The 72,089-nt window shown below is 41.7% G+C and overlaps 4 protein-coding genes and 2 long non-coding RNA genes across 11 annotated transcripts; 4 read left to right on the top strand and 2 right to left on the bottom strand.

Annotated features, from left to right (window-relative positions):
* Positions 1-3,841: 3,841 nt before the first annotated feature.
* On the bottom strand, positions 3,842-7,829 carry LOC101758410. Of its 6 annotated transcripts, none has more exons than XR_002676929.1 (4): positions 7,540-7,829; positions 7,378-7,477; positions 5,424-7,281; positions 3,842-4,989 (listed from the first exon to the last, which is right to left on the bottom strand). It is a non-coding gene; the product is annotated as an uncharacterized LOC101758410 (long non-coding RNA). The 6 variants fall into 6 exon arrangements; XR_002676931.1 differs by having other exon boundaries at positions 3,842-6,930; positions 7,042-7,281; XR_002676928.1 differs by having other exon boundaries at positions 3,842-6,930; positions 7,119-7,281; positions 7,540-7,825.
* A 27,099-nt stretch (positions 7,830-34,928) lies between these two features.
* LOC101758685 lies at positions 34,929-37,251 on the top strand. Its single transcript, XM_004952232.4, has 2 exons — positions 34,929-36,334; positions 37,070-37,251. The coding sequence occupies exon 1, from the start codon at positions 35,111-35,113 to the stop codon at positions 36,323-36,325; it is 1,215 nt and encodes a 404-aa protein (XP_004952289.1). The 5' UTR covers positions 34,929-35,110; the 3' UTR covers positions 36,326-36,334; positions 37,070-37,251.
* Positions 37,252-40,884: 3,633 nt separating this feature from the next.
* LOC101759092 lies at positions 40,885-42,907 on the top strand. Its single transcript, XM_004952233.2, has 4 exons — positions 40,885-41,070; positions 41,464-41,546; positions 41,638-42,126; positions 42,213-42,907. The coding sequence occupies exons 1-4, from the start codon at positions 40,993-40,995 to the stop codon at positions 42,598-42,600; spliced, it is 1,038 nt and encodes a 345-aa protein (XP_004952290.1). The 5' UTR covers positions 40,885-40,992; the 3' UTR covers positions 42,601-42,907.
* An 809-nt stretch (positions 42,908-43,716) lies between these two features.
* LOC105914725 lies at positions 43,717-44,784 on the top strand. Its single transcript, XR_002676147.1, has 2 exons — positions 43,717-44,472; positions 44,655-44,784. It is a non-coding gene; the product is annotated as an uncharacterized LOC105914725 (long non-coding RNA).
* Positions 44,785-52,310: 7,526 nt separating this feature from the next.
* Positions 52,311-53,353, bottom strand: LOC101759499 (probable carbohydrate esterase At4g34215). Its single transcript, XM_004952234.2, has one exon. The coding sequence runs from the start codon at positions 53,266-53,268 to the stop codon at positions 52,459-52,461; it is 810 nt and encodes a 269-aa protein (XP_004952291.1). The 5' UTR covers positions 53,269-53,353; the 3' UTR covers positions 52,311-52,458.
* Positions 53,354-64,354: 11,001 nt separating this feature from the next.
* Positions 64,355-70,466, top strand: LOC101759904 (protein PAT1 homolog 1). The gene is made up of 6 exons (XM_004952235.3): positions 64,355-64,495; positions 64,590-64,741; positions 65,561-65,718; positions 66,570-66,626; positions 66,901-66,970; positions 67,634-70,466. Exons 2-6 carry the CDS (start codon positions 64,732-64,734, stop codon positions 69,799-69,801), a joined length of 2,463 nt encoding a protein of 820 aa, XP_004952292.1. The 5' UTR covers positions 64,355-64,495; positions 64,590-64,731; the 3' UTR covers positions 69,802-70,466.
* Positions 70,467-72,089: the final 1,623 nt, after the last annotated feature.

Here is a 72,089-nt window from a genome sequence, read left to right as displayed (position 1 = left end):
CGTCACTCCGCTCAACTCAGACTCAGCCATATTAGCCGGTCATCTCCAGTTGCCACTCCACCCGAGCACCATCTCAGCAATACCCATACCATCGTCACCACCCCTTGCTACCTTCTTTTTGTATTTTCACTTTTTTGAGAAAGAAAGAAAAGAGAGAAAGGGAAGAGACACCCTACCCACAGCCAAGCAACGAACGCCAAACCACCATGCCAAAAAATGCCCGATGTCGCCTTCAGGAAGGACATGACGCTAGAAGCGCCGTCGACAGCGGCCCAAGAAGGGTTGGATTTTCGTCCGCATTCTCATAGGACGGTGAGAATTAGAGAGGATGCCTCCAATGAGGAAGTGGTGCCCTCAAACGTCGCCATCCAAACTTTCACCTTAACCTCAACTGACCCACCCAGGAGGGAGCGGTTAGAACCTAGCCGACCCCACGGACGGCGGTGCAAAGAAGGGGCCGATACTGTCAGCTACACCACATGGCGCTGATAATGCACCTCCGCTTGGCTGCAGCCAGCCACACCACCACAGTGTCGTTGACATGCACCCGAGCAAGCCGCTGCCGGCCACACCACCACGCCGCCGCCGCACCTCTGCAAAGACTTTGCAAATGATGGCAGGGACACAAGGCGCCTTGTAGCAGCCCCTGGTGCCGCGCCGTCGCTGCCAAAGCCCCAGTCCGTGAGCCACCCCATTGGGCTGATTTTGTCGATGGCGACGCACTACCCGCCACGGCAGGCTACCCGCAGCTCGTAGCCGTCGCGCCAACGGCCACTAGAGCTGGACCTCGAGCACCCTCACGCTGCAAGACGCGATGGAGGAAAAGCCGCCCGCCAAGGCCGCCCGTGACCCCTCCTACAGCAGATGGAGCCGATCGGCAGCCGGTGAGCTGCGCCTAGATCCGGCATCCAGCCGCCAGGACCAAGTCGCCAGTGCTACGTCGAGGGGCGCAACGGACACCCGCCGGTGCTACCACCTTGTCCCCGCTGTCGACGGAGAAGCCATCACCGCCCATCACTGGGAACGGCCGGGAAACATCAGTAGAGCGTAGATCCGGCTATCTCCTACGTAGATCTGGCCACCGGCCATACCCACGGCGCTGCAGCAAGGAGAGAGGAAGGGAAGGAAGGAAGGAAGGGGTTGGGAGAGGAGGAAAAGGAGGGGGGCGAGCCAATGGTCACGGCGCCACCATCCTCGCTGCTCGCCAGGCTTCCAGCGGGCAACTCCGATGGTGGCAAGGGTAGGGAGAGTGGGAGGGGGGGGGCTGAGGCAGGGGACGGGGAGCCACCTGTGTCGCCCAGCGGGACGACCCTCACCCTACACATTGCTTTATGTGTAAAGTGTCAGACTTTATAGGATTCCAGCTATTGCCTTTTATAGTGAAATCGTTTAGTACTTCTCGTGCTGCAAATTTTGCGCATGGCCTAGGTAACTTATCTGGGCTGGGTCTGTGGCTGAATCTTCATTAACGGCCATAGTAAAATGCACGGTGAGCCACTAGATTTGCATCCAATTATCATATGAGTCACTTAACTTGTAAATGACATTGCATGCAACACATCATCGAACTTGCATCCAGATTCACCAGAGGTCCTTTTTTTTTTGCCACATCTGACTTATTCTGTCAGCTTGAGGTGTGTGAGGACTCAAGGGTTTTCCAAAGTTACATCATTGGGAGTTAGGAGTATGAGTTACTTAGCTGGAAAATATGCGCAAGTTGTGATTATTTGCCAAAGTTAAGTTCACATGTCACAAAAATATATGAAAATCATGAATTCGCAGCCTCACCGATTTTGAGTTCACACTAACCAGAACTGCTTCTAAGTACACACAAATGAAAGCATGAATAAGTTTTGAAAATATCATCCTTCTCTCTATAAATATGATACCATTCCATCAAACAAGAAACAAATGTTACTTCCTAAGTTTTGGCATTTCATGGGTCGTGCAATCGTTTAACATATATGGCTGTTACAGCTTAATTGAAAACTTAGCTACAACAAATATCATGGAAAAGCATGCTTTGGCACTAACAAGGTAAATTAAACTTGAGCCACTGGACGGGAATCGACGATGTACTCCTATTGATCCTGGCAAGAAACTCTCATGCCCGGCCCGCATGATATGCTCTACCTTCCAACGAAAAACTACTGAAACTGCTCTGCCCTCTTGCCTCCCTCGTCCATCATGTGCAAGCTCATTGGCATGATGGATTGAACCTACTCGCGTGGAATGTGTAGTCCTTACATGTTGGAAAAAGGACCTCAGGTGAACCTTGTTACAAGTTCGATGATGTATCGTTTACTGTTTTCAAGTTGGGTGATCCAATTGATAATTTGTTGCAAGTTTGATGATGTGCTATATGTATTTTACTCCTGAATCTTCATTAACGAAGGCCGGGTTGATTATAAAGGTGGCAGTTAAAATTCAATATAATATAATTATAACTCCAACCGAAACTACTAGTTCTGGTGAGGTCAACGTGATTTCTTTTACACATGATCTCTAGGTTGTATATGATTAAAGTCCATCGCTTGATCTCTAGTATGTCTAGAACACCGGTCACTTGCAACGCCTTTTAAGACAAATTACCAAACAAACTCACATCGATATAGTTGTAACAGTTTCCACACAAATGCATTTTTACTATCTGCACATGTTTATAGTTGTGAATTCTTCATAGTAAACTTTTACAACAACAATAACAAACATCAAAGCCTTTCAATCCCAAACAAGTTAGGTTAGGGTAGAGCTGAAACGAAACAAGAACCAATTATCACGGTGCAAGCACATGAATGGCTGTTTTCCAAAAAGTCCTATTAAAGGAAAAATCTTTAGGCATATTCCATCATTTCAATTCTTCTTTTATTACCTCCTTCCATGTCAATTTTGGTTTTTCCCTTCCTCTATTCACATTATTATCGCTTCTTAGGGCAAGTATATTGGTGTTATCTGATAGGTGGTCTCATGCATTGGCACGTAATCTTGAGAAGACTTAACAAACAATCTATACAGTGGGTTGTCTTTTTAATTTATCTTATAGTAATTCTATTTCCTTAATTTGTGCATAAAAAGAAATATTATGAGTTGCATGAAACCAGAACTTGTGCAATGGTGTAGTCGTCATCTCATAGTCCTAAAATATAGCCTATGATATGGTTGTTTCACGAAACAACGAGCTCTTTCTCTCTCCTCGCCCTCTCTCCTCCACGTCAGCAAAAATCCTACGTGGCACTGCATGAGACGGTCTATGAGAATGCTAAGGTGCTACGCACCAATGCTTCTGCAGGTTTTCGTTGGACATGTCCAAACCATCTCAACCGGTGTTGGATATGCTTTTTCTTGAATTGGTACTACCTTGAACCTGTCGTGTATATCATCTTTCCAAACTCGGTATATATTCTTGTATAACCATAAATCCAATACAACATACACGTTTCTGCAACACAAATATACTGAACATGACGGATTTTTTAATGCCAACATTCTGCACCATACAACATTGCGGGTCTAATCATCCTTCTATAAAATTTGACTTTTAGCTTATGTGGTTCCCCCTTGTCACAAAGAGTTTGAGATGATTTGCGCCACTTCATCGGTTTTGATTCTATATCTAACATCTTCATGGTAATCTTTTTTAAAAACTAGGATGGTGCCCGTGCGTTGCCACGAGCAGCAAAATATTTATATTACAAAACATAGAGTATTTAATAAGAAGATAATAATGTGAAAATAAATTTAAAGACATATTTAATCTAAAAATGTAGTCACTATATTAAACAAAGCTAGACGGCACGGAGGGCAAGCAGTGTTATCCAATAACCTTTAAAAGAATGCACACCACATCCGAATTGGATCAGCCAGAAATTAATTTTACAAAAACTTTGAAAGAATGCACATCACATACTGTTTGGATCAGCCAGAAAATAAATTTTAAACAAAAAACCTTTGAAAGAATGCACATCACATCACATTTGGTTAATGGTCATTTGCTCTTGTCCAAACATTTCATTAATCACATGTTCTGCAAATAATCATATAAATCAGGACAATAGACTTCAATCATATTTTATTTGCAATCCTTAAAAGTCTAGTAATAATGTAAAAATGTCCCATCAAACAGAAAGAGGGCAGGGAATATGTCAAGGACTGTAACTCAACTAAAACATTGCAAAAATTAGCATATTCATTTTTTATACTGCGAAGAAACAAGAGTAAGTAAAAGCAAAGATAATGAGCTAATAAAAGTTAAAGCTACCTGCCCAAATCAAAGAGGAAATACGAAGTATATTGGATGAGGATAGCCAAGTTGAATGTCAGGTAGGCAGCACCGGTCATTGGTCGGCAAAGAAGCCTATACATGTGTATTGACTCATGAAAGACCTATTGTTGAGCACTCCATCATCATGGGCCTGCCTGCCTAGACACATTGCTTCTTAACAAGCTGCAAAAAGATGTATGGAGCAATGTTTTAGAATCTACCTTAATGCAACCATAATATGTAACCATGGTTTCATTTCTAAAACCAGTACACAAGATCAAGTAAACATGTGTATCATGCATGGTTGTTCGGTAGAAAAATGGCTAGTCATATTTACATGGAGGTAAAAGAATGTAAGAACCAATAAGAGATAGAAATTAGCTAATGATTTCTTAGTGATTCCTAGAGTTTCATTAGAATGTTGCTTTTTCTGATGCAAATACATTTCTTAGTGAGCAGAAAAAATGACATAGTTGGACAATGATCCATTTCCCCAGGTAGATAGATCACTGTTGCTTCTTCTGAAAACTGAATAACCATTTTGCATGATGATCCATGGTAGTCTAAGAAGGAATACTGCAGCTGCAAAAGAAGATACGTGCATACTAAAAATTGTAGATTCTGAAAAAAGGGAGAATTATAAAAAATATTTGGATAAGCAGACATGATAACATTTTTTTTGTCGAAGTTGTTATCTCCCAATTTTCACTCCATGGCTTCACCCATGCCTGACAGAACAAATAAAAACCATTACACATAACAAACCAAGGGATGCACTTATGAGTAATTGAAACTAAGAGTGGAAAACCAAAACAAAGAAACATCACCTGGAAGCTGACTGACAGGAATCATTTGAGTTAATGAGTAAAAAACATTCTAGACAAAAATTTTCAAATCAGTGCTTTCCATAGGAAGATCATATATCAGGAACCTTTTTTTTTGCGAGAAATATATAACAGGAACTTGAAAGATGCATCTACTGATTTTTCTATACAAGTTGTACCATAAATTTTTAGAATGATAACTCAACAAAAATAGACATCTAAATCGAATATATATGTCCAACCAGAATTTTTTCAACAACTCCAATATACACTATCTAAGTTTTCTAAACAATATTGCGAACATGGCAATGCTGGAACAAATAAACAGAGGAACAAACCTCCCATATCTGGTCGACAAAGCATTATCTTGGCCCATGATGACCATCTCCAACAGCAATTTTTAGAGTGTCTTGTCAATCTCGAATATCACTACAAAGAAAAAAAGATTCTCATCAATACAAAATAAATTCAGCTTAATACATCCTAAGTAACCTGATAGGTCCATTTCTGCCATGTGAATTCTCTTCTGCCCCATTCAGGCCATCCAGTATCACGGAACCTAGAATTCTTGCATTCCAAGTCTCAAAATGTTCTCCCACATTCTGCAGTGAATGCTAACAGAATGAATCTCAAGACACTCGTACATCTCACAATCAGTTGTTAAGAAAAACATGTCCACCAACCGGGAAGCAACCTGCTACACTTATCCGTAAAGTAAAAGCCTAAAGGAAACAATACGTACATAGATATTGATACATGGCTGACTATTTTATTCTTCTCCTTTCAAAACTTATATACAAATAAATTCAAAGTAGTTAGCAAACTGAGTACATTTTTACCACATACACTTTGAAGTCCAAACAGCCAGGACAATTGGAGGTTAACTTTCTTTTTTTTGTTTCAATTTACTTGAGCCTGACAACATGTTAAGCAATTTTGTCCCAACACATCACTAATCCACCTGACAACATGTTAAGCGTTTTTACCTGATCAGGATGTGAGATTTGCTACAATTTTACATGATCATGGTGGAGGATACCCTAAGTCAGATAAATGAAAAGAATTTCCCCACATCCTCCCTGCTGTAACCAAATGATACCTATGTGAGCTCATATATGTAACCAAATTATCAGCATTATTATTGTAATATAACTGGCTTTTGGACATAATTATTGTGACTAATAATTCAAAAGCTGTGTATAATTGATAAATTGGAATTGTGCATATACAGTCCTATTGAACTGAAATAAAGGCTCTAAAATTCTTTTAAGCAATATGGACATGTTGCAACCATGGCAAAAGGTTTCCAACTTGCATGATAGTCACAAACCACCGTACAGTTCATGTTTCAATGAAAAATAAAAGAAATGGTGGGAAAAAAGAGGGGCAAAAATATGTACTGTACCAGAACTAATTAATAATTAGAATGCCTTGAACTGAACAAATTACCCAATAAATTAGTGCATCCTGAAGCAGCCATTGGCTTAATCTAACATACAAACATTAAGCTGTTGATCAATGCTGCAAACAAATATATATGCTACATTTGTAATCATGTCAAAATTACATATGATGGCAAGATTAAGAAGCAGGATGAATAGTGTACCTAAGCTTCGGGCCTAATCTCTACCTCAACGAGCAGAATCATGGAGCCCACATCATTTCCCTACTGTTCCGTGGAGGCCGGGGCAGGCAGCGCTCGCTGGGCACCTCTGACGCGGATCCAGGCAGAGGAGTCCGCCCTCCATGGATCCACGCAGAGAAGATCGCCCTCCTTGGACCCAAGCTGCAGAGCTTCATGGCTTCACACGCTGCAGCCGACTTCGGCCCCTTCGTCGTCGTGTGCTGTTGGCAGTTCAGGAGCGGAGAAAAAAAAAGAAAAAAATCAGCTAAAGAAGAATAATGCAGAGAAAAGAAAACAGCACATATACGGAATAGCTTAAAATTGTGTAGTACTGTTTAAGTGATAGATTAACCAAGGCATTATCCAAATTCCACTGGTAAAGATCAGATGATCGTGTGTTGTTCAGTACCACTCATCCTATCAGGTACACAGCGGTTGAAGCCTGCAAACCTTATTATCCAACCGTGACCAAATAATACAATATGACCTCCTACAGCTTCGCCGGCTAGGGGAATATGTCAGGGGTGAACTTCTGCGCGGCGCTTATGCTCCCCTTGATCTTAATAGCTCCTCTGCAGAGCAACAGAACTCATCAGCAAAAAACTCCCAATTCCCAAATATCCTGAACCTGAATGAAAAAGAAATGGCATATTTTTTGTTCCCCTAACCGGATAAATGCAATCTGCAGGTTCGTCTTGCTGCTGGTGATTACAAGGAAATCGTTGTCAGTGAAGGAGATGGTAGCATCCGGCTTCCCCTAGTACAGACCTACATCAGAATCAAATCTTTCAGAATACCGATCCGACAAAGGACGACGCAAAAGGACAGACCTTTGGTGACCTCGCCCTTCTTAAGAACGCCCACGAAGATCTTCAGTCAACGCCAAGCTTCGACAACGCACAGCACCGAACATGAATTCACGAATCAGGAAGCCTGTCGATCTGGCCGGGGACAACGCACAGCACCGAACATGAATTCACGAATCAGGAAGCCCGTCGATCTGGCCGGGGACAGCGAGGGCAGCCGATTAGTTGAGGGCTCCTCTTCTACAGGCTCTTCTCGTGCTTGGCCTTGTGGAGCTCCATGGCCTAGTCGACCAGCATCTCGGCGGTGCGGCCCAGGGCCGGTCCTAAGATTTGGGAGGCCCGAGGCGAAAGTAAAATTTGGGGCCTTTTAATATAAATATTATACAAATATATATAAAATATTACCAATACATAATTAAATGTATCTAAAAGCAATATTCATATCAAATTATTTATACGTATTACCTTAAAAGTTTCTTCTAACATTCCTCGATGCAAAGTCACTTATGATAGAGTTTATGTCAATCTCATCCAATAATTTCTTCTCGATGCATAATGTTGCCAAACCATTTAACCTCTCCTGAGTCATTGTTGACCTCAAATAGTTCCTCAATAACTTCAACTTTGAAAAGCTTCTTTCAGCCGATGCGACAGTCACAGGCACAGTAAATAAGAGTCGGTAAGCAATGGAGACAATAGGATAACAATCCACATCTCTGACATGCTCAAAAATCTCCATAGCAGACATTACGTCATCTGCCAAAGTGAATTTCATAATCTTCAATTCAGAAATAAGATCATATACCTCAACATCAGATGAACCATCAAAAGAAAATGTTTCTGCAAATTTAATGCAACATTCTTCAAGTTCATTATCATTTAATGACTTCAAAGTGCTTGAGCTCATCAAAAATCCAAATATATCTTTAAACATCATGAGTTCTTCAAATCTGTTCTTCAAAGAAGCGATTGCCATATCAACCAAAACAAAAAAATATTCAACTTCAAAAGCCTTCTCAGCTTCAAGAATTTCTTCTTGGCAATTACTTTCATCAAATTATTTCTTCCTCGTAGCACGACGTTTTTCAGGAAATGATGCCTCCACACCCATGTCTGTTGCAATACCTTTGGCGATGATCAGACTAGAAGAAAACCCCTCATTTCTGTAATTCTCAAAGTATTGCATTATACCTTGTATTTGCTTCAAAGTAGAGTCAATGCACATGGCTGGTGATTGCAACTTCTTGCTCACTTTATTTACAGCAAATAAAATATCATGCCAGATAACCATACTAATTAGAAACTCAAAGCTGCCAAGTGCATCAAATAAATTTTTTGCATCACTTCTATCCTTAGGTTCAACGTCAGAATCATGATGTAACTCAGACAAAGCAGATCTTAACTCAGTAGCTTGATATCTTATTGCTGTAACACTTTTGATTCGACTCTCCCAACGAGTATTAGATAATGATTTCACAGTTAGACTAGGAACATGTTTAAGCAAAACATTCCATCTTTTCGTAGAACCAGCAAATAACACATATATGCGTTGAACAATTCCAAAAAAATGAAACAGCTTTCCCACTAGATTTTGCCATATCACAAAGAGTAAGATTTAGACTATGGCACGCACATGGCATATACAATGCTCTTGGATTGATATCAAGTAACCGTGTTTTTACCCCTTTGTATTTTCCTTTCATATTAGAATCATTGTCATGTCCTTGACCCCTTATGTCACTAATATTTAGGCCAAAGGACTCCATAGATTCAAGCAATACATTAAAAAGCCCCATACCAGATGTGTCATCCACCTTCAAGAACCCCAAAATGTACTCCTCAATTTTTATCTTGCCATCAGACAAATTAACACATCGAACTAATAAAGTCATTTGTTCTTGATGACTGACATCAAGGGTACAATCTAGGATAACAGAGAAATACTTGGCCTTTTTAACAACCTTTATGATATAACTTGTGATATCAGAAGCCAAAAGAGAGATCAACTCATTCTGAATTTTGTGACTAAGATAATGATAATGAATTTCTTTGTTCTGAATATGTCTAAGGTGGTCTTGCATTACCAAGTCAAATTCTGCAATCATCTCAACACAAGCTAAGAAATTACCATTACTATCATTATAAAGCTGCTCACTGCTTCCTCTGAAAGCCAAATTGCGTTTACCAAGAAATTTCACAATGGCTATTATTCTTAACAAAACTTGCCTCAACCGTTCTTTCTCCTTTGTGATTTGCTGCTGCAATTCTTTGTCAATTGTTTCTTTTTTCCGCAGTCTAGCTCTTAATTCATTCCAACTATTCATGTTACTAATATGCTCAACACTATTTTCATGTTCTTTAAGCTTCTCACTGGTATGCTTCCAATTTCTTAACCCATCACCTGCTAAGGAACTAGGACTCTTGCTAGTGCTAGACTTGAAGATCTTACAGCAGAAACAAAAAACTTTGTCAACATGCTTTGAATAAACTAACCATTTTCTATCATGTACCTCTCCATTGCTTAATTTTCTAGAATAATGAGCATATGAAAAATGTCTTGAGGCAGCATCTAGAGGAAATTTGATATTTTCTTCTCTTATAGGCCCTTTCTCGACTAATATGTCTCTTGCTTTATTATCAAGATTATCCCAATTTCTTGGATCATAAATATCTGAAGTGTAAATTGGTTCCTCATCAACATTAGCAGACTGTGCATGTGCACCTGATGCATTTACTGTGGTCTGAGAGTCACTTACATTGTTATCATCGACGTTGATGTTAACATTTTCTTCCTGATTCCCATTAGTTGGTTCATCCGCAACAACCATTGCCAACTCATCTGGGTTCGTCGAGGCGCCCGTATTACTCTTAGAGCCATGATAACTCTTGCAAAATTTATCCATAGTTCCTCTCTGTGATTCTATCAACTCATCCACACGTCTTTTCTTTTTCCTTTTCTCGCAGCCTGATTCATATTTTCTAGACGACATGATATCCCAATTCCCACGGTGCTGAAATTATTATAAATATACAATAGTTATAGATCAGTTGAAATTAAATAACTTGTGAATTAATAATTAATGATATGGAGAATTGTGGAATTGGTAATCGAGCAGCGTACCTGTGTGCTGACGCAGTCGAACAGGAACAACACGCGCACGACGGCACGAGTCACGACGAGGATCGCGCGTGCATGCGCTGGGAGCGCGGGCGCAGGCGCGCAGCACGCGTGCGGTGGTGTCCCTCTATCCCTGGCCGGCGCTGCGGTAGTGCGGCGTGCCGCGTGCGGCGGTGGCGCTGCGGTACCAGGAGGCTCTAATTGCGTGCGATCTGCTGCCCACAGGCTAATTACGTCGCCCGGCTGGCAGTCCCGTACGTGTACGTGATGTACTCCTGGGCAGGCCTGCACCTGGGGTGGGGCCCTGGGATTTGGGGGCCCAGGGCAGCCGCCCCCCCCCAAGGGCCGGCCCTGGTGCGGCCGAAGCACTGCTCCTTCCAGTAGGTGCTCTGGTAGATCTTGGAGTGCACAATCTGCTCCACCACGAGGATGCCGGGGATGCCACCGTGAGGAGGTGCGGCGGGCACAGTGCCGCCGCCGCGGCCGACGGCGCGGACCCGTGCAGGCGTGCGGTGGCCGTCGTCGTCGCCGCCGTGGACGTTGAGTGGTGGTACGCCGGCGTGAAGTGCGCCCGCTTGGACACTCGCAGCGGTCCCCAATCCTCCCGCGCCGCAACCACGACGCGGCGGCGGCGTAGACAACCGATGGGTCATCGATCGAGGAGGGAGCGGAGGGCGGCTTGGAGGCGACGGACGACGGGGTTGGAGATGACGGCGCCGGCGGGGTTCAAGGCTACGGACGGCAACTCGTTTTGGGGGGAATGCTAGGGTCGGCGGCGCAGGCGAGGCGGCGGAGGCGCGGATGCGTGTGGGATGCTGGCGTTGGCGGAGGCGATGGTGGCGTGGAACTGGGAAGGTAGGCGGAGGGACGGCTCGGAGGGGTGGAGGGGGATTGGACGGAAGGAGATGCTCGGGGTGAGGGCACGGATCGGAGGCGCACGACGTACGGCAAGAAAGTCTGGATTGGACGGTACAAATCGCCTCCAGCGCGGGACGAAGTCAAGCGGAAGGAAGGACGTACGAAAAAATTGTCTTCCTTTTGCTTTTTTTAGGAGTAGAGAAATAAATTGCTTACTTTACTCAAAAAGATCGCAAAACATATTTATAACTAACATGGTGTGTCTTCCCGTATATTTATCTCGATATATCTAGGGCTATCAACATTAAATGTCCTTTTTCTTAACGAATCACACAGAACAGACGTAGACGCTCACATACACGCATGAACATTCACCTCTACGAACACGCATATGCAATCATGCCCCTATAAGCACCTTAGAAAGACAGCTGGCAAATCCTCAAGATTGACGAAGACACCACTGGCGCCGTGCTGCCGACGGGCACGTCGCCTACCACTAAAAGAATAGCGCCGATTAAATCCTAAAATAAATCTTGGAAAATGTAAGTACCCATACTGAGTCAAGGAATCAAACCCGGGTGAGCAGGTTCCACGCCATAAGGAACCTTAACAGCTGCACTCAGTTTGCAACATTAAATGTTCTTGTACCCCTACCCCATTATATAAACATAGCTTTCTCATTAAGTTTTCTTGGCAGCAAAGGATACTATCCAAGCCCTTTACATAGAAGGTTGGCTCTGATTATTTTGTTACAACATTGTACGACCTGGGAAGAGGATCCAACATTCTAAAAACATATGAGCAGATGGTATATACATATTTTCCAGAAATGCGAGGCATCGGGAATAATCGACTGTGAACATTGATGAGTAGCTGACCAATCTAGTCCTTTGGCTCCGGTCCCCAATGCTAATGTCACACGAGTCGCCAACGAGAAGCCTTGGACACTATGGGATACATGACTAATTAACCACCGATGAATTTATACAAATGTTAGGTCAGTCTTAGTGCATGATTTCATCGCACTCTTACTAAAAGTGTCATGTCATCTTTTCAATGAAATGAAACTGTCACTCTCAGTGCATAGTTTCATTGCATAGTTTCATAGATAGCTTGGATCATTTAATTTTTGCTATGTGTTATGATCATGTATCATGCCATGAAACCATAACATGCTAAGTGCAAATTTTATTGGGTTTCATGGAACTTGGTAACTGTACCAAGTGGGTTCCATATGGGGATGAAACTCCCCTCTCCTCTCTCCTTATAATTAACCTGCCAAGTCAGCAGTTTGCTAATGTGGCATGGGATTTAATACCCATAAAACCCCGTGACACTCCTATTGAGACTGGCCTAATCCCAGTGTGCAGATAGGTGCTATTGTAGTGTGTAGATCTTCACTCTTGCACAAGATAATTTATGTATTGAGAGTGGAGCTGTTGAAGTAAATTGTTAATTACTCCATCAATCTATATTTATAAGGCAGGGTATAACTTGGTATGGTCTTCCAAATAACACTTTGATCATTCATTCATCTTATATTATATTGTTTATGATTATAAACTTATAAACATGGTAGAGTATATTTGATTAGGAATCCAACCATATAAAGTTCATATTATAGAAATAAAAAACTAATAATCAAATTATTGGTCAAAGATTGCAAAGTTTGAATGTTGATATACGCGTGCGCCTTAAATATAAAAACAGAGGGAGTAGACCAGAAGAGATTTCTAATCGTAATGTTGCACTAATCTTAGTCATTTGAATGGGTTGTTAAATTACAAAGTGGATATTGATCCATTAAGAAATTGGCCCAAGCAATGAGATATCTTTCCTTAAAAATTTTGAGTCCAGAATCGTATCATTGTGAATTGCCAATACGGACATTCTATCAACACAACTAATTAGTGTGCGAACGATCTGACGCTACTGTTCCAGCAATGTTAACATGGGCAATTGTTGCAGCCATGTTGAGCTCGACACAATCCCTCAGCAGGCGTGCAATAATCATAGGTGAACACCTATCAGTAGTATCTCTGGTTGGTAAATCATTCAGAGTGGAAGTTATGATCCTGCTATTGCTCAGACGGTTATGAGATCATGGATCATGCATGTACATCTTCAATCAACTCGGTGGTGATGGACGCCTAAATATTTTCCTTGAGATAGAGACTAGCAATATTCATCCCCAAGAGGCACCATTACCTTGGCCACCACTTGTCGAGATATGAAAGAGGCACCAGTTACAAATGACCCAAAATTTCACTAATCCCTTTCAGGAGAGCACGGGACATATACTCAGTATGAGATTCGGAGGCACCAGGACCGGGCGTCGAGGTGCCAGAACACATGGCACTACGTCAACAACCTTGGAGCAGAGTGAGACACTGATCTGTCGTCAACCCAGATTTGCCTCCTGTGTTAAGCTTGAAATAATGGTGGGCGAGTGCTGCATTGGCCCCGAAAAAAGAATTGGAGAAGACTACTGCTATACAAAGCACCTCCAGCGTCTTCTGTTCGGCTCAAGTCCTTTTGGAACATGAATTCCGATTAATTTTCAGTGCTTCCTGACATTGGGAGTTCAGTTGGTTCAAATCCCCTGCCACTTGGGTGTTGGAGTTCAGTTGGTTCAAATCATCTGGTATGTTCCTGTCATTGTAGCGGCGAGCCGACGAGAGAACGGCAGCACCAAAGATGCTAATCTTGTTAATTGCATCTAATTTCAGCCTAAGTCGTGTTCCTTGTCAATTGCCAAGCCAAATTATACACTATTCGTTAAGATACTGTTTTTCACCTCTAGTAGTGTAATAAGGGACAAAGCCACTACATCTTATCATTTTAATTTAGGAAGATGTTTGGACTATTCATAACATAATAGTACAACTGCAGCTCAGGGTCTTCCTTTTTTCTTGCTCCCGTTTGATGTTAGCTGGTCGAATAATATTCTGAATATTTTAGCAGCAGACCCTATCCGTCTCACAGAATGACCTTTTTGTTTGTGGCAGCAGACCCTTTCCATCCCAAGGAACGGCTCTTCCATGAAAAAACTATCTAAGGTTCCGACTGATCTTTATCAAAACTGGAGAATTCCACACATATACGATTGATTCAGTCCTCAATTTGTATGTATTGGTACGTCATGTTGTACTTCACATTTGTATCTTGTGATACTTAAACTTGTATACTAATGTTCTTCTTGAATTGTTATCCTTGTATTAAGAATTGTACTCGATGTTTTATGGGTGCTTTCTTATTTATGAAGGCAAACATATTTGTTTAGTTGCTTCGTACATATTATTCCATAAGAGGATTTTTAGAAGAGCTTTTCTCTTTTTTTCAAGCACTCTAAAATTTCTCTTTTTAGAATGGTTGAAAAAAATTAGAGTCATGGAAAGATATGAAGTACCTAGAAGTATCTAAAGTATCTAAAGAAAAGTACCTAAAGAAAAGTACCGAAAAGTACCAAATATGTGGGACCAAGTACAAAAACAGTGGGTCCATACACATTTAATTTAATTTTTAATTATCTTTCTCAGATCAACGGCTAGCAAAATTTTAATAAAAAAATACCGGGAAGTACCTACTGATTGTAGGTACAAAATTTAAATATAGCAGATGGTTTATAAAAGCTGACTGCATTTTGGACAATAAAACAAATGGTGAAAGTAAAACCGTAGGCTTTGTCGGCACATTGCAAATAGTTATTCCTTCCTGGAGGCTACTAAAATGGCTTCGGTTAGTCTAGAATCCGACCCTTTTTTGTCGTCTGAGCTTGCTGAGTTTCACTTCATTGCAGTCGGCATGTAACCTGCGCACCTTGGAAGGTACTGCTGAGATACAGATGCAAACTTCATAATAATTTTGTCAGTCATCTTCTTTTTTAGCCGTGTGTATTAACCCCCTTTTAGCATAGTGCATGGTTCTGTTTTTGAAACTGAAGTTTTATAATACTATGGTTTTTTAAAACAACGACACCAAACAGGGTCTAAGTTCTCATGGCACCAAGAAAACTATCATAGAAGGTTGATTGTGATTACATTGTTACAACATAGTATGATATATGGAAAAGCATGCAACATTCTATAAACAACGCAAACATCCCTAATGATATAATACAAATTTTGCAGAAATAGTATAAGGCAACCACCGCAGTTACCAGCTCCGTCACTTTTCTCCTACAATTACCATTTATCAACATGCCGATAAAATCTGTTGACACTTACAGCCTACTCTTTTCCGTAAGAAAATCATATATATCACTCTATGGGTTGTGCAAAGAAAAAGATTTCAGTTAGATCTTCATGCTTTTCTTTATCTTGATGTTCTTTGATGACTGTTCTTAGTAAGACAATAACCCATCAATCGCCCCCAAGATTACATTGAGTTTGTTAACTCACAGCCGTTTTAAAATATTGCCAACTCCCTAAGATCTCGTGCATTTGTTATAACACCAAGCATGTAACCAGAGCTTGATTTGTAGATCATTCATAATTGTTAGGCTAGTCTTAGTGGAAGTTTCATGAAGAGTTTCATGGGCATTAAATCACATGCCACATCATCAATTTTGCTGACTTGGCAAGATCTTTATGAGAAGAGAGAAGGAGGAGTTTCATCATATGTGAGAGGAGTTTCATCCCCATGAAAATCAACCGGCACAGCTACCTAGTTCCTAATCTTGGTAATAGTACAATAAAATTGTGCACTGAGACTGGCCTTAGAGTATATATTTGATAATTTAGACATTTATATCGTAGATTGTGTCATATGTATCCACGGGGTGTCTTCCCCCAAAGCTTTTGCACTCTATATATATATCAGCCAAGAGTCTCTATACAATACAATCCATCATCATATTATACACAAGCTATATATCTTCCTACAACAACAGCGGTTGTCTTTTAGACTTGTACATCATAACCATCCACTTGCACCCCACAAGGGGAGTCGTGGACGTCTAAATGTTTCTCCAACCTATCTTATTACAAATAGTAACGACTGATGTTAAAAGAGTAAAATTCCAATACGGATGGCCCAAATAGCTTTCCCTATTTATTAGGAACCATCATACAATGCAAGTATATCATATGAGATTGGGAGGCAGCGGGAATGAGCGTGCATGGAGCTTGAGTCCGAGAGTCATTATAAGGCTTTCAAGCAGGCTCTGCATTTGGCTGAAGTCTTCAAGAAAGTGAGCTCTAACGTTCAGATCCTGCTTCACATTGGATCAAAAGTCATGCCACTGAGCAAGTTTAATGTTCTTTGCTGTTTAGGGGGTGTTTGGGAGGAGGGGGCTAAACTTTAGCCCTGTCACATTGGATGTTCGAATTCTAATTAGGAGGACTAAACATAAGCTAATTACAAATCTAATTGCAGAACCCCTAGGCTAAATCGCGAGACGTCTATTAAGCCTAATTAATCCATCATTAGTGAATGGTTACTGTAGCACCACATTGTCAAATCATGGACTAATTAGACTTAATAGATTCGTCTCGCGATTTAGCCTAGGGGTTGTGTAATTAGTTTTGTAATTAGTCTAGATTTAATACCCCTAATTAGTGTCTAAACATTCGATGTGATGGGGGCTAAATTTTAGCCCCCTCCTTCCAGACACCCCCTAGCATCAAGTAATATTTGATGCTGAAAACATTGATTTAATATTACTACAATTCATTAATATTTGATGCTGAAAACATTGCACCTTGTCCGTTAAGTTGATTCTTTTACAGGTACCTTTATATGCGGTACAATGTTGAAGTAGACGACAATTATGAAAAAATACACCAGCGACACCTGTCATCGTTATCGTTGACAATTAAATTAATAACCGTTCCAGGTGGAGACCTCGTTGTTGATACTCATGTGAAGTAAAAAGGATTAGGTCAATCCCAGCTTATTAACAACCAGGTAGAGAGTCGCTATTAATATTCCAATCCAAGCATCCAACCCAACAACCTGTTTTCTAAACAATGAACGAGGAGGTTCAACTAAACTTACCTATACCGTTGGGTACAAGAGGAACTGGGAATGCACACACTTCGCCCATGAAGGATGCTTGGCTGGTTGGCAACCTTTGGATTCTAGGCCTAACCTAATGGAGACTCATCAATTGTTGACTGGCCTTCACATGCGTGTTACTTGGGGCGGACCTGCCTAGGGCCACCCAGGCCATGGCCCTAGTCGCGGCCCAGTAGCCTCCACTGCACCCTCTTAGTTTTGGCCAAAAAATAGCAGCCCAGTCCATCACAAGTAGGGCAAAGCAACTATGACGTGCTCGTTCTTGCCTGCGTCGCGTCCTCGTCTCTTTCGCGACGGCGCATCTCGCGAACGGTTGTTGGTGTCGCAGCTCCTCAGCTGTCGGAACTCGCCCCTCGGCTCAATTCCTCCTTGTTCCTTGCCTCCTGTGGTGGTCCTCCCCACGCTCTGACACACGGGTTGCGCCAATGCGGTGCACGTCATGCCGCCGCCGCCACCTGGTGTGCCGACCGCCGGCTGCCGGAACTCATCCCTCGGCTCGGCTCCTCCTCGTTCCTCTACTCGTCTAGTCCTTCCCACGTGCCGACGCGCGAGCTGCGTCGCTGCGGTGCACGCCGCGGGCCAGATTGCTGGAAGGAGACAGGTGCCGCCACCCGCCGGACTCCCTGTTGTGAGCCTCCGATGTGTTTGTCTTCTCCCTAAATCCCATCCTTTCTATTCAATCCATTGATTGGATTTTTGGATTGAATCGAACCATTTGTGCCCTGAAAATTCAAACATAGGCATGGATTGCAAAATCATGAGTAGGACATTGGCATCTTGTTTCTCTCGTATACCTGCCACACAACTGAATGAAGTTAATGCACCCCCTCCACCTTCAATACTAGAACAAACCAAATTGATCTCCTCCACCTCGAAGAAACACAACCAACTTGATCCCCGTGCACCAAATCTTCACTGGTATTTATTTTGGCGTGTTCCATGCTATTCTTAACTATTCTATCGCATGATTAAACATGTAATTTCAATCATCTTCTCAATTTGGACCCTTTCCTATAGTGTTGCTAGTACTGTGGGTTGTTGAAGAGTAACTCTAGACGCTAAATTTAGGTGTGTTCGCTTCAGCTTATCAGCCACCGAACAGTATTTTTCTCTTACAATAAATTAGCCGTTTCAGCTTTTCAGCCGGCTTATAAGTCCAGTCGAACAGGACGTTTGTGCCTTAGTTTTGAGCAAAAGTTGGGTCCGCCACTGGCTGTTACCAAGTTGAGAATCAACTGCCGCATTGTTTGCCACGACAGCTAGAACCTTCCTGGGCAGTGGAAACAGGGCTCGCTAAAACCATGCCTGTGGTGGGGCTACGGTGCCTGCTTGTTCTTCCATTATGACCGGGAGGTTCCTATACATGCTCTGGCGAATCTAACGTGACATCCGGCTCAATTTGATTGACCTAGTAGTGGCCCATAAACGTATGTACGCATGTTTAGTATCACCTTACTAGTTGAGCAAAGGTGGAAGCAACTTATAAGCCTTTGTCTTCCAACCATAGCATATTCGAGTTAACCCTTTTACACGAAGTGAGGACAAACGTGTACACGTGCCCGCCCCTCAGAAGGGCCTAGGCGGTGTGGTTTGGAGGATGGGGTGTTACATCTAACGTGGTCTTTTCAAGCATGTTGTCTTTGTGTTAAGGGGGTGTTTGGATACGAGGTTCTAAACTTTAGCAGGGTCACATCGGATGTTCGGATGCTAATTAAGAGGACTAAATATAAGTTAATTACAAAATTAATTGTACAGATGGAGTCTAATCTATTAAGGCTAATTAATCCATCATTAGCAAATAGTTATGGTAGCACACATTGTCAAATTATGGACTAATTAGGCTTAACAGATTCGTCTCGCAAATTAGACTCCATCTGTGTAATTAGTTTTGTAATTAGACTATGTTTAATACTCCTAATTAGTATCCAAACATCCGATCTGACAGGTGCTAAAATTTAGCATGGGTATCAAACAGCCATTGCAGACCAGCAATCTCAATGGTGTAAACTTTAACTCTCAAAAGCAGGCTTTCCCTTCTTCCGAGGACGACTTTTGTTCAACGTACGTTACCAGAGTGTACTGGTAGCAATAGCTAGAGGCTAGAGTAATGAAACAATTTACTCATTAGCAAGCGCCAAGCCTGCTGGGATCGCTGGGTAGGTGTGTCCTGCAATCCTTGCGCCACCAGCTCAGATAAACCCGCCACCGTCACTCTCCGTTCTTATGCCACCTCGGAAGAGACCCGCCGTTGACGTCGCCAGCCATAGATCCCTTCGGGTTCTGTCTGCTGGGGTCTGTTCGCTTCAGCTTATTCAGCCGACTTATCAGCCACCAAACAGTATTTTTTTCTCACAATAAATCAGCCGTTTCAGCTTTTCAACCGGCTTATAAGCTGAAGCGAACAAGCTCGCTGTTTCTTTGAGCCCTTTACGCTTCTTTGGGTAATCATGATCTGTACTTGCACATTATACATACTGTTCATGTGTAAAGTGCCAGATCTTAGGATTCTATCTATTGCCTTTATGTTGCTATATTTTAGTAGTTTCCGCGGTGCAAAATATGCACATGGCCTATGAACTTGTCTCGGCTGGGTCTGTGTGCTGAACCAGTGCTGACGTGACCATCTATTTCTCCAGATAATATTGGAGAATGGAGTCTTCATTGGCGAAGGGTTGATTACGGAGGAGGCAGTTTTAAGATCCAATATAATATAATTCTAACTTACACCAAAATATATTCTTGTTCTGTTGTGGTATATATGTGTTCCTTTATAGATGTTCTCCATGTTGTATGAGTACTACTCATGCTGTATTTATGGTTTTCGAATCCGCTTCATGTGTAGAAACCACGTCAAACAATGGCAACGCCTTCGAAACAAATGACCAAACAAACTCACATAGACACAGTTGCAACACGTTTTACGTTTCAATTTGACTGTCTTATTGTGCATACTTCGCTCAACATCTAACGTGGTCAAAATCTTATTGTTGTTGGCATATCTAATGTATAGGTCGCACTTTTTGTTTTCACAGAAGTCATATACACACGTTGCAGCAAATGTTCAGACATGCGGAGAACCCTGAAAGCAGTTTGGTCTAATATGTACCGCCTGGGTGCAAGTGCATCTTATATATTTCGTTCTCAGATGTATCCCGGGGCTATCACTATGAAATGGCCTTAGACCCCTTATACAAACATACCTTTATTTGTCATTGACATCGCTAAGTTTTCCTGGTAGCAAGGAAACTATTCCGGCCCTTTACGTAGAAGGTTGACTGTGATCACATTGTTACAACAAGGTACAATGGAAAAAAGTTTCTTATTGGCATTGGAGACGTCAGGAATTCTATTTCAAGATTCAACATCATCCTTTGAGAGACTAGGAAGCCTTGGCTAAGGATATTTATCTGTTGCTCCCATATCTAATTCTGCGGCTTGATTCCAAGTCCAATGCCAAAGGCTGTGTCCCTTCGTCCATCACCCGATGAGGCAATTAGCACGGGAGCATCTCCAAGGACAAGGTCATTACTGAAAAACTGAGCATTCGTCCCGAGACTCAGTACCGGTTACATTTTAGCTCGATATTAATATGAGCATTAGTACCGAGCCTAACAGGTAATTCCCTAGGGTGGCCCCATGAGCCTTTTAGTACCGGTTAGGGACCAACCGGTACTAAAGGGTCCACATTAGTACCGATTGGTTCCCCCACCTAGTACTAATATGCCACCGAGCCTTTAGTACCGGGTGAGGGCACCAACTGGTACTAATGTGCCACCGGGCCTTAATTACCGGGTGAGGGCACCAACCGGTACTAACGTGCACCCTTTAGAATCGGTTGGGCCAACCGGTACTAAATTTCTTCCTATATATCTGTCTCCTTCTTCCTCTTGCCCGAGCCATTCACCACAGCTCGAGCTTCACCCTATCCATGACGTCATAGGGGAGGTGCTGCTGGATTGAAAATCATTTCTTGGGGATTTCACTAATTCAAGTGTTCTAAATATTAGAAACGTCATCCTCCCTTGATACATGGTCATCCAAGTGTTTTAAAGGTTAGAAACTTCATCTTTCCTTGATACATGGTTAGTACACTAAGTTTTATGCTTTAAAGCTAGAGTAATTTGTGATTTTTAGATTAAGGTACCATGGAGAAATTTTTCATTTATATGAATGTGTTATTTAGAGCTCATATTTGTGATTTTTAGAATAAGCTATAATTTTTTGGATGCTATATTTCGTATTAGTCAAAGATATTGATATGAGGTTAGAGAAATAATTTCATAGTTTAGTATTTTTCAAATATGAGCTAAATAAATTATGGCAAATCATAGAGATAATAAGATGAAATAAAGGTACATAATTAGTCATTTTTAGAATAAGCTACGATGGAGAGAGTTTTCATTTGTATGTTATGTTTGAGCTACTAGTCCAGTACACCTCTCTGACCTACAAATACGCACCACCCTAGGTTATACGCACCACCCTAGTAACCTGCTCCAAGCCGCAAGCTTCTGCATCTCCGAGCTCTCAGTCCTCCAACACTTTCCACACAAAGCTCTATCCCCAGCTATTTTTTACAACACATTCCTTTCATGTATTGTAGAAAGTCACTACTGTCGTTAGACTAGACCCAACCTGTGATGTGTGATGTCGACATTTGATTTTGTCATAGTGTATCATCTTGTTTGGGTTTGAATTTTAAATTTTTGTATTTCTATCTAAACTTTCAGCAATATTTCAGTTTAATGGTATTTATTTCATGTTTGTTATGTTTCATTTATAATTGTATGGATGATCATAATATCTTTGGTTCGGTAATATTTTGTAGATGGATCGGCAATGGATGTACAACGCAAACAAACGGTCCATGCAATACATTAATGGCTTACATAGTTTTCTTGATCAGGCAGAATCCAACAAATCGCCGTCCAGTTTCATTTGTTGTCCATGCAGAAAATTACAAAAATAAGAAGGATTACTCATCCAGAAAGACTATTCACACCCACATATACAGTTCTGGATCCATGCCTAACTATTTTGTTTGGACCAAGCACAGGGAAAATAGGAGTTATGATGGATGATAATGAAGAAGAAGAAGATGACAACATTCCTGACTGGATTCAAGGAGGTGCCTTTGCAGATACTCCAATGGGCGAGGCTGAAGAAGAGATGGGTGAGGCTGGAGGTCCTATCGATGATCTAGGTTAGGTGTTGTGAGATGTAAAGCAAGACTGCGAGAATGTGAAGGAGTCAAAAAAGTTCAAGCATATGTTAGATGATCATAAGAAATTGTTGTACCCAGATTGCAAACAGGAGCACAAAAAGTTGGGTACCACACTGGAAATGCTGCAATGGAAGGCAAAAAATAAAGTTTCTAACAAGGGTTTTGATGAGTTAATGAAAATAATAAAGAACATACTTCTCGAGGGGAACAAATTGCCATCCTCAACGTACGAAGCAAAAAATGTTGTTTGCCTTCTGGGTTTGGAGGTACAAAATATACATGCATGTCCTAATGCCTGTATCCTCTATCGTGATGAGGAATACGAGAAATTGGAGGCTTATCCTGTGTGCGAAGCGGTGCGTTATAAGATCAGGTGAGATGACCCCGGTGATGTTGAGGGGCACGCCATCAAGAAGAAAGTTCCTGCGAAGGTAATGTGGTATTTCCCTGTAGTCCCACAGTTGAAGCGTTTGTTTAGAAACAAGGCGCATGCAAAGTTGATGCATTGGCACAAAGAAGAACGTAAGCAAGATTAAATGATCAAACACCCCGCTGATGGGTCCCAGTGGAGAATAGTTGATAGAGAATTTCCCGAGTTTGAAAAGGATGCAAGTAACATATGGGTTGGTTTAAGTACAAATGGATTCAATCCATTCGGTGAGTTCAGTAGTGGTCATAGCACTTGTGACCTGATGTATGTTCAACCTTCCGTCCTGGATATGCATGAAGCGGAAGTTCATTATGATGCCGATAATTATCCAAGGCCCAAAACAACCTAGCAACAACATTGATGTTTACCTAAGGCCGTTGGTTGATGAACTTCTATTGTTATGGAAGGAAGAAGGTGTACATTTGTGGGATGAGGAAAAAAGGAGACTTTTAATCTACGAGCATTATTGTACGTAACCATCAATGATTGGCTGGCGCTTGGTAATCTGTCCGAATAGTCAAACAAGGGATTTCGAGCCTGCACACACTGTTTAGATGATACTTGCAACATGTATTTGAAACACTGTAGGAAGGTCGTGTATATGGGTCAGCATCGATTTCTTCCTGCTAAGCACCCGCTAAGAAATAAAGGGAAGCATTTTGAAGGGGAGAAAGAAAAATGTACTAAGCTTGTTCATCGTAATGGTAAACGTGTATTTTCTATGATAAAGGATGTGAGGGTAGTCTTTGGCAAGGGCTCTGGTAGTCAACTTGTTCCTAACGACGAGGACGGGCATGCACCCATGTGGAAGAAGAAGTTTGTTCCTACCTTATTGGGAAGTCCTTCAAGTTCGTAATGCAAATGATGTGATGCACCTGATGAAAAATATTTGCGTGAATGTGCTTGGCTTCCTAGATACATATGGAAAGGCAAAGGATACAATTGAAGCACGTCGGGACCTAAAACGTATGAAACAACAAGATGGCCTACATCCAGAAAAGAGAGATGATAGACATTATTTGCATCCTACTAGTTACACTCTCAGCAAGGAAGAGAAGGAAAGCATATTTGAGTGCTTGAATAGTATCAAGGTCCCATCAGACTACTTCTCGAATATACGTGCATTAATAAATTTTAAAAAGAAGAAATTCATAAATCTAAAGGCCCATGACTGCCACGTCCTGATGACACAATTGCTGTCTGTTGCATTGAGGGGTATTCTACCAGAGAATGTGAGAATGGCAATCGTGAAGCTATGTGCATTCCTCAACATGATTTCTCAGAAGGCAATCCATCCAAACAATCTACTAAAGCTGCAGAATGATGTGGTGCAATGACTTGTCAGCTTTGAGATGGTCTTTCACTTTCCTTCTTTAATATCATGACCCACCTTCTAGTTTACCTTGTTGAAGAGATTTTTATTTTTGTCTCTAGTTCACCTTGTTGAAGAGATTTTTATTTTCGGTCTTGTATTTCTACACAATATGTTCCCTTTCGAAAGGTTTATGCCAATTCTGAAAAAGTATGTTCGTAATCGTGCCCGTCCAAAAGGAAGCATCACTAAGAGATATGGAACAGAGGAGGTCATTGAGTTTTGTGTTGACTTTATTAACAACTTGAATTCGATTGGAGTCCTTGTATCATGCCATGAGGGGAGACTGAATAGAAAGGGCACACTAGGGAGGAAAGCTCGGATGAACATCAATGAGGATACATTTCGTAAAGCACACTTCATGGTCCTGCAACAATCGTCCCTGGTCGCTCCATATATGGAGGAGCACAATGCTATTGTATGGTCCTCAAACCAAAGGAAGACTAAGGCTTGGATTACATGTCATCACATTGACACTTTCGCCTCTTGGTTGCGGCGACGACTGATGGGTGATGGTACGATTGAAAAACAACTAGCATAGTTGGCTAGGGGTCCATCTATCTTAGTATCAACATTCTAAGGATACGAGATAAATGGGTACATATTTTACACCAGAGCCCAAGGCCAAAAGAGTACAAACCAAAATAGTGGTGTACGTATAGATGCAATAGACAACAATGGAAAAAAAGACAAATACTATGGTGTCATTGAGGAGATATGGAAACTTGACTATGGACCTTTGAAAATCCCTCTGTTTCGGTGCCAATGGGTGAAACTTACTTGTCACGCCACAAATTTGTGACAGTGCCGTATGTGCATGAGCGTAATTTCAAACGCATACAAGGCATAAGTGCACATCATAAACAACAAGCCAAGCTTTATTCATATCAGAGTTACAAGTACATCACAGCTTTATTTTCATTTGTCTAGTATAGAAACAAACATCCTTTCCCATACTACCATCTCGGTGAGTCTAATCTTGTTCTTATTTGCTTTTATTCATGAAGACGCAACAACAGTGGTTGTCGAGCTGTTGTCTCAGGTATTGACACTATGCATGTATGTCATCATCACCTCTCCCAATCAAATCAAAACTATTCTCATCCCCTTCTGCACATGTCAAAAGGAAGAGCTAACATGAGTATGTTTACACACACTCAGCAAGAATAATAAAGGATTAATGAATAAAAGTTAGTCAACTATGACGATATACCCTGCAGAGATATATCACGTGTACCATCACAATCTTCCTCCATTAATTTTTTTATTTATTTATAGGGTACTGCCCTTCATCTGAGAATCACGTCACCAAAATACCCTACTTGTATGAGTTGTGCCTACTCACACTAACCACAGCCAGTCCGTGCATCATAAATTTCAGGTCTTGGTCATCTCAGGCTGAGCATACCATTACTTACCCAGATAGTGACGGTATTATTTCATGTGAATGCAATTAATTATTATCATTCAACTATCTTACTGGTTCAAATCATATAGTAGCTCATGACATATTCTGCCTAGATCAATTGAACACATTGTTACAGTTCACTCATAACTAAATTAGAGCAGGTGAACAGATATGCGCAGTCTTACCTTGACTAGTGAGTATTCCTCCCGTTATTAATTCTTCTTTGGTAATAGATCCTGATAAAACCAGTAGCTGCAAGTTACTAGCCGCATCAACTTTCCAGGGTATAGATACTGAGTAATACTAGTCCTAGATTCAACTAGTTACTGCATGCAGCAGTAACTAGCAGGAATAGGTAGAGAGTTTTATTTGTGCGCCATGCCTGCATGAGCTAGATGAAAAGTGACTGGACTAGATGAATAGGCTACTATTATTGCTGCATGCTCATCACCTACGATAAAGAAGGAGCTGAAAGGAATAGGACATCAGTACCTGAGTTTGCTCCTTCCTTCCACCAATTCCTGGCTAGAAACTAGTTGTGTATGTGTTGTGTGCTTTGTGTGTGGTGCGAGTACAATAAGAGTACATAGGCTCCTATTTATAGGAGTGTACTACATAAATATCTCACTGCACTGTAATCATGAGATGTGAAGATTATCTCCTTCTCTCGAGTTTTCTTTTTTTTTTTGCCATATGATCTTATCCTGTTTTGTTCTGATTCGTCCATCCTATGTTGTGGTGGTCATGATGTCAGCTGCAGTGAATACTTGCCAAGCCATTTCCATGTAACGCTTTTATTTTCTTATTAAATGTAAAACCTACTATCGACATGTTTACCTTTTGGGAAAATAGTTACATCCTACTACCCTTTTTTTATTTGTTATACACATATTATTATTATTAGTAGTAGTATTACTATTAGTATTAGTATTAGTATTAACAATTGTAGGATCTTACATTATACTGGAGGAGGCATAACGATAAACAACTATGGGATGACAATAGTGGATCTCAACAAAATTGGATATAGAGATGAACCATTCATCTTAGACAATGATGTGACTCAAGTTTTCTACGTAAAGGGCATGTCAAGTAAACCAATAAGGAGGGGTACTAATAAGTCAGATGACCAGCTAAAGCGCCACATAGTTCTTCCAGGGAAAAGAAAAATAGTTGGAGTTGAGGATAAGACTGACATTTCAGAAGATTATGAGCAGTTCGATGATCTTCCTCCATTTTCAGTCGAGGTTGACCCAATGTGACAGCCCGAGTAACTAAGAACCTAAATCAAATAATCAACGGGGTGATTAAGAAGCAAATCATAGCTAACTCCAAATGTGCTGAGAGTTAAGGTCCAAAAATACCTCAGATTTTGAACCAAGTGTTAAAAGTCCCTCTTGTTGAGAATCACTTATGAAGCAAATAAAAACAAATTTGAACACCTTCCACTCACAGCACTTCTTCTGATTTTGAGCAGAGGATGTTCCAAAATCGAGTAGACAATCGGTAAAATTTCAAATCCGATTCCAAACTAGCTTTGACCGACGTTCCACCAAAGATCCTACCATCCTATCCCCAACTTCGTCGAGCTTTTCCTTGTTGATCTTTATAAAAGTCAGAGCACATACCTTGTTCCCGAACCTTCACTTTTGGAAATTAAATCACGTAGTTCGAACTTGGTGTGAGAATACACGTTAAACCTGACACCTTCATCACGACACGCATCATGAACACCATCATGCATAATTAAGCATCATGAACATCTTTTTCTGCATAGTTGGCCGTCATGAGCATCATTTGTGCATAAATGAATGTTTTGGCCATGCATTGTTAAGTGTCCAGAATTTTGTTATTTATTGGTGAAAAATTAAATTTATGAAGGAACCCCTATTTCTTCCATACAATTGTGCCCCCGAATATTTTATTCAAATTTTAGACACCATTTAGTGATTTGAAATATTTTTACCAAATTTTCAGAGATATTTTCTTGTGCTAAAAAATCATTTAAAGTTCAATTTTAGCTGTTTTGTTTTGTCAATTGTGTGCAAACCATAATAGCTTTCGAGTTGATTCCTATTGCGTTGGATTTTTGGTGATTTTATCTTTCCAACGAGTATTTTTAGACAATTTTTGGACACCAATAGCTAGGCCATTTAAGGGGTCAAAGTTGGCACGTTTTATTTCTCCGCGGGCCCATGCATCAGCACTTCTTCTCTTTCCTCACATCACCATACGAACGCTTTTGGCCTAGAGGGGCTGAGCTCCACCTAGCCGGTGTCAATGGGACCTCTCCTTCCCTCCAATCTTTGCGCTTGGGGGTGAGTCACCGCGTCATCCTTATCCTCACCCTCCCCCTCCTATAAACAGGGCCGGGCTCCCCTCCTCCCATCCTCCATGGGCAGTGCCCCAACCTCCAAATCTCCATTCTTGGCCGGCCAAATTCGTTGCCATTGTTGAGTCTCCGGTCGATTCCTTGCATCTAGAGCATCCTCTCGATGTCGCGCTTCCATTTTGCTACTTCTAGACCGTCCTCCCTCGTCGGGCGACTCTCTCCACGGTGAGCCCCCATCCGCCCACTTCCAGTGCCACGGGCCTCCCTGCGCGCCGCCTATCCCTCATCGTCGGCCCCTTCTGGTGAGCTTCCTGGCCCCCGTGCGCCGCCCCTCTCCCTCCCCAAGCCGTGCCCCTTCTTTCTCCCTGCCGCTGGCCAAGGGCCATGGCCGGTCGTGCCTGTGTGTTACCGTGCGTGTGATCTGTTAGGCATGAGGGACTTGTGTGGAGAAGAAGAAGGAAGTGTACGGGGTTATGGGTGAAATCCAAAGACCTTTGCGCAATTAACCCGTAGACCTGGGGGCTAGATTGAAAGTTTGCTTCAGTTTTCTTTATTTCCTAAATCTAAAAAGACTGCAACTTTGGAAATTCATAGTAAATTGTAAAAATTGTAAAATAGCAAATGAAGATGTTTTGGAATCCTTGTAAGTAGATTTACACAGTAGAGTCATAGTATGATATGTGTTAGTATAAAGTTTCTGATGTTTTTTTATCGTTGCAAAGTGCTTTTAGAAATCCTTTTAGGTTGGTTGCATGCGTATTTTGAGTTATAGAAGTCCAAAGATTGTAATTTCAGTTGTGTTAGTCTTGTGATGACACTCTCTAGCTAAGAAAAATATTGAATATGCTAGTTGTGTAATATTTTTATCATGTTTTGATTTAATCTTGATAAATAGGCAATTTTTTAGCTTGTTTTGCTTGTCATTTTTATATATAAAGTTGTGGCGCTCCAATTTCTATGAAATTTTTATGGTAGGCTATAAATGATGCTCTTGTGCTGTGGTAAAAATTTCATATTGATTGGTGTATTTATGACTGAGTTATTGATTTAAGTTGCTTAATGCTTGTTATGTGATTTATAAATATTAGAAGTATTTAAAAATAGAAAATTGTGGCTCCACTACTTTTGTATGAGGTTGTTCTACCATAATAACATATAATATAGCTATGTGTTTATAGAAAATGATGATATTTAGAATTATCTTGCTTTTACATGTTTTCTTGCAATAGCAACTTGTCTTTTTCATAGCAACTAAATTATAAAACCTGAGCATGTGAGATTTTGACAGTAGCCATGTTTTGATAACATCTATCATCCATAAAAATCTCAGCTTCAAATGAGATGTTTGCCACATCACCTATAATTAATATATATGTTTACTATATAATTGGATAATGAAAGTTTGCTAGTAGATGCATATTCTTAAGTCATGTGAAGCTTTTAATAGTTGTTTTTGAGGGGTACGTATGATGCTAAGTTATGATAAGTAGTGGTTAAGCTTTGAATATAACTCATATGTATGCTCTCATGTTAATATAACAACTGCTTATATAAGTTCTTCACCTATGCTTTAATTCTTGCTTAAGGTGTTTAGAGTGTTCCATGTTATCTAAAAATAATGCTAATTAACTATGTCCATAGTAGTTGTGAGGTATGTGTTTAACTTATGCATGTGTTACCTTGTTAAAAAACTAAATGAAGAACCTTGTTGTATGTGTGCTGAAATGGCTGCTAGAGCAGTTCTATTGTGGCAATGTTTTCGTGATACAAATGATATTTTCTGTAAATGTGGGGAATATAAAATTTGTACATAACTTCATAATTTAGATTATGTTAAATTTTTATGACCATAAGCCTGATGGTTTAGGAGCTATAGATTTTACAAAGTTCATTGTCAGGTTTTGCATGCTCTCGGTATAGGTTTGCATGATTGTGTTGTTTGACTTATATAAGCTTCGAACCATATCTTGAAGATAATAGAAGAAGTGTAGGGTATATCATAAGATTTCCAAATTGTTAAAGATCACTTATTTTGGTGGTCTAAATCTCCAGTTATGAGCTTGTGAAGTGGAATGACAGAATCCATCCTAATCTGGACAGAGATGTTTTTTTGTGATGTTTGACCTGGTTAACTTTGATTTTAGCTTGTGGTGTTTATAACAAAGTTTTGCATGGTTTGTTAAGATTTCTAAAAAGTCTAGAACCACCTTGTTGAAAAAAACTAGAACTCAACTTATTGTTGTCTGAAGTTGCATGTCAGTTTTCTATCCTTGTTTGTACAGATCTGCTCATTGGTGTGTTTTCACCTTGTTAATTGTTGAATTAGCTTTTGGAATGAATAACAAAGTTTTAGATAATTTTGTTAACTTTACAGAAAGTCTAGGATCACCTTTGTCGGATGCTTATATCTCTAGTTATGGTTAAAACAATTTACTACTATGCTGCTGTTCAGATCCTGTGAATGTGGTTAAGTTATTAGCGTTAACATGACGTTGCCTTGTGTATTTGTTAGTTAGCTCTTATCACTATTAGAGTTAAATTGATCTACCTGAGAATCTTATAAATTTGTTATATAATGTTGGTTAAGCACTTAACTAATAAATGGTCATGTATGCATGTTGCTGCAAAATAACCTTACTGCATAGCTTGCTAGAACCTTAGTGATGTTAGTGTGTGACTTGCTTGTGTATAGATGGTTTAAAAACAAATGTAACATACTTTGATCACCTTCAACTTGCTGGTTGTGTGATGCACTTATGTATGCCATGTTGACACCATCACTCTAGTTCTGTATGATGCTAGGCTTAATTAGCTCTTGATTGTTAATTGCTTGCAATGGCTTTACTTAAGTTAACTTGTGTGCCATGCCTAATGTACTTGCTATCCCTCTATAATAGGTTGTGTGATGTATAGTTAAATAACTCTAGGTGCCTATGTCTTGCATGATCTTATGTTTGCCTTGAATGCTTTTACGTGATGCATCTCGTGTTACCATTCTTCGTATTCATGCACTTGCATCTTGCATCTTATCTAGATACGCTAGATAAACAACGTGAAGGACGTGATGATGGAACCGAACCCGAAGACGGTGTATGGTGGACCTATCCTGAAGATGGAAGGACTAAGCAAGTGCTGAGATAGGAGATGCTCGCCAAGCAAGTGTCGTCTAAAAAACACTAACCTAGTGTGGATTCCAGGCAAACCCTGAAGCATATTCTAGTTTTCTAAACTTCTGCAATGATTTATGTTGATTATGATTGTGCATTTAAGCTACTAGGTGTTGTATGAAACCTTAGATGCATGAACTTAGTACCCTTTTGATCTGAACACTAGCATGATAAGTTGCGTAGATGCAATGCTTAATAGGACACGGTAAAAGTCGAGTGATTTCCTATCACTCGCGAGTTATAGGAGTTGTTTGTTTACTTATGTTACAAATATAAGGACGACGGGCGGGGCAGGGCCTTGTGAACTGTTTTGGTGGTCGGTGGATTGCCCCGTCTGTCTAAATGAAAATGAACTAAGGTCAAAACGCGTCGGCATTCATGATCAAGTGTTTGAAAGTACTAATCTCATACCTAGTATGGGATGGGGAAGCCTAGTACCTGATTGAACTGGAGCATGGCTTATACTCCTGTTGTCCATGGAATGAGGTTCCCATGGTGCATCATGTGGGTGCAAGTGCGGTCACAATACGGCAAGAGGCTAGGACTGTGGAGCATTGCATGCTAAGGGAAGTTTGGCCCTGACACGTGCTTAGGAATCGATGGGACGGCTGACAAGTGAAGCGACCTTCGTGGTGCGCGGATGTCGTGGGATTAGGTTCGCCATGCATGGTTAACAATTTCGAATTGATTCATCTGCCTCTTACAGTTTGGGACTGCTTGATCACTATTCTGCACTGAGTAAAGATGGAACATGATGATGATTTAAATCTTGATGTTTGTCCTTTAATTATTTGGAAACTATGCTTGCTTAGTATAAGTTGCTAATTTAGACTGGTTAATGAACTTAGAAGTTGAGCTAAAATGCTGAAAGTAAGGACCAACTTTAGTCGCTTTTAGCAAAAAGAAACCCACAGCCAAAAAGCCTTGCATGTCTAGGAGTCGGTGAAGTAGTTATCATCTGTCGGGTAAACCTTGTTGAGTATTAGTATACTCAACCTTGCTTGTGGCTATCCTTTTCGGGTAATGTCGATAGTTGGGCTGCTAGTGCCACTTGGCTTACCCAGCTCCCTCCGAGTTGGACAGACGAGTGGGATCCTCCTCGGACGGTGAGGACAGGGGTCATTGATGTCATGATCGGCTTCATCATGATATCGTGTATCGACGTCTAGCTTCCACATGTTTTACTTCTTCGTTGTTTGAAACCTTGCAAATTATGTTTGAATTTCAAAAACTCTGATGTAATAAGTTGTTGAACTGTTTAATGAGATGGAATGTTGTAATCTCTGTAACCACTCACCTTCATGTGAGCAATGCTTCTCGATCCTGAGTAAGTGGTTTATCGGATGAAATCCGACGGACGACCAAGTTGACTTGCTTAAAGTGCATGATCGCGTGTCAGGCGACTTAAGTGCATTTTAGTCAGGTTAATTTGGGCGGTTCCGCCACACCCAAGCATCTTGTTACCAAAGAGGACGCTCCATACTTACACCGCGATCACAACCAAGGGACATTTGTCAAGAGGAAGGTTATTAACGTTCCATTAGATGATGTTGCATAATATATTAGAACCATTATGTTGTATTTTTGTTATCAAGAATGGAATTAATGTAATAACGCATTGTAATGATATGTCATGTATCCATTGGTCTTATTAACAATACTGTTTGCAAACTCTCACCTAATTTTTGCATGGTTAAAATATTAAATATTTTAATTTTTTTAGCACCATAATTAAACAATAAATTTACGTACAATTAAACAATTGAACATCTACCAAGACTACTCTACTAGATCTCCAGTGATCCCAACTGACAAAAGTCCTCTCAAATATGATGCTTCACTCAATCAAACCTAAAACCAACTAGCTAGATCGAAGTACTCTATGCAAAGAATGAGCTAAAAAAATTTGGTATAAATTAAAATATGTTTGAGTCTCTAATCATGATCTTGATTGACCTGGAGGCATCGGCGTCAATTCTAGACAGGTTGGCCTGTATTTATTATTCGGTGATTACACTCCTCTCTTATTTTTATTGTGTGTTGCTCTCTTTTCTCATATACGAGTAAGAGAGATGAAGATAAGGTTTTTTTATCCTCTCTTCTTCGTCGAAAAGCTATCTCAACTATATTACTGTTTGTTAGGCTTCAAGTCATCTTCCACACTAGGACACCTAAGTAGAGTAGAAAAAAATTAGTCCGACACATAAAACCACCGGTATTTTTTAGGAAAAGAGGACCAAATATAGAGGGCAATATCTAATTTTTTGCCACTATTAGGCCTAATTTGGAAACTCCAATCCTTCTGAGATCCCAAACTTTTCATTGGGTAGGTAATCCATGGGAATATAATTTTAATTATCATCTTAGTTCTTAGTGGGAGTTTTTCCATCCCTGGGTTTTGCTCCCCCTTGCTTCCAAAAGGTGCCTTAGGGTGAGTGGCACCAGATTTGCCACTATGTGAGAGGAGTGAATGCAACAGGGGATAAGTGAACATATCATTTGCAGTGGAAAAAAAAATAAGAGATCCTTTGGTAGAGCTCCAAAAATGGCTCCTGGAGCCGTTTTTTTGGAGCTGAGCCAAAGGGAGAAAAATGAAAGGGCTTCTCGGGAGGAGCCGGCCGGAGCCGGAGCCGTTTTTATATGCGCGAGGCGGAGCTAGTTTTTTTAGCTCCGTCGGCTCCATCCCGCACGCCCAGCTTTGGTGTTACCAAAGTGCCCCTCGAGTTGGCCAATTTTACAGTAAAATTGCCACCACCTCCACCTATCGCACGCGCCCCTCTCTCCTCACGTCGCCTCGCCTCGCAGGCGGAGGAGCTTGGCCCGGCGGCCCCTCCTTGTTGTCGGTGGTGGCGAACTTCTAGGAGGTTGTTCCATGGCGCAGCGGCAGCGACCCGAGGCGGCGCGGTGACGGCGAGCTGGGCGACGGGGCGCTTGGCGGCGCGGCGACGGGGGGTCGGGCAGCGACCCAAAGTGGCGCGGCGATGGGGATGGCGACAAGCTGAGGCAGCGTCGGGGGACCCGAGCGCCGGGCAGCGATGGGGAGCTGGGTGGCGGGGCGCGCGCGGTAGGGAGAAGGGCGACAGAAGAAAGGAGACGGGGAAAATGAGATAAGGCAGAAGGAGAATGTGGAGAGAAAAGAAAAGGAGAAGGAAAATAAAGAAAAAAGGAAAGGCGAAGGAAAAAAGAAAAAAAAGAGGGAGGAGTCTTACTTCATTTACTTTTTTATTCAAATGGATTTAAACGATAACGTTCAATTTATCTATTAGAAAAATATATATCCAAGGGCATATAGGATATTTGATCTCTTACATCCATTCCAAAAATGCAGGAGAAGCTGTTTTGCTAAATACTTTTCAAAATAGCTCTATCTACATCAGAGAAATCGCTCCGCTCCACCAGATAAACTTAGAGTCGGAGTTGTTTTAGGAGGGCCGGAGCTAGCCAAACTGGTCCTAATGTTCCGGAGGAGTCGGGGAGGGAGAGAGCAACGGTGGAAAGGCAGAAATGGGATCCTGTTTGTGGAGTGCGTGGAAGATGCGGGGCCCATCCAAGGAAATGGCCTTTTCTTCCCTCCTCTCCTCATTTTCCTCTCCTCCCGTCCTCCGCCTGACCTCAGCCAGACCCAAATTTCTTGCCGGAATCTGGCCGAATCCGCGGTCGTGGTTCCAATGGAAGCCCACAGGGAGAGCTCGGAGCCCGCCCCCGAGACGGCGTCAGCTGCATCCGCGGCCGCGGCCGCGGCCGCATCGGTGCTCGGTGACGACGACCTCCTTCGCGAGATCCTCCTCCGCCTCGGCCTCCCCACCGCCCTCGTCCGCGCCGCCGCCGTCTCCAGGCGCTGGCTCCGCTGCGCCTCCGACCCCGCCTTCCTCCGCCGCTTCCGCGCGCGGCACCCGCCCCGCCTCCTCGGCTTCTACGTCAACACCGGCGACGCGCAGCGCCTGCGCTTCGTGCCGCTGGCGCGGGACCCCGAGCTTGCCGCCGTCGTCCGCCGTGGGAGCTTCGATTTGGGTGAAGAAGCCGGATCCGTGCGGGACTGCCGCAACGGCCGCGTCCTCGTCTTCGTTGGCCGCAAATACGTCGTGTGCAGCCCACTGCACCCTGGGCGGGGCAATGACAACCTCCCAGAGCCCCCGTTCCCGCCCGAAGCTTACACCCTCCTTTATTACTTGAATGACTTCTTGTTCTATGAGAACACTGATGACAGCGTGTCGTGCACTTCGGTGACGGTGATGTGCTCTCCGCGGCAAGCATGGGTGCACCTGTCCGACTTACAAGCCGGAGTCTGGGGTGAAGGACGCTACTCAGGCATGATAGATCTACCAGTACCAGGAACATTGAGGGGATGCGATCACCATGAGTTGTTTTCCAATGGGAAACTCTACATGATGTGTCTGCCGCATCACATTGTTGGGTTCGATTTGCCCTCTATGAGCTCTTTCTGTATTGAACTCCCAGACGCAGTGCAGTATGAGTATCTTGAAAACATTGGGCTGTCCTGTGCCGAGGGATCAGGAATTTTCCTCATCCACTTGAAGGGATTTCAGATTTCTGTTTGGCTCTACAGAACGGATTGCAGCAGTATTGGCACTTGGAAGCTAATTGATACGATTTGTCTGCAGCAGGCATTTCGTCACCTTGCAGAGCTCACATGGGATTTGCTGCCTGATGTTATTCGTGTGGCTGCAGTCGGGGACAATGCCGACTTTGTGCTCTTGCGGATAGATCATAAACTCTACTACATGCATATTTCAAGCAGAACAGTGGAGATGGTATATGAGGCGAGTCCAGGCCATGGTTCCTTGTATGGGGTCTATCCATTTATGATGCCTTGGCCTCCCACCTTCCCAGCACTGAATGGTGGACATGATCATGATCAGTGATCCTGCAAGGTTTGTCTTCAGTGAACGGGATGAGATTCTTTTCCAGCTAAGGCCTATGTGTTTATGATGTTCTTCTTTTGTCCTGATGTAATTTAGATGGATGAAGAATGTTATATGTTACATTACCTGTCTTCATCTAATTAAGATGACATTGACAGTTGGTGCCCCTTTGTTCTAATAAGTTTTAATCAGGCTACTTTTTTCCCTGTTCCACAGCCAACTTTATATATTGTGCCACAACTTTTTGTCATTAATAGTTTCTATTTGGGTCTTATAGCTGGTACACTGATAATTTATTAGGGTTTTGAATTCAATATGTTCACATTTGAGTACTTGAATGGTTTGGTTAAATGAAATGATTGTCACAGTGTCATAGGTCCACAAGGTTCATGCATCAGTAGTTGCAATTTATAAGGCCACATATATATAAAGGAATGATTCAAATTCACAATATAATTTTCCATTTCATTGCAGTAATCAAAAGAATACAGATGTTCTCCTTTTTGCACCAAAATTCTATGATAAGATGCCTACATAGCAAAATGAGAAAACTGAAGGAATCAAATATTTTGTATGGTCAATTTTAGTGTATACATTTGCATGGCTATCTTTCTACCATTGATTTATAAGATGCTCTACATTGTAATCCTGCTGTGTACATCTATTAAAAAACTGTTGAGTACCTGTGATTTGTCATAAAGTAAATGAAACTAAAATGGTAAAACTAATTACTGTAATTCCCAGATTCACTTATGATGCCTTGGCCTCCAGAATTGAATGGTGGACATGATCATGATCAGTGATCCTGCAAGGTTTGTCTCAAGTGAATGGGATGGGATCATTTCAAGCTATGGGTTCATGATGTCCTTCTGTTCCTATCCTGATGTAATTTAGATGGATGAAAAATGTTATATGTGATTATCTGAAAAATGTTCCTGTCCTGAAAAATTTTGTTTCAAAGCATTGGCAGTTAGTGCCCTATGTGCTAAAAAAGTTTTAATCAGGCTATTCTTTTTTCTGCTCCACAGCCAGCTTTATATATGCATTAACTGATCCATTGTGCCCATGCTTTTAAATAGCCGACTATAGCCTCGCTCTAGCTCCGCTATAACTGTTTTAGATGGTTGTGCCTCAACTTTTACCATGAAGAGTTTCTATTTGGGTCTTATAGCTGGTACATGGGTAATTTATTTGGGTCTTGAAATCAGTATATCACATTTCAGTACTTGAACACGCTAATATTGTATGGTTTTGATAAATGAAATGATTGTCATAGTGTCATAAGTCCACAAGGTTCATGCATCAGTAGTTTGCATTTATAAGGCCAAATACATATAAAGGAAAGATTCGAATTCACAATATTGATTTTCCATTTCATTGCAGTAATCGAAAGAATTCACCTTTTGGATCCCACCTAGTCCTAGCAGCCATTTCATTCATGATTTCAACAGTCAATGCTACCATTATTTGCGAGCCACTGCCCAGCTAACTTCTTTACAATAGCTGAAACTTGGGGATAAACTGAGCAGGTTAGAGTTTGAATGATGAATTGTGATACATTTGCTGCCAAAGGTTTGATTACACGGTATTATCATAAGATCAGTGCATGTTTCATGCATCTTATAGTCAGCTCATATATGTGATAAGTTTCAGGTCTAAAAAGTTGTTTAAAATGTTTCTGGCCGGAATTCCTATAATGTTCCAGGTTTGATAATCTCAAACTAGAGATACTATTCTTGTTCAATTGCTGAAATATTACCCCAGGTTCGCAAGCATCATTTTCACTGCATTGTCATGCTCATGATGTTTTGTTTCTAGGTAACAAGTTTGAGATGAATGTCTTGAATACAATTTCAGACATGATGTTTGTGTATTTTTTAAATCTTTTTGTTTCCTGTTTAGAGAAGATGAAATGAACAAACATTTGGTATTTTGGATGAATAAGTATTCTTTCCTGAATTAATAAATTCATGTTTTAATGGTCAAGCACTTTGAAGTTCAAACACTGACCACATGACCTGTTGAAGTCTGATGTTATCCTGTTTATTAGGAAGCACTGATCAATGGAACTCCAGTGTTTATCACTAGTTTCCATTTTGGTCTTCTATATGACACAAGTCCGCAACAACCTGATAATCCTTATGTGTGTGGAGCTGATATGCCACTAGTTACCTGGACAAGCTGGTATTTGTTGGTTAAATTTAAAATTAGGATATATGTAATTATTAGCCAATTGTCATCATGCAATAGCGAACAATTCATTATGCTTGAAAGTAAAGGTAGCTTGCTATAAAATACCCAAGTAACTGAGTACAGCTAGTCAGCTTATTCACAATTCATATTCTTTGATAACTCAAAGCACTCCTTAAAGCTGGGTGCAATCACTATATTTTGATATAGCTGCAGATATGTTTCTTACCTTCTTTTTCCAAATTTTTGTGCTAAGATAGTTATAGGCCGAAGGGGAAAATACCTCAGGGCCAAAGACACAACATATTTTCTATGACCATTTCGTGACATGCGTGGTACCATGACTTTATAGCTGACCTGCCATCAGTAACTTCACAAGTAATAGGAGTGTTGTCTGGTGGTGTATTTCACTATTTGTGATTATGCCATTATAGAGTATTTTGTACTTGTCTTATTAGACATGAAGAAACATGTTTATCCACAGCATATTTGCTGGGGACTTCTGCATTCAGAATATATGAATTATGTAGGATGAAGTAGTTTCTGAAATTTCTGGTGTTGGCAGCATTATTAGCTTCAAAATTCTTAAAATTAAATTTGTTGAGCATTTCTTACTCAGTAGGAATATGAGTTGGCTCAAATGATCTTAAAATTAAATTTGTCAGTCAATACCAGTTCTTTGAAAATTGCTGGAGATCGAGAGAGGTTGTGAGGTTCCTTCGTAGGCAAAGCTATAACCCTGCAGGCTAAGGTGACGAAGCTTGGAAAAAAGTTGTGTCCAAAAGAAAGCCAATGGAACAAAAGGTGGCACGATGGGATTACCCAAAAGGACTGTGGGGCCTGGACCGCAATTGCAGCCCCCATTTCCACTCTTTCTCCGCTAACAACGCGCACCCAATTTGTTCCCTGCATCCCTTATCTACTCTTGCTAGTTGCTTCTCTGTATATGGCTTTCCAAACTCCATTCATAAATAAATATAAGGAGTTATCAAGGTTTTCCTAAATACAGGAGGTGAGCATAGTTCAACTGGTTAGAGTGGGAGATATAGTCGTGCACCGTAACCATTCAGGTTTGAGTCATCTCTAGTTTGAATTTGAGTGCCTATTTTCTTCTTAACCACTGCTAGTTCCTCGTAGGTTGGATCTCGTTTTCCTAAATACTGTTATATAGTGCAAAGATTATAGAAAAGACCAATGCTATTTATGATGTCAAATGAGTATTATTACATTGATTATGAAATATATTTTCATATTTTTATTTATTTAATATGGATTTATCTAAATTAATTAAATGTTTTATCTAGTATGAAAATCAACGGCTGTGATTTGTTCGAGCTCTTACTTCCTAGAAGGTAAGGAGTACTGTAGCATCGTCCTAATTTCACTAATGCTTAGTTAGGGAGTGTTTGGACATGAGGTGCGAAACTTTAGTAGGGTCACATCGGATGTTTGTATGCTAATTAAGAGGACAAAACATGAGTTAATTACAAAACTAATTGTACATATGGAGTCTAATTCGCGAGACGAATCTATTAAGGCTAATTAATCCATCATTAGCAAATGGTTACTGTAGCACCACATTATCAAATCATGAACTAATTAGGCTTAATAGATTCGTCTTGTGAATTAGACTCCTTCTGTGCAATTAGTTTTGTAATTAGATTTTGTTTAATACTCCTAATTAGTATCAAATATCCGATGTGATAGGTACTAAAGTTTAGTAGGGGTACACCCCTTAATTAGAAAAATACCAATCAAAAGGACGGTCGTTCTAACACAAAAACTAAGAAAATTCACTATTCTCACCTTTCAGATGGATGCTTCCACTGTCAGTGCCAAAGTTCCATTTATTCTCGGCGTTTGAGTTGGTCTGTTGTTGGCGTTTGGGCAAGCATAAATAATTTTGAAATAAGGAGCTAGAGAATCTTTATATAATTTTTTCTTGTGCATAGAACATAAACTAGCCTGACAAAAAGCACACGGACTGGTCATCTCAAGTCTATCGACCTCTATCCTGCCATCCCATCGTGATCAGTCGCTATTGTTGGAGAGACGTCGCTATTGTTGGAGGTCTCTTATGATCCTAAAAATATTTTTAAGTTCAGGTAACATCGGATGTTTGATATCAACTAGGACTAAATATGAATTAATTATAAAATTAATTGTATAAATGAGGGTTCCATAATTAGCACATGTTTATTATAGCATCACATGGGTTAATCATGGACTAATTAGACTTAATAGATTAACCCTCATTTATGCAATTAGTTTTATCATTAGACTATATTTAATACTTCTAATTAGTGTGCAAACATCCGATGTGACAATAACTAAAGTTTAGTCCATATCAAACACCTCTAATTCTAGTCTTCCAGACCCGCCACCACTTTCTCTTGGCTCTTCCCTCACATCTGGCAGCTAGCCTGAAGCTCCGCAGCTGAACAAGCGAAGCAGCAGCAAGAGCGAAGAGGAGCTCCATGGGAAACACCCTCGGCCTCGGCGCCGGCGCCGGCCTTGGCCTCGGCCTCTGCTTCGGCGCCGCGGCTCTGATGCAGGTTAGAATCCGCTTCCGTGCTCATCCAGAAATTTAATTTACAAAAACTTTTATCTTCGAAGCATCGAAAATTATGATTTGTTCTAAAGTAGTAGGATCCATGCGAGCAAGGTCATCCTCTGAGTCTCTGACAGATCGTCGTGTAGATAGCCTTATGTGCGCATGTCTTGATTTAGGCTAGGAATATAAGGAATCTCAGACTTTGACGACCTTCCGTTACAAGGTTTTCTTTTTTCAAAAAAAATGGAAGAGATTATTTTTGTCTCGAAAGAAACTGATGAAGATCCTCCTGAATCAATGTGTTTTTGCTGAGACAGCGAGACTAGAGCAGTTTGTGCAACTTTTTTACTTGAATGTTTTCGGTTTCCTGTGCGTGATTGGGCATTTTCGGTAGGCTGTTGGAGCAAACGCAGAACACCTGAACAAGGGCAGGGAGGCACATGCCAACAGAGTGGTGACTCCTCAGCGTCAATACAAGTGAGATGCTGCTCTTTGTTGTTTCGTCAGGTCCCTGCCCCATCGATTATGGTTTATTGTCTCCATGGCCTCAGACTCTTTTTGTTCTCAGTGTTCATAGCGCCGAGGACATCGACGAGTCCTCTGCCGAGCGGCTGTACGACGCGATGAGGTACGCCAAGGCCAACGCGATGCTGATCCAGGTCCCGGTGTTAGGAACAGCGAAGAAGTTCTGGCGATTATCTGACAAAGCGACTAGGATTAGCAGAAAACTTGCATTGATACTGAGCAGCCAGCACAAAATTGGCAAGTATCTCACTGCACCTCTGCAGTTGTCCGATGTCTGGATTGGTAACAATGGGAGTGTCAAGCTGAGAGGGGTCAGTTTCACTGCTAGAGGCTTCAGTATTGAGCGTGTGAGAGATGACTACAAGTACCTGGCCAAGGTCCTGATTGAGTTGATTAAATTCTCGGGTGGGGATATCAACAATTTGCCTCCGGACTACAGGGAATTCTTGCTGCTCATTGGGAGGGGCACCGTTACAATGAGAGATGAATTATTGATTGTAAACAACGTTGCGCTTCTGCCAATGGAAAACCGGTAAATTTGAAAAAATTCTTCTCATTTTCATCGTCTTTAATTTGTTGCCACAGGCTCATTTGGTTACTTGTGTTCACACTTCACAGCACTGAGGTCTTCCTGATGCTACACGATAGAATTGTGAATTATCGTGGTCGCGAAGACGAAGCAAAGAGGAAGAGAATACTCTCTAAGCTCCCCTACAAGAAGGACTGGTTGGATACTGCCAGGGCAAATGCAAGAATCAACGAGTGGGTCACCTTTCCAAAAAAAGGAATGAACCAAGGGGTTGAAAATGTTCGCGAGTACAGAAGGACTCCGTTTGATCTACTGCGGCTCAACAGAAATATAAGATGCCACTTGCATCAGCATAACAATGACGACATTGAGGAAACTCTGTATTGCGAATGGCCCGAGCTGCTCATGGTCATGGAAAAGATGTTATACTTGGAAGGTGAGCTCGTTGCCACTGACATCCAAAACAAGTTCGGCTAATCAGTCCTACTGCAAAACAGACGTTTTATGCATTTCCTGCTGTTGTTAAGCTACAGTTCTTCGATCTTCATTGCGAAAGTTTCTTGTGATGGATTGATGGTTTATGTAATAGGCTTGTTGCTTGCTTTCTTCAATTCAAACAACTTTTAAGGTAAAGCTGGACCAGGATTGTAAAACTATATATGCTGTAAAATGTTACCTTAAAACTCTAAAAACTAACTATGCTTGGATTGCATCAGTAAGGGACACTGCAAGTGCTAGCATACTATTCAAAAGCACTTTCAGAGATATTAAGGTCCTTAAGATACATTATGGAAATTTCATGATCTCCTTTACCTCAAATTTCGCATCATCTTTGCCAGTGATGAGACATATCTATATAGGTTATTAGGCACCGGAAAATTTTGGACAGAACGTCACATCACCATGAAAAGCACATGTTAAAGGGTAGGGACCTCTTCCAAAAAAGCTTTTCCACTTGATAGGTTTCCTAATAATTCGTACATTTGGTGCGCCTAACGATATCAAGTAGTTGCTTTAATCTCTCCCGGAGTTCAATAGGCTTATTAAACAACACAAATGTGCCCTCATGGCCTCATTGTCAAGGTTGTGCATACTTATCCAGCCACGCTTCAACATGTAGTAAAATATGCAAAACAAACACGACCACCTTGGTCGTCGATAAGAAAAAATAATAAATTCTTTATACTTGTCGGAAACGTGTAGGCTACTCGCTAGCACACAATTAAAATTAACCTTGTAAATAGAATCCTTTGCATGTATCTGATCTTAGATTATATCTTTTCTCATTGCGCGGTACAGCAGGAAGACTTAACACATGTAGTCAACGCAGTCGACATGGGAAGTATGGGAAGTAGACATATGGCCTGACGCAGTCCGCATGTCAGCAGCACCTCCTAAGAGTCCATGTACACTTCAAGGTATGCGTGTTTTACTCCCTCCGTTCCAAATTGTAAGTCATTCTAACTTTCTTAAAAAGTCAAATCATCTCAAGTTTGACCAAATTTACATAATAAAGTACTAACATTTATTATACCAAATAAGTACTATTACATTCTTTATTATATATATTTCCATAGTATATCTATTCGGTACCATAAATCTTTGTAATCCTCTATAATTTTAGTCAAACATAAAATGGTTTGACTCTTTAAGAAAGTTGAAATGGTCTACAATTTAAAACGAAAGGAGTACCCGGAAGGAGAGATTGTATTTCGCAGCCAACCAGGTGTCTACGGCGTACTGCACACGTGTGCCTCGCTGTCCAAGCACGCAGCCAGGGAGGTGGCCTGCACCTTGCGCATGCATGGCCTTGGGCAAGCAGGGAGCCACCGCGAATGCGGTACGAGCCAATTCTTAGGATTGCGTTTTTTATAGGATTTTTTTAAATACTAGGATTGTACTTTTCGTGAGAAGGAGGAAGTATAGCTGCTCACACATGCATATATGTCGACATCTTAATGGGCTATAAAGAAATTAATGGCTCGTTAGGACTCTACACTTCGGGCTCTTGGCATATTTCTCCAATAATTTTCCATTTGCACAAGACTCAAACCGCGCTTGTGTAAACACTTAAGTGTCAATAATCAGCATATCCACTAGCAAGGCATACTAACTCCCTATGATCCACGATAATTATATCCTGCATGACAAATGACATTCAGGTAATACCATATGCTTATCACATGACACCTAGTCAGGTTGAAGGCGAAGGTAGAGCTATCCTTGGTGACTCAACTATTTATCACTCCATATAGAACTTATTTCACTTACTAACCTTTAGTCATGGCAGGACCATGCAAGGTCAATTTCTACATATTGAGAGGGCCCAGAGACATCTCTTCTTAACATGTGAGGAGCATATTTTCATCTTGACTCTATACAGCTTGCAACATGCTTTAGATCACAACAGAAAAGCTATGTTTATAACTAATCAGTTATAGTGTAGCATTTGGCAACCCTAAAATGTAATTTTCCATAATCTAGGGCTCCATGTTGATCTCAGGTCTAAGGACTCACTATTATATATTTAGCCTTTTGCAGTGGTGAAAAATCATGGCAATAGGGTCTGAATCGTGGCAATAGCTACCAATTGCAACAATTCATTGGGAGGCGTGGCAAGTATTTTCGTTGTTTATATATTGGTTTTTTGTTTGGTTGCAATACCAATGTTAATTTACATGCAATGAAGTGATGCAATAAAGAGTTTTTGCAACGATATATTTTTGTAACAAAGAAATTATTTAGAACCAAAGTTCACTAAAAAATTTTGTCCAAAGGAATCGAACCCATGACCTCCTAGATAATCAATAAATTACCACTATGATAGAGCAACCTTTGTTGCATACTTTGCTAGTAAGTCAATTTTACCCCTCTCCTAGCAATGATAATGAACAAAAAATATAGCAATAGATGGAAAATGTGGTAATAGTATACATGTATTGCAACACTACTTACCTCATAGCAACCATTTAGTTTTCCTTGCGATATAGACCAACATTTTGCAACAAAACTCAAGATTATCACAACGCAAGAAATTTATGACAATATTATCAACTAATCGCAACTATTTTACAAATTTTGGTAATAACAGCTATCTAATGCAAAGAAATTCTAGATTACCGCAACATATTCATCCACCCAACACATGTACCAGCTTATCTCTACATCATAGTTCCACATGATAGGTACAAGCTAGGGATCTCGTTAGCACATTGTCAATTTGCATCATGGAGTCTCACTAACAATCACTACCGGAGAATAGGTCTTCCATCCAGCGACAAAGATCTCGGAGGAAAATGGTCCCAGGACTAATGAGTCATTAGTCCTGGATCCAACGGTCATAATAGACGGGGATTTTACCAATGGGACTAAAGAGCCCCCTTTAGTCCCAGTTGCAATAGACACTACCGAGGGAATCCAGGAGCCCTTTAGTCCGACTAATGCTCACCCTTTAGTTCCGGTTGGTAATACCAACAAGGACTAATACTCTTTCACTCTTTAGTGAGTATTAGTCTCGGGTGGTATTATCGATCGGGACTAAATGTCATGGAATGTAACACTAAAATATGCTAATTACACAATGTTGGCATGATGTCATCATCCTATGACTACCACACAGCACACATCACTAATGACTTCCCACTTACACTAGAGCCAATCATGTTAGCATTTCATACCCATTGCTCTTGCATATTAATAAATGGGAGCTAATGTTCAAGTTGGTGTGCACCTTTGAAAGAAATTGGTGCTCATAGCCTAGGAGGGGGGGGGGTGAATTAGGCAAACTTAAAAATCTTAGCCTATGGCTTCCACTACTTTGCATAAAACATAAACTAGATCATGCTATCTAGATGTGCATCTACGATTGATCTAGTGAAACTTCCCACCCACAAAGAGTTTTGCAACCTAGAGCCAAAACTATCAACATACTACTCTAGAAAGTAAAGGTACTCAAGTTGCAAGTAAGAAATGCGGAAACGTAAAGGAGTGGGTTAGGAAGGATGCAAACTCACCAAGATGACTTATCACGTGGTATCAGTAGGCAAATGCCATCCTAATCTACGTTGGAGCTCTACTAAGGATATGCTCCTGGTCCCTAAGTCTCTCCGGTCAAGGTCTTGGACTCACCACAATTGCTCTTGCCAAGCTTTCTCTTCCAGTCACCTTGACACAATCTACACTACGGTGCTTCTCCATGAAAGAAGGGATCTCCTCGCCCCCGCACATGGTCATCGTCGCCGTCCACACCAAGCTGGAGGGTCGAAGGCTTACTGGCGAGCCACCAATGCCCTAAGGTGCCAGCGTACCAAGCTTAATTACAATGGTGGTTCACTCCTTGAACCAAACACAAGGTAGCAACACGTTGCACTCACTTCTTTATAGGCGTATCCTAGAACTAATCACTCACTAAGATTGCGCTAAGCTTTGGATTATCACTTTTGGACTTTTGGTAGCACGGATGTGACCTTGATGATTCTTGGTCTTGAATGGACTTGTGCACACTCTAGCAACTCTAAATGGGAGAGTAGAGGGGATAGCCAAGGACCTCAAAGAGCCGTTGATCCAACAGCTAGTGAAAACAGCGAGCATCGGATGATCCGATTGTCACTCTGTGTAGGCGTCGGATCATCTGGTGTGCCCTGCTGACGCATATAGATGTTGGACCCCTCTGCCTAAAATTGCTCTGAAACTTCATCTGATGGTCATTGGATCATCCAGTGCATTGGCCGATGGCACCATCGGATCATCTGGTTCTTATGAGGTTTTGCCCGAAAACCTTTTGGATGATTTCAAAGTAAATATGCTTAGTCCGACAGTGACCTCCACACAGGCATTGGATCATCCGGTGCTTGACTCTTCCATGCCTTCACTTCACCGATTCATCCGACGCTCATAAAAAGTACCCTGTCGGATCATATGGTGGTCTTGCATAGTCAGCCGCTCACTATAGCCATCGGATGATCTGATGCATTAGTCCGATGCCCATTAGATCATCCGGTGCCCTTCTGCGCGTTGTACCAATTGCTTTGATGGTTGCTCCGATGCATACTCCAATGAACCATCCGATCATCCGGTGCCTCATGTTTTTCTTAGTTGAATACCGCCATTTGAACACCAAGAATACCATCACTTGAATGCTCAATCATTTGGGCACTTGAAGACCATAGAATAATCTTAGATACCATAGCTTGAACTCTTGAATACCATGATTTGGATATCACGAATACCGTCATTTGGATCTTGTCATGGTTTTGTTTGCACTCTTGGGACCTATAGAACCTACGAGGTACATCCTTGATAAACCATTAGTCCTAATAATTATGTTATCACTCAATCACCAAAACTACAAACTATGGCCTAATGGACCATGTTTCTTACAACCTTGCTTTTCTTCGCATCTCCTGGATCGATGATCTTTCAAAGCAAATGATAATGATATAGTATATGTTTCATCTCGGTCATATCTTGGCTCCTTACAAAATAGCACCATTATTGTCAAAATAGATGCGTATAGACTAAAGCAGCTAGGACCACACCTAGCTCAGTAACAAACTTTATATTCCGTACATTTTCCTTTGCGGCTTCTGAAGCCGCAATATACTTGGCTTTTGTTGTCAAAAGGGGGACCCTCTCTTGCTTGAAACTTTTCCAGTTCATACCTCACCATTGAGGCAAAGAACATATCTTGCCTGAGACTTGATATCATCTTTGCCGGTCTGAAAACACCTCAATAGATTAGGAAATAAGCTACAAGAAATGTTATGATAGGTGACATTTCATTTATGTCACAAAACCTGTAAAATTCATCATATTTTTTTAATATGTGACCAACATGTGAGGAAAATCTGTTTGTCACCTATCACTCATCATAAATGGTGTTTTGTGATGATAACGAGTATTTTCATCATAAAATTTACAAGAGCCTTCTTTCATCATTGATTTACGATATTTGTTTTTCGTCATTATCAGACCTAGAAAACGTCATAAACCATAAGGTGCCCAACAAGACCCATGTAGTGAGCAATCTATTTATGGGCAAAACCTAAATGCATGCTGAACTTATATTGGGCTTGACCCATGACAGGCTCATTTTCCAACCCATTTCATTTTATTTCAGGTCCATTTTTTTGATGTGGCTCAATTGAATTCATGTTACTTCTGGCCCAATTCTTTACTTGCCATTCACATTAAAAGGTGCAGCTGGGCCATCCGTGCTTTGCAGAGCTGGACAGGGTATTTCCGGGAATCCTATCCATCTTCTGGAAGATGGGGAAGCCTTCACCTTCTAGTGTTTGAGATTTACGCAAGGAATGAGATTCATCTTCCAGTGTTTGAGATTTACGCAAGGAATGAGATCTGTCCAGTGTTTGAGATTTATGCAAGGAACGAGATCCATTAGATCCACATCAAACCAAACCCTAGCCCTCACTCCCTCCTTCCCCTGCCTGCGCCGCCACCCCCGCGCCACACCATGTCCGTGCGCCACGGCCGACCGGCGCGCCTTCCCGCGCCGCCACACCTGCGGCGCACCGCCGCCCTGCCCCCACGCGTGGGCACCTGCCGCCGACTGCCGAAGCCGGAGGAGAAGGTTGAAAAAATGTTGCATCAACATTTCTTTGAAAAATGTTGGTGCAACTTTATTTAAAAAAATAATGTTAGATTCAACTTTTTCAAAAGAAATGTTTGGCTCAACTTTTGGAATAAATGTTGGTCCAACTTTTTCTAAGAAGAAATGTTGGTTCAACTTTTTTGAAAAATATTGGTCCAACTTTTTTAAAAAATATTGACAACATTTTTATCCAACATTTTTCAGTCAAATAGGCTTTGGTGGGCTTTCGGTAATCATGCGCATGGTTGCTGTACTACAACGTGCTATAATGAGCTTTTGTGAACTTTTTAATTACACTTCTTGTACATCTTTCATAAGATGTATAGGACCCGGGTATTTCGGTGGTTTGCAAACTTGTTAATTTCCTTAGATAAACTTGGGCCGCTCGTGCTCAGCAGCGAGCGCTGGCTGCACGCGCCAGCATACTAGTGGACCGGCGCAAACCTGATTGAGCCCGCGCGCGCCAGCATAGGCACCATGCTGCTAGGTGCTAGCTGTTGCTGCCCTTGCGCCAACCAAGGCGCTGCCCGAACACGTGTTTTTTTCCTTTTTCATTTCTTTTCCTACTCAATTATTTTGTATTCAATTACTTCTTCCATACCATTTTGTATTCAAGTAAATATCATTTTGCATATAAATTATGTGCATAAATTGTTTAACAACATATCCTAAAGTTGTGCCAAACATTATGTATATAAGTTGTGTACATCATGAAAGTTGTACTACAAAAATTATCATGTAAGTTGTTGTTAGGAAAAAGTTATGCAAATAAATCGTGTATAAGTTATAAGGTATAACTTTTAAATAATGAAAATTCAAATTTGTCCTTTAGAAATTGTATGTAGAAGTTGTATGCATAAGTTATGCATGCCATCAAAGTTGTGCTAAAAAATTACTCCCTCCGTTCTGAAATACAAGGCATCCTAAAAATTTTAGGATACATTAGCAGGGGTAGTGAAAGATGCAATACCCCTAACGGATAGTAAGGAACTTATTTTTATTTTTAGTAATAAACCACCAATCAGCCATCCTCTTGTTAATTATAGAAATAATTAGGATGACAATCATCCAAATGTGTCTGCAACCTCTTATATTTGAGGATAAATTTAAACGCGTTTGGATGCCTTATATTACAGGACAGAGGGATTATCTCATAAGAAGTTATTTGTATGAAGTTATGCATCGAAATTATTTGTATAAGTTATCTATTCTAAAAATAGAAAGATGGAGGAATTAAATCTGTTCGAAAATGTAAAGTTTTTTTTTTTAGGGGGGGGGGGGGGGCGTGGAGGGGCTGTCTGAGATCGATGGCCAGCAGCTTTTTCTGGCGCGCGCTCTCGTTAGATGCCCCCGTGGACCGGGCTGCGGCGAGGCCAGCTCCTGGGCTGACTTTGTTGTCGTGGTGATCAGCCAGCCAGTGTGTGCCTTTTAATTTCCTATACTGCCGTCTGGCTCCAAATTATGCTTATCGAATCCGGTGGGAATGTTAACTTGCAAGCATATGATGATGGTCGTAATTTTCCAAGGTTTTTTATCTTCTTTGTTTCTGCTTAAAAAAATACAAGTATATATCTAGCTTAATTATTCCAACGGGCTCATGTTGCACTCTATTTTTTGACTTTAGGGGTTCAATAATATCTTATTTTGTATAATTTCTAAAATGTAGGATTTATTTAGCAAGTTGGCAGTGGGATTCACATTTTTTAAAAAAAAAACTTGCATAACAACTTATGACAATCGAACATTGTCATAGCTGTCATGAAAACATTCATCACAATCCGACATTTCAATAGTTTCACTACAAGAAACTATTTAATCGTTGATGGATTTTTGGTAACGTTTTCAGATGAACGTCATGAACGGTACTCCATTTATGATGTTTTTTTGTTTTTTGTCATGGATATGCATTGTGGATATTGAAGCCTAAAACATAGTAACGTTTTGTAAGATTCATCACAGTCCAGCCCAAAAACTAGTGACGTTTTAGCAGATTCGTCACAATCAACAAATAAAAAAAATGTGGGCATAAATGTTTTAGACCGAATAATAATTTAAAAAAGATGGTCTGTATTGTGGATATTGAAGCCCAAAACATAGTGATTTCATGTGACTTTACCACCGAGACATTACTCTGTTCACACGAAATTATGGAACTCTACTCTTTTATATAATTTACAGTCCAGTGAAATTTCCAAAAAAATATGGTGGCGGGGGAAACGAGAGACATGGGACTACAGCCAACCAGGTCATACCATTGCACCACTTCGTCGTTTGTGTTATGTTTGGCATTTGAATTAAACTACGATTGTACCTGTGCGATGCTACGGGTTACAAAATATTTATATTACAATATGCGAAACATCCCCGTTTAGATCCTTGGAATTGAATTCATTCTAATAATTATAATTTAGACACAAATTAATTAAGCTAATATAGTTGTATGTGGAATATATGTATATTATTGTTGGCCATATGGGAGCGATACTTATGTGCTGCACTTCTACTATAGCGAAGAGCGTACTGTAAGTTCCACATTAGAAACATAGCATGAGGATCTATAGAATCAATTTCCATCTCCCACCCTATATCTAAACTTTGAAAAGTTGTAGAATGTCACATGCCATGACAAATAGCCTACTTTATTAAGTAGATTCCAATTCCTTCAAAATGAAGGGATCCAAACGGGATTTTAGTGAAATACACTGATCTTTCTGCTAACCTAATACAGACTTCCAAGAAGCCAACCGTGGAGCTCGTTTTGCATGTTCTGAAACTTGAAAAGTTTAAGCATCATCCTAGCATGCACCTCCACTATCCCATTCTGTTTTCTTTTTGAGAAAAAACTCTGAATCTGCCTCTCACCATAGAACAAAATGTCAGTTCTATCCACAATGTTGATAGATGCAAATATGAATGTTGGAAAGCTAATAGAGCATGACGAAAAGCCCTCTCAGGATCCCCAATATCTGAGTGCAAGAACAATGTAATTAATGAATGTGACTTAATGAGACCCTTAATTATAATTAATGATAGCATTACTTATTTTATCAACAACCTGACAGCAAGGGTCACTAAAATTAAGAGTATATGGGGTACTGGGAGAGTTCTACATAGCACAGACTAGAATGCTACAATATTAAGGGCATATTGGAAATCCAGACAGGCTGTTCTATTTCAAATGCATACAGAAATGAGCAAAGTGACTTTTAGCTGCAAAACTGAACTAGTGCAATTTCTATCACAATCCAACAATCTGAGCTGAGGTAATAATTTCTATCATAATCCAACAATCTGGGCTTAACTGAAGGCCTTAACAATCGTGGGCCGGGATCGTATCTACGCCGTGGCCAACTCCGGCCCAAAGGAACAAGCCTTCATGAGTTCTTCAAAACTGTGGGAGAAAAAACATCTTTGGGCCAACGGGTGCGTGATGGGATGGGCCTGCTGTCTGCATCGGCTCAGCTTAAAAACTTGGTTACCAAAAAGACGCTTGTTTCCATAATGTTTTCTGAACCATTATTGCCCATGGCGCAAAAGATGATTTATACGCCATTTCAGTCTTGCAAATGATATAAGCTAGTGTGTAAAGTGTTAAAGCTTCGCTCAGAGTTTCACAGATACACATATGTCTTGTTCTGTCCGTTTCCTAATCAAATGCATTGCTTAACTTAATTGCATATAATCCCATGTTTCTTATAAAAAGTTACATGCCGATCGAAAGATTATTACAGCGTTTCTAGATACGACTTGGCTAGCATGTTCCCGAGCTGGACCTGAGCTTCAGTGGTAAGATGCGTCTTATCGCTCGCAATGGGCAACCCCATGGCGTCGACGTACTTGACATTCGGGACCGTGGCCGTGACTGCCTTCTGAGCTTCCCTCACACGGCCGAGGAACTTGCCGTTGTACTGCGCAGTCGCAATCCCGACCTGGATGACGAGGAGATCCGGCCGGCCGAGATCGCGGCGGACGTCGCGCACGAGCGCCTCCATGCGCCCCTGGTAGAGCTCGGCGTCCTCCCGCTTCATGGCGTCGGTCTCCCCCTGGTACCATAGAATGGCGGCCAGCTCGCCGCCTCCGTTGCAGCCGGCCATGGCCGCCCTGGCGCGCGTCACCATCCGCTCGTACAGCTCCGTGCCCCGCGTCCAGTTGGCGAGGGGCGTGCCGCCCTGCGCGCAGGGGACGAGCCCCACGGTGGCCCCCGCGCCCTTGCCGGCGGCGAGCACAGCGTGGGCGAAGGGCATGCCGGGCCCGACGCCGAGGACATTGCCAACGTCGATGTCGGCGTGCAGTGGCTCGTGCGCCTCCTCCCAGCGGAGCGCGGGGGAGAGGCGGAGGATGCGCGGCGAGGGCGCGCACTCGGGCGGCACGACGCCGTCCCAGACGCCGCTGGTGGCGCCGCCGCGGCCGCTCATGTTGGACTGCCCCGCCAGGATGAAGATCAGCGTCCGGACGCCGCCGGCGCGCCCCGCCGCGGCGCCGGCGATGAGGAGGAGCAGGAGGAGGAAGGGCAGTGCTGGCTGGAGCCTCGCCATTGCCGACACTGCTGCTTCCTCGTGCTCCTCTGTTCGCTTGGATGGAGGAGAGCGACTAGATATGACTAGTGGTAGACTGATAGGTATTGTCCGATCGAAATAGACAAAGATGAGGGAAAGATTCTTTCCGATCCGTATGGCCTTTCCGCTGAAGCACGTGACATGTTGGACGCAGCAAAATGGTGACAGATAAAGTGCACTAGGCGTTGTCGGGATGAAAATAAAGTTCATTAACCCATGTACGGAAAATAATTATTTTCTACTCCCACCCTCCTAAATTGTAGGTCGTTTTGTTTTTTATATATAATTTTTATTATTTATTCAGATATAGTGTATATCTAGATGCATAATAATATATATGAATGTAGAAAAACTAAAATAACCTACAATTTAGAATGGAGGGAGTAACATTTAAACTTTCTTATAAAAAATTGTTCATTTTAATTTCTATTAGGACTTACTCCCTCCGCTCTAAATTGTAGGCCGTTTTGGCTTTTTTAGTGCATAGATATTATTATGCATCTAGGGTGTATGTCTAGATGCATAATAATATTTATAAACCTATAAAAATTAAAATGATATACAATTTGAAACGGAGGAAGTAGTTAATTAAAGCAACACCTACATTAGAATAGAAAAACGTACGAGAAGAGTAAGAAAGCAACCGAATAATTAGTTGATGTTACTTTTCTGATTCTTATACAAGCATATTTTCTCAAGGTTCACAGATCATGCAATTTTTAATCACAACAACTATAAGTAATAGGGCAATATGATCATTTCTTGATCCTAGTAATAGTATATCTAAAAATTTTTAGAAATACATTTTTTTGAGGTAGAGATGGTATGTATTTTTCGCTATCCGTAACCTTGCACGGCATGTGCCTAATTGCAATTAATCGTTTACCCACTACCAAGTCTACCATGTGACAAATTTATGTCTTTTTATTGGCCGTCGCGTGCTAGATGTGAGCAGGGGAGGACTTGGAAATGGCACCCAAGGGCACCAAGCTGTCTGATAATGCACCAAGATTAGTGTTACCACAGTGAAGTGCGCGGAGTGAATGTTGGTTTATGAGGGGCTGAATAGTCCAAGTCTGTGGCAAGGCCCGCTAACTAGAAAAATCTTAACGAGCAAGCACAACCAGCAAAGTTCAAAGCAACACGGCGAGAGATATTCAAGAAAAGAAAGTTGCTATAGAGCAGTTACTAGCATGTAGGCACCAAGGAACAGCACAAGCTGCAGATACTACTCTGAACTATTTGCAACGTCAGGTGGGTCCAAAGTCCAAACTCCTAAATTGCAGCCGGAGAACGAGGAATTCGACAATGGAGCAACGACAACGACCGCGTCAACTTTGGGCTTCGCGATCACCAGAATCATGTGCCATAGCCCGAAACTACGGCTTCCTTGCCTCTTTGTTGCTCCCTCCCCTTCACCCCTTCAACCATATGTAACCCAACCCAGCAGCAGCCTAATAACAGCCCACAACGGCCCAACAAACTATCTCAATATTTTAGATTAACTATCTCAACATTTTTATGTAAAAAAGTTGGTGAATATAAAAAATATTGAGCAAAAAATGTTGGTGAGTGAAAAAAAAAGTTGGTGCATGTAAAAAATTGTTGAGCAGAATGTAAAAAAGTTAGAGAAAAATTTTGGTACATATAAAAAAAATGTTAGTCAATATTAAGAAATGTTGATAACAATTAACTCAGACTTTTTTAAAAAAATATTGATGAATGTAAACAAATGTTGATGGATGTTAAAAAATTATTGTGCATGGGCTAATGTGGACTTTAAAGATGAGTTACTCATCTACCTTCCGGAAGACATATAGGAGCTCCCATTCATTCGCCACTGCAACCGCCATAAAAAGTAGGCTAGCGTTTAGTTTTTTAGTAAGCTGCCGCACACCGCGGTCTGGTTTCTAGTTCATTTTCACATCACGGTCTGCCAACCAAGCTATGGAGTCAAAACCTTTGCGTCGAACCTTTGCTATCCTTTTCCAAGCGGGAGTCCACCATTCAGCTAACGATTGCTCCATTTGTGGGGCCACCGCTTCTAGTTGGAAGCTCCTCAGAACTGGAACCAAGTTTCCCAACTATAGGCGCATCCAATGAGGAGGTGGTCCAGAGTTTCGACTTCCTAGGCGCACAGCGCACAATCATCTCTGTCAAGTAGGCCATGTCAGCAGAGTCGATTCGAAGTCCAGCAATGACCATGAAGTACTAGCTAACCAAAAAAATGACATTTCCCTAGGATTTGTGTTTTCCATAGCTGGTCAGCTCCCAGCATCCATGTGCACCCGAGAAAGAGTGCACGGTATGCAAAAGCAGAGGAGAATTCTCCCGAGGTCGACCATTTCCAAATGAATCTATCCTGCTCTTGGGTTAGCGACCAGCTGTGTATCCGGTCCCATACGCATAAGTATCGAGTCACCACCTGGACCGTGCGGGCATGGATGATGTCCCTCACCCAACGCCGGTTTAAGAGCCCATTCCACACCGTTCGAGAGTTCTTATACGCGCAGAGACGGCCACCTAAAGATTTGACGCCAAGGTCTTTATGGAGCATCCGTCAATCCAATTATCCATCCAAAAGAGGGTCTACTCACCATTTCCCGCTAGGACCGAAATAGAAGCGTTGAAGAAGGATTTCTCCAACATGTCCTGCAAGAATTTCAAGGCTGACCAAGCTTTCATCGAAGCCAAAGCCATCACAACCTCAGTGCCACCCCCATGACCAGAGTTCTCTTCTTAGGAAAGGACATAAAAAAGACAGTCACGTGCCCAAAGCAACTGACGTTGGATCCAAACAAAAAGCATCCCGTGTCCCCTTCAAACGCATGCTCTGATTTCCACCTTTCCCGGGACCAAACTAAGAACAACTTCAAGAGTTCCTCAAAATATTCTTCTCCAAAACGAGGTATTGGGGGCTATGCTAAAAAGTTTTCCCCTAAGAACATATCAGCCCATAGAAAATCGCTAAAAACTAAACCCCAATAATTCAAAATAGGCCACGTTATTGTATTGGGCCCATTAGGATCCGTTGCTTTTTTTTCCATCACCATCGCATCGCCAGCCCCTGCGCTTGGTACCCATCAAAATCCTCGTCACGCCGCCAGGACTCACGCTACCAGCCCCTCCTTGCGCACGGAGGACTCAGGCCGGCAGCCCCTGCGCGGCAGTCCTACATCCTTGCCCCACCACCGCCGCCCCTAGCCCCACCGCTCGCCCCGCTGGCAGCAAGCCCCTGGCGCATCCTTGCCCTGCCGCCGCCTGGCGCTCGCCCCGACCCACCACTGCCTGGCGCTCGCCGTCCACCCGGACGCTGCCCCGACCCGCCGCCGCCTGCCACCCCTCGTCCTACCGCTCTCCCCGCAGCCGCTGCTGCGCGCGGGGGAAGAGGCCGCGCGGGAAGGGTGCTCACGCGTGGGAATCGCGATTGGTGGAGGAACGGGAACGCGAAAAGATTGGGGGAGGTTTGGGGGAACTGTTGGAGTTCTTTTTTTTTCATTTACCTCGTAAAGAAGATATTAGTGGTAAGATTAGTAGTCTTTTGGAGTTACTCTAATCCCTGGTGCTTCGGCTGTGCTACTTGTCCCCAAAATCCAGCCAAATCAGTTAAAAAATAGAGAAAGCAAAATTCCAGCCAAATCCACGCGCTCGTCTTTGCCATCTGGTCGCATAATGGAGCGGGATGTGGCGGCCGTGGTCGACGCTGTGCTCGGTAACGACGACCTCCTCCGCGAGATCCTGCTCCGCCTGGGCCTCCCAACCTATCAACGCCTCTGACCGCGCCTTCCTCCGCCGCTTCCGCCGCCTCCACCGGCCCCGCCCCCTCGGCTTCTACTTCGTCACCCACGACCCAGATCACCACCCGTCCCTGCACTTCATGTGGATGCCGCAGGCCCCACTGCTCGCCGCCGTCATCCGCCGCGCCAGGTTTGTATCGGATGACGAATGGTCCTGCGATGCCGTGTCGGACTGCCGCAATGGCCGCCTCATCGTCAACGTCAAGGGCACATTCTCCGTGCGCAGCCCGCTGCACCCGGAGTGTGGAACGGCCGTCCTTCCAGAGCTCCCGCCGCTCCCTCCCATGGCTGATGACCCATCCACGCGAATGCGATGTGTGCTGCTCCCAGTCCCAGACGACGGGGGTGATGGCATTTCGTACACCGCGGTATGCTTGATGCACGCTGCCGGGACACCGTACGAGGGACACCGTTCGTACCTGTACGAGGGACACCGTTGCCACAGGCTGACCGGGAAATATGCAGTGATGGACTTTTTTACGAGGAACCAGGGCTTTTATATTAAAAAGATAGTAGGCACCCAAATTCATCTTGATGAGGCAGACTTGAACTTGGTGATCTGGGCATAAATCCACACCCACAACCAACGCTCAGTTCCTATGTAGATCATGCTAGATCTTTGAGCTTCGACAAACCATAACACTAATTTCCAGAACAGTAGAGCATACTCTTTGTTTACTTATGGTGATGAGTGATGCCAACTGAAATAGTAAAAATACGTTGTTGTGACCATTGGCTAATGAATTATGTAAAATACCTGTGATGCAATCATGCAATTATCATTAGCTCTATCTGAGAAACATATACAGTTCAGCACTTCAGCTTACCAAGAGTTCATACAGGATAGTTAAGATCATCACTTCAACATGTTTGTAAGGGGGAATTGCAACATTTTCTTTTAACTGCAGTTGCCAAACGAATGTGCTTTTTTCCCCTTTTATTGTTTCCAGATTTCTATCCTACACCATACTTATGTCCAGAATTGGAGTATTTATTTCGGTTGAGCGCATTGGTGAATTTCTACAGTACCACCAAAATATATTAGACAAACAATGTCAGAATTGTTCTGTGTAATTCCCCAATATGTTGATGAAACTTTTGCCATGGCCTAGGATTCTCACCACGTGACTTTCAGATCCCACTCTGAAAAAATGGTGCCCACATTGTCTGCAGTCTGAACTAAATTAGAGAAGAAATAAGTGCAACCACATAGGTCTAGGAGCCATCTCATCCCGCCCAGGTTTGAGCAATGCATATGCAAGGAATCGGTGCTCTCGTAGCCTATGAAGGAGGGGGTGAATTAGGCAACTTAAAACCTTAATCTATGACTTTCACTATTTTTGCATCAAACTTGAACTAGCGTGCTATCAAGATGTACGACTATGGTTGATCTAGTGTGAAACCTCATCCTAAAACAAAATTTGCAACCTAGAGCCAATCCTAACAAGATACTACACTAAGAAATTAAAGGCACACAAGTTGCAAGTATGAAATGCGGAAACGTAAGAGGTGAGGATGAGGGAAAGCAAACTCTTAACACGATTATTTATCCTGTGATATCGGTAGGCACTAAGCTACCACTAGTCCATGTTGTTGAGGCACTCACACAAGAGTATTGCTTCTCAGTCACCAAATCTCTTCCGGGACACTCATTGACTTACCACAAAAGCTTGGCCACTAAGACTCACACCAAGTTCCCAGGTCACCTTAATGCCGTCTTCATTAAGGAGCTTCTCCACTAAGGAAGGGGGTCTCCACGTCCTCCGTACACGGTCGTTGACGCTGCTCCACATCAAGCCGGAGGGTTGAAGACTTGCCGGCGAGCCACCAAGGCTCCAAGGCACCGGCACACCTTGTACAGCTGTGGTTCACTCATAAAACCGATCACAAGACAGGCACACCTTGCACTCTCTCTTCTCTATGCCTATCCTAGCACTAATCACTCTCCTAAGCTTGTGCTAAGCCTTTAATTAATCATTTATGCACTTTTGGTGGTTTGGATGTGTTCTTGATGAGTCTTGATCTCCAATGGACTTCTGCACACTCCAGCAACTCCAAATGGGCGAGTGGAGGGGATATAAATAGCCCAAAGCCTCAAAGAGCTGTTGTTCCAACGATTAGTTAAAGTGTACAATCGGATGTTCCGATGGTAGTATTTTGGTAGGTAACGGAACATCCAGTGCTACTAGCTATTGGCCTCCCCGCGCCCAAGTTCTTCATTGACACATAAAAGGTTTGTCCAACGCTTCATCTGATGGTACCGTGAAACATCCGGTGGTGAAGGTTTTTTTTTGCCAAAACCTCTCTAGAACTTCGCAAAATAAATATGCTTGATTTGACGATCACCTCCATAGGGCATCGGAACATCCGGTGCTAAAGATCAATTTCTGCCTTCTCTAATCCAATTGCGGTGCTTCCTGGAACTCAAGTTGATTTCTCCGTTGTATCAATTGTTCCGATGCTTACTCCGGTGAACACCGATGGTATAATTAACCCATGGTCATGTCCTATCTATTAATTGAGGTTTGACTTCTCTATATATCCGTTCGAAGAAAATAATGACAATCAGGACTTAATATTCAATAATGTAAAATGACATACATTTTCGGAAATAAACAGTACATTAGCTTTTACCGGAAAATCGATGCAAACCACTCTCTTGTGGAAACATGAAAACCCTTAAAAAACAATACTTGGAAGTATTCAAAAAAATTAAAATAATGCACATCCATAGTGCATTGATAGATGTATTTGTGCCAAAAGCTGGGATGCAAACTAGAAAAAATCAAACAAAAAATTGGAAATTTCAAGTGCATGTGCCCTAGAAGACAAGGAAATTGGTGTTCTAGCGCACATGCACATGAAATTTGTCATTTTTGTTCGAAATTTTTTTAAAAAAGATTTTGCGTCCCAACTTTTTCCATAAAGTACATCTATGAATGTGCATCACTTTAATTTTTTTGAAATACTTGCAAGTATGGTTTTTTTAGGTGTTCTTACGTTTCCACCGAAAAGATAGTTTGCAGTATTTCTTTTTTTATCAATGGGCAGCGATTCTTCTGCTTTAATTTCATTGAAATCATAGCTAATAAATAAGAAAACCGCTTTGGTACTCATCTTTTAATTTCTTGCACGAATCTTGAAGCAACCCACTAGTTAATCAAGTACTTTCCACTGGGTCCCGAATGGGCCCGGTCCTATCCATGTCCAACCCATGGCCGGCTCATACCAGCGTTATCTTCTAAGCTCAGCCAACAGATCCGAAAATAATGAGTGGCCTTGCGATCGTTGGGAAAGCAAGCCACGGTGGTCTCTCAAGTAAAACGACGGCTAAAATAAAGTTGACAAATGACAAGCCGTGTGGCACGTCGTCGCTGACACGCACAACATGGTCGGCAGCTGATTCAAACCCACTTTGATGAATATAATCACTTTTGCAGTAGTAAGAGTGGCTCTCTTGCTCCTACTATACTTTGGCTGCCAGATGCACTCCATTTTCCTCTATTCAGCTGCTTCTTCGCGGCATGCTGTAATAACTTGGCAGCGCGAAAAGGACACATCGTAAAGCGACCCGCCTGCGGCCTGCTTCATTCCCTAACCTCAACCTCCCACCCCCCATAACTCATATTGCACAAGACATACCGTCACGCACGCATGCTCATCATACTTATGAAAATGAGTGATCTCTTACAATATTACTGGTGGAAACACTCATCTAAATGCAAAATGATGGGCATTCTAGTAGAACCATATCATAGAGTATGATGTGTGTGCTGTTCATGTGTGTGCTGGATACGAGTGAGCGTCCAAGTATGATGCTGAACTCAACCGGCCTATGCACATAGACTAGGACTCAAGATCATGTAGCCGTTTTGGCTTTCATCTCTGGATGAAAAGTACGTGGTGTGGGCTTGAACCATCAGCATTTTTTTCCATTTAAAGTGTGTTGATATAAAATTTGTCAAAATTTTAGATATATTTTCCGTGAACGTTATTGCTCCAAATTAAAATATATACACAATGTAAGACATGCATAAGTACGAGTCTAAATTGTTACATATGGCTCCTTCGAAGGCTCGAAGCACTTTGTTTAGGATACATTTTGCAGGAGCTTACATATGAAGAAGTTCAATTCCTGCTTTACAAACCGGGCCAAGAAAATATCTATCCAATTGAAATACTAATCGGCAATGAACAACATAATCAGGAAATAAGTTAAATCTGATATGAACTCCTCTCGTTGTAATATTTCACAGTAGCACAAGTAGCTCCAAAGCGCATTATCAACGAATTTCTTCAACAGTTAGCATGTTGTTAGGGAGTTGATCCGTTAATTCCTTTTTGGTTGATCTTCGCTGTCACGGGCCATCAAAACCTTTTGTTTTCCTTAATGCTTTTAAGCATGGGCCAACTTCATTTGTTCTGTTCCTCAGCCTGTATCTTTCTTGCTTGCTATATATTGTTATCCCAATGCCATTTGTTTTGCAGCTAAAAAGAAAGTGGCATTGCTTGTGCATCTAGGTACCGAAGTGGACAGTAATTAAATGTTGCGATATGGGAGGGAGTTTAATGGTTGGATTGTTGTATTACACTAATTATGATCTATGATGACTACTCCTGTACATTTTGAGCTATCTCAGTGCATTTTCAATAATTTTTTCAGGTAATATGCTTCTTATTTCACTTTTTTCACTTTGACACTTTGTCTCAATTCATGTTTTTATTTTTCTAGATATATAGTTTTTATTATGTATCTAGAGTACTGTATATGTAGGTGCATAGCAAAAGTTACTACATCCGATTCCTTTTATTTAACGCAAAAGAACTACTTGCAGGGTAAATTTATTGTCTGAAACGTCAAATAAAACAGACCGGGTAGTATATGCTTAAAAAGTAAAAAAAAACTATAATTTGAGATGGATAGAGTATTTAAGTGTAATTTTGAATGAGTCAAATTTTTTTTAAAAACGGATATATTTGATCAGCTATTGTAAAACTACATTGTCGAGGATATTTATCACATAACTATACAGATTTAGGACCCAAATTTATCAAATAACTACTGATTTTGCAACCTTATTTTCCATCTATATGTTGCTGACCCTGACCTACTTGTTGTGACATAGACATATTTAGCATCCAAAAAGGTTGCGATTCAACTAGCATCAATATAAAACATAAAATGGAAAAAATAATAAGGAAAAACATAAACAAAGTCGGATGCTGAATTATGCCTATTTTTTCTTGTACGAGCTAATTTTGAGTTTCATTTTTTTGGAAAATTGGATTGGTAGCACCAAAAGATTCTCAGTATAGAAATATACCATCAAAAGATCTCTGTTAAAATATTTACCATCGAAAGATTACACATTATGAAAATATAGCAATCCATCCGCTTCAGCCGTTAACCAGCCTCCCCGATTCTCATACCTGCATCACGCATCCCTCTTCTTCCATCGATAAGCTGGCTGGAGGAGCTGTGTGCTCGGGCACTGTGGTGACAAGAGGCAGGCTAGCAAGGGCCTCCTATATGAGCTCCATTGCGCCGCCGTTGTGCACATGGCTAGCGGTGAAAGGCACCCAGAGGCCGCGTCACCCCGCGACGCGCTCGACCTGGCGCGTCGTCTCACCCCAGACTGTGTTGACATCGTGGCCACGCTTGGCAACGCGTTTGCAGCCTCTTGGATGTACGCTGATGCTGAGCACGAGTTTTGTTGCGCGCAATGCATCACTATCGAGGCGGTTAGGGAGGACGCCCGCGCCGTCGAGGAGCTCGTCCCGATCGCTATCTACTTGACGTCGAGACTTTCCCTAACCTATCGTGCAGTACCTCCGGGCGTACATGGGCATGTAGTTGGTGCACAACCTTGACGCCGCCATCGACAAGCAATCGAAATAAACAGAATGATATATTTTCATAATGTAGTAATTTTGGATGGTATAAGGGCAGCTGTATTGTATGTTTTTTAAAGGTGCAAGCCCGCACACATCACGCTGGCTAAAAAAGCTCCAATGTATAAAACTTACTAGTTCATACTAAGGTGGACCCCACACATAATAAAAAATCCAGTCACTCTAGCACTTTTCCCACGGATACATGGCAGTGATGGATGGAGGGAGAGATATAAGTGAAGATGAATATTATTTGTTTATCCTATGCGTTGGTGCGAAAACAAGCAAGTGCAAAGAAGTGCTAAGCTAGCAACTTCCGTCCAATTTATTGCACCTCCCCCAATTCTTCTCTCTTATCCTTATCCTTGCACCTTCTTAGCAAACAGGTTAAAGTTGCCCTAAATATCTTAAGAGAGATCTTTTGATGATGGATCTTTGGGTGCTATCAATCTAATTTCCTCTAAACTTTTTTAAAGATACTAGAAATCATCTCGAATCGGACATACATTAAGGAAAACAAAACACTTTGACATAGAACGACCCAACATGAAAAATTATATAGATGCCCTTTTGTTTTAGACTCATGAGGGATATACCACTATATGTTTTCACTTATTTTATTTTCAAAATTAAATTCTTAGAGGAGCAAAATTACATTCTCTGCAACTATATTTGTTATTTTGTTGATTGTTTGAAGGTTTTGGGAGCACATAGGTACCACTGTAGATATTGTACTTGATTGAGGATCCAGAATAGTGGAGTAAATAATAATGCAATCTAAATCCACAGCCATGAGAACATATCAAGTGTTACCGTGTTACCACATTCAAAATGGTGATCAAAAAATTTCAACAAAAATATGGATGGATAGCTCATGCAAATTTTGTGATGCAACGGAAACTTGTACAAGATGCAACACAAAAGTGAAATATGCACATGAATAGTACTGGTTGCAACTATTCTTCACAGACCCATAACCCGGTACTATTTATGTGTAGATTTTCATTTTTTGCATCTTGTATAAGTTTTCGTTGCATCTCAAATTTTGCATGATGGTAGAAATGTTATGAGCTATCCATTTATATTTTTGTTGAAATTTTTGGATCACGGTACACATGCATTTTGAATTTGGTAATACAACACGGGATATGTTCTCCATGTGACAGGAACTCCCCTTGTATTTTTTGCCCTGTAAAATAAAGGAATGGTCGAAGAGAAAGTATATAGCGGGAAAATAAATAATCCAGAGATAATGCCCCCGGTGCTTTGTCACGGATAAAAAAAAGGAAAAAGGAAAACAAGCCTCCTCCCCTTCCACCTCCGGGGCTGCCATCCCATCACGATACCATCGGGCCGCGGCGCCGGGAAAGCGCCCCCCCCCCCCCCCCCCCCCCCCCCCCCCCGGGGGTCCTCTTCCCACCGCAGGCGCCTCGAACTTCTCTCTCCTCCTCCTCCCCTCTCCGCTGGATTCGCGTGGCGCGGGCGGGGGATCCACCCGGCGTGATTTGTTTCTGTTGGTAAGGGATTGTTCTAGCAGGAGTCTCCGCTCGCGTCTTCTCTTTACTGCTAGAACATGCGGTCAGATCCGTGTCTCGCTTGCTCTGCGCGCAGGTAGCTTCGGAGTTGCTTGCGGCCCGGTGGTAATCCGACCCGTCTGGGGGTGGATTCAGTTCCTGGAGATCTTGCTGGGGGATGTTCTGCCCGTAGCAGCTTGTTTCCCAGAAAATTTTTGGGGTTCGACGCCGACCCTGCCATGGAATCAGGTGCTTCATCAATCCTTCCCCCTACTTCATATAGATTCCCGTAAGAGGAGTACATTGTTTATTGACTGGGAAGAGGTTCGCATAATAGCAAATTAGCGATTGGGGTTGCTCTGGTGAACCCTGCTCGTTTCCCGTTGACCTTTGGGGGTTCGTTTTTCTGTTTATTTGCCGTGTTACTACATGATTACTTTGAAATCAACCAGCTGATAATCTTCCATGGGTTTTCTTAAGAACGGGTTTGATGTTAAATGATTGCATAATAACACCTGTTTGATGTTAACGGGTTTGATGTTAAATGATTACATGATTGCATAATAACGGGTTTGATGTTAAATGATTGCATAATTTCCTCATGGTGGCTATTGGCCTAATAACACCTGTTGGAGTTAATTGTGATGCCCACCGCTGTTTGAATTAGCTATTAAGTCAAGTGAATGAATCAGTAAAGCTTGTGAATCTCCAATAATTATGCTCTTCCTACATTTTCATAATTAGTGACTCAAATCCGCAGCATCGATTGGACTGTACTTGTTGGTGAACTAGCTATTCTATTGTAGGATTGATTTGTGTTGTTGTGCTTGTCGAGTTGGGAAGTCTTGTTGAGTTAACTAGATGTTGTCTTTTTGGTGTCCTGTTATTTCCTTAAGTAGTTGCAGACTTGAAGTTGTAATAGTTGCTTTCATGATTGCTTATATGCACACCCTCTATGATTAACATTTGTTTGTGGTGGTTGTGAGCTCATTTTAAGCTGCCGTACTGTGGATTCTGTTCTTGTAGCATCTGACAGTGATTGGTTGATTCTTCGATATCCTTGTACAGGCAATACTAAATTTGATGCATCACAGTATGCTTTCTTCGGCAACAATGCCGTGGAGGAGGTTGACCTAGGTGGATTGGATGACGATGATGGTGATACTGCATTTGTTGAGCATGGTGATGAAGAGTACCCTCTCTATGGGAGGGATAATATTTTGGAGGTAGCATAGATGATAGATCTCTTTTATGCTTGACAGAGCTCATATATGTTTGATAAATGCCATGCAATTTCTGTGTTTTGATAAAAAAACAAAGATGATGCAATGAATAAGTGCTTTGTTTGTGACTTTATAAACCAAATAAATGTTAGCTAGCACTATAAAGCTTCATTTTACATGAGAAGGTAGCAAGCTCTCTTTTTAGTTCAGAAACTTGTGGATGGTTCTCGCAGAAATTAACTAAGCATTCTGTTCTTGGTCTCTTATAATTTTAGTTTGTGTCATCAGGAGCCTGTAGAGGATACAATCAAATTTGTGTTAGGGAAAGTCATTCATCCTGATGGTCAAAATGGGTCATTATGTAAACAAAGAAAGCTATCATTTTCTTTTTTTTTGTTATTCTGAAAAAAGACTTAGCACTGCTACACCTGAAAGCCTGGAAGATAACACAGTCAATGTTGCTATTAGCATGAACAAAATTATATTGCCTTGAAATTTAGGATGTTGGCATTTGCAATAATACAATCGCTAACAATTATAGGATGCATGCAGCTAAATTACTTGTACATAATCTAGAATTATGATGGTGAATGCACTGCACTGGAGCTAGTTCCATTTGCACATTTAAGCAACTTTTAGCTGTATATTATGTCATGAAGAAAATATTGCAAATTATCATTTAGGCATGTGTTCTTTCTTGTTCTGCTTTTGTGTATTACCTGTAGAATCTGAATATGCATAAAATAATGTTTGACATGGTGTACTGCTGTTTTGTTTAAAAGATTTCAAGCTGCAAGCCTGCAGTCACACGGAAATATGTCATATACTCATGTTGATCAAACTTTCTTTTGCAGGATGAAGGGGTGGGTTCTTTTACTGACGTTGATGATCTTGCTGGAACATTCTCGAAGGTGTGCCCTCTATGTTAAATCCTTGCATATATATTGTACGTGCATAAGTAAACAACTCTTGAGATTTATTTGACCGATTGATAATGCACTTGAGTTCTTTCAAAAAGATTTTAGCACATAGATTTAAGTGTTTCAGCCATCAAATGAGCTGCAAATATTTCCTTTTACATGTACCTCAACAATTGTGTACCTAAGTTGCATTTATTCTTGTCGCATTTACTCATTTTTTATTGTTATCGACAATTTCCTGATTTCATGTATTGTTCATTTTCAGCTGACCAGAATTGTCAATGAACCAAAGCAACCAGGAATAGTGGGTCATAGGGGATCTGTTTCTAGACAAAGTAAGTAGCTGTCTGTATCATTGAATTGCCTCTAGATTCTTACGATTCCTCAGTCCATATGCTTCAGAGTTCATTTTCATTTTCATTTTCATCTTCTGTGGTATGCTTGGTCCATGTATTATGAAATTGCAAACTTGTGATTCAACTATGAATGTGTAGGTAATTTATTGAAAATAATCCATAATGTCCAGGACTGTCTCCTCTAATTCCATGACCATCTGACCACATACTGTGGTAGATTCCTGTGAATTCCTTGCAACTTCTACAACAGCCACTGTTTTTGTAGCTTGTAGATTGTTGCCTCTGTTTGTTTATTTTTTTGTGCAAATGCCATGCATGTAATTTCATTACTTTTGCCCCATTAATCTTCTTTCCCTCAACATTTAGAAGTGGCACACCTACACAACTATGTCCTCTTTTGTTCCTAGGACAATAAAACCAACCATTTCTTTCCACCACTTTCTTGGTTTCATACCTTAATCCTCCTGTTGAATCAGAATACGCCTTATAAAAAGAAATGGAGGGAGTACTAATCTTTTGTTGCTAGAATGCCATTTCGGTTTACCTGTGATCTGGATAATTTTTGTTCTCTTGTCTGTTTCTAGGCACTAGGCATTCCTCTGCTTCTCTAGTTAACATTTAATCTTATGCTGCAATATATAGGTTCTAATGCAGACTGGGTGCAAGAGACTGGCTCTTCATATTGGCCTGCGCAGCCTGTATTGGACACTGATCATGGGCTGGATAAGAAGAATTGGTGGTCCCAACCACCCCATTCAGTCGACTTCATGGACTCTAGACTTCACAGAACATCCTCATCCCCACACCAAGATGCTCAGTACAATCATGCTGAACCTATTCTTGGAGCAAAGCCATCTCCTTTGCACAGAACATCATCATACCCACAACAAGACCCTCAGTACAATAATACCGAACCAATTCCTGTGCCTAAATCATCATTCATTTCATACCCTCCATCTGGTGCAGCATCTCATTCTTCACCTAGTCAACCACATCATATGAACATGCCATCTCCTCCCACTGCTTTCCAGATGCCTATGTCCGCACAAAATGATCTACCTCTTCCCCAGTTTCACCATGGAGGTACGCCTCCAGGACCTCCATTTGGTAGGGAGCTGGCTCATATGGGTCCGATGGGTGTGGCAACAAAAAATGTGCAGCAAAATCATGTTTTAAATAGTGGACAAATGCATGGGAATGGTGCCAGGTTTATGCCAGGTTTGATGCAGCATCAATTGCAACGTCCCAATGGACTGATGCCTCCTCAAATGCAGCCACCTCGTCAACAACATGGAATGCTGCCAATACAACAGTCTCCACCTCATTTCTCACAACTGCATGCACAGATGCTTGGTCCCCATCATTCCCCACCACAAAGCATGCAAATGTTTGGTCCTCAGCATCCTCCTTCGCAAGTGATGGGTAGATTTGATGGAAACTTCACTATGCCTGACTTGAGTGATCCAAGAGCAAGATCGATGTTGCAACATGGAAGGCTGGGACAACGATATCCTCACCAAGGTTATGAGGTCAATAATATGAGGATGGATAATGGGTGGCCACGGTTTAGATCCAAGTACATGTCCACTGAAGAAATTGAGAACATTGCAAGGATGCAGCAAGCTGCCACACACATCAATGACCCATATATTGACGATTACTACCATCAAGCTTGTTTAGCAAAAAAATCAGCAGGTGCACAACTAAAGCACCACTTCTGTCCAACCTTGATTAGAGATCCATCTTCCCGTGCACGGAGCAAGGATGAACCACATGCATACCTACAGGTTGATGCTCTTGGGAGGCTCCCATTTTCTTCAATCCGCAGGCCTCGTCCGCTTCTTGATGTTGAACAAGCCTCTGCACCAAGTGAGAACACTGAAAAATCTGCATCAAAGCCTCTTGACCAAGAACCAATGTTGGCTGCTAGGATCACTATTGAAGATGGACTTTGCCTACTACTTGATGTTGATGATATTGATCGTCTGCTGCAATTTAGCCAGCAGCAAGATGGTGGTTTGCAACTGAGAAACAGAAGACAGGCCCTCCTCGAGCAGCTTGCAGAATCACTGCAATTAGTTGATCCCCTTGCACCTAATAAGAATGCTCCTCTTTCTTCATATGATGATTTGGTGTTTCTCCGCATAGTCACTCTACCGAAGGGCCGGAAACTACTGTCCCGTTACCTTGAACTCGTGACTTCAGGCAGTGTGCTTGCAAGGATAGCTTGCATGGCAGTCTTCCGGCATCTAAGGACCATATTTGGAAATATGCCCTCTGAGATCAGTGCAGCTGAGACAATGACTAGACTTGCAAGAGCCATATCCACATGTGTTTTCCGGATGGAGTTGAGTGATCTCAGTGCTTGCCTTGCAGCTATTGTGTGTTCGTCATTGCAACCGCCTCTTCGACCCCTTGGATCCCCAGCAGGTGATTGGGCTTCTGTCATCATAAAGTCTGTACTGGACAGAGCAACAGTTCTGCTCACTGATCAGCATGTGGCTTCTGCCTACAGTGTGCAGAACAGAGCTCTATGGCAGGCATCATTTGATGCCTTCTTTGGGCTACTTACACAGTACTGCATGACTAAATTTGATAGCGTGGTTCATACTGCGCAATTGCAACCTGCTGCAGCAGCAGTAATAAGCAGGGAAATGCCAGTAGAGCTTCTGCGTGCCAGCCTCCCCCATACCAATGCGGATCAGCGCAAACAGTTGCTCAGTTTTGCTCAGCGCACTGTGCCTGTTGGCACCCATAGTTCTCATGGGTCTGGTAGTGGACCCATGACTTCAGATTCTGTCCCAAGCTGAGATGGTCAGGACAAATGGGAGGAAGCATTGAGTTCTTGTTATGGTACTCACTACTTGATAAAAATGTCTCTTTAAGATGCCTGTTATGCTTTTGCTGAAAGAAGAGAGGGCTGAACTGTGATAATAATATGAATCTCAAGAAACAAAAGTAAAGCAGACTGGAGCATCAAAGAACTGATGGTAATACAAGATTTTAAATTTAGTTTCACAAGTCACAACATGTCTGTATTGATTATCTTTGTAGGGAGCCAGATGTTTTGCATCTATTACGTGGTTAGCTGTGTTTGGGACAAGATTGCAAAGCTCCTGTGGGTCTGTTGCTCTTAAGAGGAAGCCCCAGGCGGTCTGTAGCTGTTACTTGAAGACACTGTTTAACTGCTCTTCAAGGTGTTATTTTCAGCGAGTAGTTGCCTTGTTTTTCCCCTGTAATTCTGTTGGCCTGAAGGTGTGGAAGTCGTGCTGGCCGCAACACGTCCTTGAGAATTTGCTTGTGTCATTTTTGTTCTTCAGGAACTGCTATGATCTATGAAGTTTGTTAAATGGTAGTAATGTTTTGGGATTGCCCTTCCCATTTGAGAACCTCATTGCAACCTGTGTTGCATTTTTCTACGTAAGATGTGCAAGTGGATAAGCTTCATCCTAGTACTAAATTTTGACCGACTATATAAAAAAAAATCCTGTAGTTGACTGCTGCATGTGTTATCAATTCATCTGTTTTCAAGTCATGTTTATCCCCAGGTCAATCTCATCTCAGTGAATTGTGCTCCCTCTTCAAATTGTAGGTTGTTTTGACATTTTTAGACTTAGTTTGACTCAGTTTTTATTATGAACCTAGACAGTGTATATCTTGATGCTTAGAAGTGCTAAAACGACTTACAATTTTAGACGGGAGAGTATGATTTTACTTGAGTATTTGTCCGTGAAAGTGTATGTTTGCTGATAACGAATGGAGACATTTATAGTTTTATTTTTGGTTTTTCGCTACTGCTGGTAGGGAGGATTTGTATCTGAATTCGTATGATTGTTTTAAATTTGGACTAAATCTTAACTTTCTTGTAGCAACCTTCTGTAGACAGCCGCTCAAAACGCAGACAATAGAATAGCACAAGCTTACAGTAAACGTTTTGCAATGTAATTTTCAATATATAATATTTCGATGTTTCCAATCTATATGTTTGAAAAGGTATCGATTGTGCTCGAGTTGCAAGCATTTGATTAAATCATGTCTGAAACCTAAGTATTTGTGGTGAGTTGTGACCAGAGGGAATACATTTTACGAATAAAGGTCCCATTTGGTATAGCTCCGGCTCCTCCCAAAATAGCTTCAGCTCCAACTCCTTTGGTGGAGTAGCATCTCTAGTGGGGCTGAAGCTATTTTAGCCATTTTGCAAAATGTTTGGTAAAATGGCTTCTTAATGGTAATATGGGTAATTTTATGATCACTTAATGTTTGGAGAGAGGGGAGAAGCCAGTGAAGCTACTTTTTTTTCCTCCTCCTATCTAGTGTAAGCCTTACGGCTTCTCCCCGATTTCGGTGGTGGAGCCGTTTTGAAATTACCCCTTTGGTAGGGTTTCACCAAAAATCGGTGGAGAAGCATTTTGAGAAGTGAGGATCAAAGAGGAGCAGTACGAACAATTAGAAACAATAAAAGAGAGCGAGAACTAAATCATTAGTACTTCGGAAAAAAAAGGAGCGACAACCCCGTCACTCGTAATGCATGCTTTATTATGGTCACTCGAAATGCATGCATGAGCATCCTACTTGGTTATCGGAGGGCGAAAGTGCCTGGGGAGCTTACTAGCATAGATTTTGCTATGTCTTTGTTTATTTAATGATACGAGGACAAAAATTGACATTCTACACTGTGGGCATATGTGGCACCAGAAAACCTGCGTTTAAACTGAAACAGCGTGGGCTCTTATGATGCTTTAGTTCCAGTGTCAACTCAGCAAGAAAGACCGGAGCTCCAGCCCTGCACTGAGCATGAAAACTAATTATTCCATTCACCTCCTGTACAAAAGTTTAAGATTGCTAGGGATAACCGGGAACCTGTCAGGAGAGGGCTCTCCCCATCGGTTACCACTCCGGTCCCGACGTCCACAGCCTCCCGGTGGTGGTCATTCCGGCCCCGCCAGCCACTAGCCATCGCCTCTCAGCTCCCCTCCCACCTCTCTGCTCCTTCGTCGGGCTCCAGGTAAGGCTCCATGGGATTCTTTCACCTCGTTCACAGCCATGGCTTAGCCTTCGCGACCAGGTGCGGGACCTCCTTGGCTCTCAGGTGACACCC

The sequence above is a fragment of the Setaria italica genome, chromosome I (genome assembly GCF_000263155.2).
Source record: "Setaria italica strain Yugu1 chromosome I, Setaria_italica_v2.0, whole genome shotgun sequence".
NCBI lineage: Eukaryota > Viridiplantae > Streptophyta > Magnoliopsida > Poales > Poaceae > Setaria > Setaria italica.
The sequence above is the reverse complement of the archived record's forward strand: the minus strand, read 5'-3'. Positions and strand labels throughout refer to the sequence as shown.

What these genes read in the sequence shown, in the direction of transcription:
- LOC101758685 (XM_004952232.4), top strand. Translation starts at nt 35,111, where the DNA reads ATGGAAGCCCACAGGGAGAGCTCGGAGCCCGCCCCCGAGACGGCGTCA.
- LOC101759092 (XM_004952233.2), top strand. Translation starts at nt 40,993, where the DNA reads ATGGGAAACACCCTCGGCCTCGGCGCCGGCGCCGGCCTTGGCCTCGGC. An exon ending in GCGCCGCGGCTCTGATGCAG is followed by an intron (nt 41,071 to 41,463) that starts GTTAGAATCCGC and finishes CATTTTCGGTAG; the next exon opens with GCTGTTGGAGCAAACGCAGA. An exon ending in CTTCTGCCAATGGAAAACCG is followed by an intron (nt 42,127 to 42,212) that starts GTAAATTTGAAA and finishes CACACTTCACAG; the next exon opens with CACTGAGGTCTTCCTGATGC.
- LOC101759499 (XM_004952234.2), bottom strand. Translation starts at nt 53,268, where the DNA reads ATGGCGAGGCTCCAGCCAGCACTGCCCTTCCTCCTCCTGCTCCTCCTC.
- LOC101759904 (XM_004952235.3), top strand. An exon ending in GGAGGGATAATATTTTGGAG is followed by an intron (nt 65,719 to 66,569) that starts GTAGCATAGATG and finishes TTTCTTTTGCAG; the next exon opens with GATGAAGGGGTGGGTTCTTT. An exon ending in GGGATCTGTTTCTAGACAAA is followed by an intron (nt 66,971 to 67,633) that starts GTAAGTAGCTGT and finishes TGCAATATATAG; the next exon opens with GTTCTAATGCAGACTGGGTG.